We start from the raw sequence: 71,771 nt of genomic DNA, 5'->3' as shown, positions 1-71,771 counted from the left end.
AAACTTGTGTCAAATGTCGCCCATAAAGGGTACTGTTGACTGAATCGAAAGAATAATGCTCACATCGTAATCACTTCATCATAAATCTTTCAACATTGATGTCCGCCTATAAAGGCCTTTTGGCAGGGAACATTTTTTATTAAAGAAATCTACTGAAGGTAACATAATTATTTCAGTTCTCTAGATGCATTAGACAATGTATAACAATTTCGCAATATCTCGCACTGAACATTTCGTTAGTTGCGGAGATAATGTTCCTTTTGCAAGCAAAAACAATGTTTTTCAGAAAACGCGTCTAAGTGTTTAGTTGTAAACCATCAATCCAGCAATTCTTCAGAAACATAATTTTCCATATGATTTGCCAGTAATTCCTCTGCAATATTTTTCTGGGTAATTACTATGGCTTTTCTCTTTAGATTGCTTTTGAGTAATTGAGCGACGCGCCAGCGATCGACATGGGACTCACCTTCGTGAGCGTTGCTTCACCACGCTGTTGATCCAAGTTAGCAAACCAGAGAATCGGCGTTCTTTCTTCAGGTTTGATGAAAAGTGAGGCATTTCTCCCGTGTGAGTGTTGCACGTGATCACAACTCTGTCAGTATCCCAAATTTTAGAGAAATCGAGCTAGGGTGGAACAAAACTGCTGATCCACAAACAAGCACGCTGCCGCAAATGGTTAGAAATGCTCTTTTTGGTGAATTCTGAAAACCCTGAAAGCTTACATAGTTATAATTTTAAAAGCATAAGCACAACTTTTTGCATGTTTATAACTCTTTTCACGAAGGAATGTGTTATGTCGCTGTGAAGCCAAGCCAATTTTTATAGGGGGAAGTAACTTTGGCGCGACGTTCTAAGCGCTTCTAATGTTCCTTTCCTCATGAAATTTGCAGCATATATTCTTGATTAAGTCAAATATTCTTTGGTGGCAAAACTGGAAAAAGGATTTCTTTATGTGAATTGTCTATCATTCCCCATTACACGGCCTCCCCTTGGTCTTGCGGCAGGTAGCTGACAGCGGCCATAAAAAGAAACCTTGTCTACAAAAGCCTCCACGTGAACTGGTGTCGAAGTCGCTGAATCACCTTATCACGACCAGCGCGACATCAACTGCAGGATCTCATCAAGCTTATCGGGATAACCGAAGCAGTTACAACGCTGACTCGACGCGAATGTTTAGGAGATTAGCAGGGAACGCTAAAATTGTACTTTCTGAACGGTTATTGAGAACACATACTTCCACAAAAATTCATCACCACTCCCAGCCATCTCTCTCTCTCTCTTTCTCTCTCTCTCTCTCTCTGCCACACACACACGCACTTCATATCAACCACTAGCAGCACCCAATGTGGCTAAACTCAAGGTTGTCTTGTGCCGAACCAAAGCGCCGAAGAGTTCATGCATCACGGTGCCGGTAGAAAGTATGCATATGCTCCCCCGCCCCTCCCCCCCCCCCACACACACACACAGTAGTCGCCATTTTATTTCTCAGAAATAAACGGAGTTTGGGAATTCGACACGCTGTCAATACGAGAGGTCATTTAATTGCACAAAGAAGCTCTGATGACGTGGGCTGCAGCCTCGGCATCTTGAGTGCGGTTAAATCGCTCGTATCGCTATGGACCCGGCCTCACGCAGTATCGCGTGCTTACCAACTACGCAGCTTGGGCCTGACTTCCGAAAGCGCCGTCTTTGTTGGAGCATGGTGGGTCCCATTCCTGATGGTCGCAGTGTCGATGCTCACCATTTCTGGGCCAACCCTGTTCTTTCCCAAGCACATGCCAAGTGAGCATCAACCCCTATTTTGTGGACTACCTATTACGATGCATTATTGCGTTTCTCAAAAAATATAGCTCGAGCATGAGCCTATTTAAATTGAATGTGATCGAAGAATACATTCTATGGCTTTATTTAAATTTCTACCATGAGTTATCAGTCCGCACGTACTTCTCGCACAGTTAACTTAAAAGGAAGAAAAATTAAATTATTACGCGCCAACAATACGATCTGATTATGAGACATGCCGTAGTGGGGGACTCTGGAAATTTGGGCCCCCTGGGGTTCTCTAACGCGGACCTAAATCTAAGCGCCAAGAGTGTTTTCGCATTTCGCCCCTATCGTAATGCGGCCACCGTGGCCGGGAATCTTTTAAGGACACTAAACAAAAAAGTACGTTGAACTGTATTACGAAATCACGTTTTTACAATACCGAAAAATCCGCTCTTAACGTGGGAAGAGTCTTGGCAAGCCAGAAGAAATGGGAAAACGAAAAAAGAAAGCTGGTGACAACGCCACCTTGAAGTTCCTGCACCGGCTCGCCGCGAGGCCATGGAATTTAACTGCTTCCGCGTAGGCCTAGTTAATTTGCTCATAGTTAACTATCTACTACATTGTATGCAAAAACAAAACTTGGAAAATTTTGAGAACATTACCGTGTCACGAAAGCTTAAATTACGCGAATGTTTTTGAAATCTGTTATACTTCACACTTAGAAGGTTGAGAGGATGGGGACGGTTGGTGAAGTGGGACAATAAACATATCCTAAACGCCATCTGAGCTACGCAGCTGAGTGAACCCGTTCATACATAGCGCGCCGCCGTTCCAACAGTTTCCCTCGTAATCTCTGCTTGCTTCGTCGTGGAGAATTAAGTAACGGTTTTGTTGCTGCCATTCGGATTCAACACAGCGATGCCAGATGTGCGGACGAAACAACGAAAAAAATATTCGAAAGAGCGTAAGTTTGGGAATGTTGGTATTCCATAACTTTTACGTTTTTAGCACACGAAAGGGACGAGAGACAGAAGTACGACGCGGACACAGCGCTACCCTGTCGATGAAGTCCGCGTTGTACTTCTGTCTCTCGTATCTTTTCGTGCGCTAAAAATGTAAAAGATATTCAAGGCGCGAATTTCTGGAGGGATTTCTGGCTCTACGATCTGAAGCGTAATTAACGGCTGCACCACATGAAAAGTGATTTTGAGCCGTATTGTGCCCATGGGAGGAATGGGAGAGCACGTTGGAAGGCCGATTGAGACTCTGTATAAATATTATCTAACTGCCCCACATGGATGTGCAGTTATCGTATTTGCAGATTTACTCTCTTTCATTAGGTACTCATTATGTACATCAGAACATAATGACGGCATTTTCCACATATACTGCGGGATAAACAAACTACGCAGTATTCGTGGCAAGAAGAAAGTGCGTTATAAGGAAACGTATATATATATATATATGCTCACAGAGGCACCTATAATGCATCGAGTGAAGGGTTCTTTTCCTGACGTCGAAAGAAAGCCAGATGTGGAGTGACTTATAAGCGCCCCTGACGACGAACGAACTACAGATCCTACCAGCGATCGACTTTCAAAGAACATGTGATTTGTGTTTCTTTAATCTTTAATTTAAGGATGGTCAAAATGTCATTGCGCAATTCCTGTAGCAAAAATAAGAGGTCAACGTTATCAGCGCACTGCCTTAGCCAATATTAGCCACAACAAGCATTGGTAGGAACAAGCCGTTCGCTTCCTGAGGAGCCTTTCCCGTACGTAGATACAATAAAACGTGAATAACAGGCGTGTGCAAGCCCGAGAAGAAGTGTTCTGAAATATTCTCAATTTGCGGGCACCTCGTCCGCAATACTTCTAAATACGTGAAGCGTACCTGTCTTCGCCTTTGCTCGTCTATATAAGCATGACGACTTAAGGAAAGCCAAAATACTGGAGACTTGGACATTAGCAGCAGCGCTCATGGGGCATCTTGTGACATCGAGTTCTGTTATAGAGTACATGATGCTGTTAGTAAGGGCTGGATTTTGAGGCACCAAAAATTTAGGTTTGATGCGCCCTAGAACAGGCACTTAAAACCTACTTTTAGGCGCGATAAGCTCTTTGCAAATCCCAACCTGTTTTATGCATTCGATATGTGCAGACCATTTTTATCGTAAAAAAGTTACCGCACCGCTGACGATGGGGCCTCAAAGGCAGGAACCTTATTTTGCGAGCCAACTCTTCACAGTGCTTTGCTGGGCATTGGGCACACAATAGGGGGCTACATTTATCTTTTTAATCCTCATACTGCAGCTTACACGTTCTGATGTGATAAGCAAGTATTGTATTTAATAGCTAAACTTCCTTGCCGACATTGGCGCTTCAAGTGTTGCAAGCACAAAAAACATGAAGTTGCTTCCATAATGCTTCCAGTTGCTTCCAGGAATGCTTCCATACGGTTGAAGAAGCTAAAATCGTTTGATAGCAAATCTTCAAGCAGAAAACAAATGTTGTATAATGTGCGTTTTCAAATCTTTGCAAAAGGTATAAGAATAATAACATATGATTATACTCCCTAGGCATTTGGGTTCAAGATTGTGCCTCTTATTACCGAGTATAAGCTTCCTTGAAAGTAAGCCATCAACATCGACAGCAGTGAACGGGGCGTTATTTTACTGTTATTATTTATGTATGCGTAAACGGCTTTACGAATTCGGATTCTTGAGTGTTCCCGTGTAAGAACCTCCAAGAATACTTTGAAGAAAGACTCCAGTTTTGCGGAAACATTTTCGGCAACAGCTGCAACACACGTGGTTTCTATTAAACTTGTGTTGTAGTGCGGTAGCTCTGTTTTCACTCGCGAACTGTTCACAAGAACTTTTCTTTAAGCTGTCTTTGTGTATCGCAGTGGCTATTCTTCGCACAGTGTTTCGGTTCTTATCCCACGTTAGAGCAAAGAAACATGAATCTCCTTACACTTACTACACTTATTTAAATAAAATAACCAAGAGAGAGCAAAGCGAGTGGCCGAATTTATTGCTTTAAGTAAGCCCGCCTTCGGCTCGTTGTCTCTTTGCGAGCACGAAGGAGCGGAAGCGTTGAAAAAAGGAACCACGTCACCGCAGTCAACATTATTTCTTGCAGATTCTGCATGCTTCCTCCTAACACACTCGTAACGCACTCCACAGTCGGCAGTCATTCGACGCTGCAGTATATGAAGTACACCTTTCGCTAAATTCCGCGCACTTCCCTCTGAAATCCATCCTTCACTGAAACCTGGAGTTGCGTGTCCACTGCTGAAGAAGGAGACTTTTCGTACTCTTTATCTTTGGCATTGGCAACCAATGTCAGGCAGAATGATGGGAGGCTGTAAAAAAAGTCGCACTTTCTCCCGAATAACGAAGCCTCGACTGTGATAGCAAATTAACAGAGACAACACGAAGTAAGGATAGTAGTTTAGCCGGCCGTATAAACTTGTAAACATTCGCTTACTAACCAAAATTAACAAGCATGTTGTAACGCGCTTACAGGCAAACATGAACACATCACACTGGATGACCGCGGACACTCGCCGTCAAGAGAGAGAGAGAGATGTGCTGCCTATCGCTTTAATGCAAACTTAGCGGCGAGAACACATCGCACACGAAGCTATGAGTCGTCGGCGCCCTAGGCTCTGTCCCCATCGCAGATCGCTTTTAATATAGAGCCCGCGCGGCCGTGCGCGGCGGCGCCATACGCAGTTACCGTCGTAGTAGAACGCCACCTTCCACACAACCCCCGCCCCGATGCCTTGCGCGCGACTGTAGACGGCGCGCTTCCTTCCCGCTTTCTTCGCCTGCCCACGCGAGATTGAGCCACCATCGTCGGCTCACCCTAGCACGCTTGGACTCGCACACACTGCATACGGTGCACGGACACGATGTTATCGCCCTTGGAATTTATATGAAACACCACAGCGACGGCGAGAGCGACCATAGAAAGGCGCCTGGAGTGTTCATATAATTGCCATAACAATAAACCTAAACTAAAATCGACTACGCAAGCTCTTATTTGCTAGGTGACATTGCGAGATGCGTTGCCAATGGTAACAGCGTCTATCCATGCTGCCGGCTCTTGTGGAAATAATAATTGAATGTGGTTTTGAGGAGCAGAAAAAAACACCCTTATAAAGCATTTTCAGGAGATAAAACAAGATTACGCGTATATAGACGTGTAGGATAAAATATACATATACAGGTACAATAATATCACTGCTAAGCCACTTCCTAACTCGTTTTGTGCTGATACAACAAAACGGTGCAGCACTAACGTGTGGGAAAAAATAGGCATTTGCCTATAACCTGGTCTATAGTCATCCGTATGTATGGACGGGGAGTAGAGGACGTTTGTGTAAATATGAAAAACTTGCTCCCTTCGAGCTTGGTGATGGCGTAGGGTATTGAAAATTCTGTGAACTGTAAGACGAATGAATTTTTCAGTCTTAGGTAAGATTAAAGGGACACTAAAGTCAAATACTAAGTATACCTAAAGTGATAGATTAGTGCTCCAGAATCTCTAAGGCGTCAGTCTTATCGCGAACAGAGTCCTGATAATCGAGTTATCGATTTGAATGCAGGACATGACTACAGACTCCCCCGGGACATTCAAGCACTTGCCCGATGACGAAAGCACTCCTCAATTAAATTTTGTCACTAGTACTCAACTGCTCGTCGCCAAAAAAAAATCCTCGTGTTGTAATATAAGATCAAATAAAATGCTACTTGTCCAGTTCCATTTCATGTTTAAAAAACATAACTCAGTGAAATTACCGTTGACAACGACGGGGGCTGTCGAAAGGTGTCGTTTTCACTGGACTATGCGCCGCCCACGCTTTCGAGTTTCGGTACTTTACTGATCGCGTGGTGCTGCAGTGGTCTTGTTGGCTCGCGAAACTCGCACAAACTGCAAGTAGAAGAGAATTCAACTTCCATGTGATGTCGCGGGATGCCTTAACGGTCTACGCCACTTGACCAAAAAGCAGCTGCAGCGGCGACTCCGCCGCTCTGTCTTAGCTCGGTGCCGCCGTCTGTCGGGCGCCGTTCCGACGGCAGCAAAGGACGCTGACACGTATGCAACGTCACCCCTCCCCGGGTTGGGCGGCGGGAGATTTGAATTTCGGAAAAGTTATTCAGACCCTTCAGATACAATTTTCTCGTAAACTAAATATTTTCTTGGCGCGAAACAAGCGTTGCGACGTTTCTGGAAAGGTATTTGAACAGTCCACGTTGACTTAGTGTTTGCCTTTAGTGACCCTTTAGGCCCGATTGTTCCTACGAAGCAAAGGTCATGAAACTAAAGCACCATTACTTGTCAGTGTGTGCTTTGGACTGCCCCCAGTGCAAGGATTGCAATGCATGCAAAATCCATCGTTTTGGCAAGCGCACGTGTGTAAAAAAATTTCGATCAATTGTTGTTGTTGTTGTCGTCGTCGTCGTCGTCGTCGTCGTCGTCGTTGTCGTTGTCGTTGTTGTTGTTGTTGTTGTTGTTGTTGTTGTTGTTGTTGTTGTTGTTGTTGTTGTTGTTGTTGTTGTTGTTGTTGTTGTTGTAATCGTCCTGACCTTCGGTCACTTTTCAATCGCTTTCACGACATCCTCACCTGTCCTGAACTCCTCAGTTGGATCATGTTGCGTATTCTACACAAGACCACCAGAGAACATAGACCTTCCTATACTTCTGCCTGTCGTCAGCAACACTCAACCATCCACAAAACACGCAGACTTTATAACCCTTATTTTCGTGATCTTGGTATTTTTCACAAGTCGCTGCAATTGTTCTTTTCCGAGTTTTGCGTTATTGTCATAGTTTCGCCTATTGTTCAACTGTCCTCCTCCTTTTTCTTTTGTGTTCGCCTTGGGCACTCTTCTTTTCAAGATTGTTGTTTCGTTCATTTTTTATATTATATTCCCCTTCCGTTCTTTTTTCTAATGTATGCGTGCTCCAGAACTTAGACCCCATGGTTGTTCCTGGGCATGGTAAATAAATTATTGATTGAATGAGTGATCGATTGATTTTGGTCATGCCATGCAGGCGGCTAGTTCAATGAAATGTAAATGATTGCTCTCTAAAGTTCAAGGTCAGAGAAGATGGCAAGATGGGAGCTCGCGGCCAACTCTTCGGGTATTAATACGATACAGGGACGTGATAAGGCGTATTTATACCTACACTAATAGCAACGTCTACTTTTGCAATTGCATGCCATGAAATATCTTTCCATCGCCGGAGACGGTCGACGACGTAGTGCGGAGTATGGTTGCACTACTTTTTGTTCTTTTAATCGCTTCGTCATAACATGGGTGATCCTTCCATTTCGAACACATACAAGAATTTCTCGCCAACCTTCTTCAATTTTCTTGAACAGGTCAAGAGATTCTCTCCTGCCTCATGGCTGTTTTCTCGCGAGACAAGCTCATCCTTCAAAGCATTTTTCGGCACAACACGTTCGGCTCCATGACGGTTCTTTTAATTCTTTGCCCGACGACGTATCCAATTAGTGCTTCTTCAGGTTCGCCCTCCTCATTGAACACAGAGCACGGCTTCTGAGGAGGTACTTTCCCACCGCGCTCCGGGCCTGTAAAACACACAGCCCTTGAGTGATGCGCTCTCCTTCGCCGGTTCCTCCTCTCCGAGGGACGGACGTGCTCGGACGCGTCTGAACATGTGGGCTTTCCCCCGCTTCCTCCTAGTATACCGGCAGGGCTATAAAAGGCTGGTGCATCTAGCCTTCTTTGTTCTCTCACGTTATCGAATAAACTTTCAGTTGTTTTGTTCTCTCGCTTCGTCCCTGTCGGCATCCCTTTCAGCTCTAGACCTTAGGACCGCGAGTCATGATGCCCTTAAGACCCTAGTTTCCCTTTTCTAGATACGCCTCAATGACATGTTGTCCATGAACTTTAAGGAAATCTTGGTTTACTTGCCTTACCCTTTTTTCGTTCCCAGCATCATGCTGGGAACGAAAATGCTGGGAACGAAACATGTTTCAGAAAAGCCTACGCTGCGTTCTCGGGCTTATCTTTGCCTTCCTTTGAGTCTGCTTCTAGCTCTACACCACGCGCGTTCTATTCAAGACGTTCTGCAAAACTATACGACTTGATATCACTTCATGCATTTCAGGCTACTACCAGTTGATCGAACAGAAAAAGATGGAGAGTCGTCAAGGAACGCGCGTAATGAACGACACATCCATAAAAGAGCTGCCCGGAGCCATCTTAGGCATCCTCGGCAACCGCACATTCTTGTCTCTCGCCTTGGCCGGAACTGCGGACTGTGAGTATCAAGCCCTCACGAATGAGTGACCCGGAGTTTGTTAACCCATTTATTCACCGAGGGACCTTCACGGTCGTAACACTGCACGAGCTTCTATTTCTTTCAGCGTTCTTTTAGCGGCGTGGAAATATGACGATGAGCCTTGAAGTGCTGCGTTCGTTAAACACCCCATGCGACAAATGCGCTTTCGGAGTTGAATTTCACTGGTAAAGCACTATTTTATTTTTTATTCAATTAGTGCTTGTAGGCTATTTCAGTCACTCCGTGTCTATCTGTATAGCCTCTTTACAGCACTCTTCAAAGTAATAAAATTACTGACAAATGTCTTCGTTGCTGGGTGGGTTAGAACCAGCTCCACAAGGGTTCCTCAGGCCCAGCATTCAGGCACTCTGACACAGCGCCACAAAACTCATGGGCAGCAAGTGATTAATTCTCAGTGTTAGCACGCACAGACCCTCCACCGTTGCAATCTCTGAGGCCACGGACACTTGAGGGGGACGTTGCGCGGGGGCCGATAGATGGTGCAGCATACCCAGAGGGGAAGCCCTATAGGGAGGAGCCCGCCTGCAGGGCACGGCTCATACATGACGCGTTTCGGCGGGAGTAATACGTTGTGTCGTTCAGTGTTTCAATGCTATTCGCATTAACGTCGACAGTCATCGTGAGATAGGTTCCGCCGGAATTTTTTAGAGCAAATCTTTCTTGGCTAACCCTCCCCGTCTTTGACGACCGCGTCCTGCCGATTTGTTCAGCACGGGACAGCACAAATGTTTCGAATCACTCTATGTGTCCATCTGTACTACACCTACAGTCATGTCGCTGACCGGCTGTATTATTTACGGAATGGCACAATGAAACCACAAAAGACGCATGCTATTACATTGCACGCACCGCCAAATACCAGCTCCATGGGAAATTTGAGTGCCAACGAGCCAGTGGTCTCGCCGAGATATTCATGTGTAACTGGTCGTCCTATTAAGTGCTGTGAATAATAAACCGAAGCTTTATTTATACACTGTACCGAGTTCGCTTGGCTGTGGTTGCCAGGCGCCTCTCGAGCACAGCGAACGTAGCGCATACGAGAAAAACTCAAGCATTAATGCATCAATCAGGCCAAGCAACGCGCTTCTGTGTAAGTGTTTACGGACGATCTTGGGATATAAATCCCAGTGGTGGTGAGATGAAACCATCCAGGATAGGCAGACCTTCAAAGAAACAATAACTCAAGTAGAACGCCAGTGATCTGCAGCAAACAACGTCGTCATAGATAAGCGTTAGTAAAGTCAAGAACATCCGCGCAAACGCTTCGAAAGCTTCGTGTTCTCGCGGTTCCCAGAGAGGCATCGGATCTGTGCAATTTTTATATTGCTAACTTTCGCCCCGCCGCATTCGCTCTGTAGGAAAGGCAACGTAAAGCCACCGCAGAAGACGCAGCCAAAGTGATGTGACTAGACACTACCGCTTGCCTACTACGTGACAAGGGCCTACATTTTCCTTTATATCTGTTATGACTAGGCTTTAAGACTCTCACGCGACGCTCCCTCGTTTTTTTTTTTTTCATTCCTCCATTATTAGATTTAACATCACATGGCAGGTCCTCTCGTTAAGCTCTTATACTCAATTGTCGCATCATCTGTTGGCATTTGAAGTGCACTATATATTCATTTTTCGTTGTCAGTGACGATGCAGCAGTAAATCGCTCACAAAATATCAATCTTCTCGAAAAAATGGTGGCACAAAATGATTACATGACTGACATTGTTCTGTACCACGAGAATATATTAACCTAAAATTTATGATCCGTTGTCCACGGGGGTCGACATAGCATCTGACGACGATAAGTATCCCCATTGTCCTTGTTTGAGTGTTCAGACATATCTCGCATCAAGGCCATCAATTTTATTTCGTCTAGAAGAGAGAAAACCGCATTGATCGGCCTGACTGCAGATTTTCTTCACTGCCGTTTTTTTTTCTTTCAGACATGCTTACGAATGCTGTGACGCAGACTTCAACGAAGTTCTTTGAGTCTCAGTTCGCTATCAGTTCGTCGAAAGCTTCGGCTGTCTTGGGTGAGTGCTTTTCGGTTTCCTTGAGTAAAATATATTAGCTCGCCATATTTTACGAAGGCAGAAAACAAAAGATGCCGCGTGAATTTCTGTCACATTCTCACGTACTCGTAAATGCATCTTTCTTTCTAGTTCGTATATTATTTTCTTTATAGATCGCAGCTTTTAGGCCCCGTTCCCGCGTTGAGCATCGGCATCTTCCAACCTCGGCGTAACCGAGCGAACGAGCACCGCAAATGGTGAAAGAGCGAACCCGGAGCGCAGCGGTGGATGAAAAAGGCGATAGCGAAGAGAGCGCGAGGAGGAAAGCGGAGGAGGACGGTGCAACGGAAGCATGAGTAGGAAAGTGGAGGAGGCGAGTATAGCGAAAGGGTGAGGAGGAGAGCGAGGTGCCGCGCGAGACGTGCTAGACGGCGGCGACGAGGCACGTGGTGAGTGCACCCACCGATACTATATAGGGAAACAAAGCGCTGGCGTGGACTTCGAAACCACTGCGCGCGCTACTTCGCCTGCGCCATCACCAGCTAGGGAATGCGCTCCGCGCGAGCCAAGCGTTCCCATGTTCACGCTGTCTTTTTGAACAATGAGCGATGCAACCGGTTGAATTGCTTCGTCTGCCACTGCTGCTAAAGGAGCTGCCCGAGCAGAGGCTCAGTGCCGCCGGAGAGAGGACCCTGTCGTTCAGAATTCAAATATTTCGCCCAATATATCGCAAATTCAAATCACCTAATATATCTGCGCTCTAAATTCGCATTACGGAGTACCGTAATCGTAGGTGATTTTTAAAATTTTTTTATCTATGTATTTGTAGCCGAATCACTTCAGATCAAACCACTCCCGATCTGTGCATCTCTGCTTTCCATGGTGCTTCTCGCTGTTTTTTTCCTAAAGTGAGAAACCTACGACTGGCCTGTTAGCTATAGGCACTTAGGTATCTATTTGGGCCTGTTGGTATGCCATAAGTATGCACAGAGCTGCGCATAAAGGACCCGGACGCAAGAACGAACGATGGGACACACAAGGCGCAAACTTGCAACAATTTTATTTCAGAAACGTGACCCTTTTATGCACTTCCTACGACGCAGCGCATGTCCCGAGAAATGTCTTTACACATGTGTCCATCCATTCAAAAAAGCGGTCTCGCTTTCTGACAGTGCCATTGACGTCTCACTGGTGCACCTATCTCCAAATTTATGAATATTATGTGCGTCTATTATTATGCGAGTTATTTCACTTTTGCTTCTTGCTATTATTGTGCACTGATCGAACCTTGGTTTGCATCTGCAATCTCTGCAGTGAATGGCTAACCAGCCACCTGTCTTATTTTTAACATTATTCACATGATCACGCAGCATGTCATTAATGAGCCGACCTGATTTTCCTACGTAATAGCGTTTGCATTACAGTAGTTTAGTAGACTATGCCTTCATTGCACGCTGCATAGATGGTGCGATGTTGCGTGTTGCATATTTTTTCCCTGTTTTGTGTGTCCGTCATTCTGCATAACTTTGCCAGTTTATCGGGAGCAGAGAACACGTTTATGTCAACACTTTGGACTACCTTCTTTGAGTTATGAGATACCCTGCGAATATACTGCATTACCGTAATCGTTCCTTTTTCTTTGTTAGCCGGACGTACAACATTACTAGTAGCCGAGAAGCTTTTCGGCTACAGAAATTAACGTCTGTCTCGGGTAACCTGCCTAAGAGAGACGAGTGCGAGAGGCGAATTGTTGTAAGTTTGCGCCTTGTGCGTCCCATCGCTCTTTCTTGTGTCCATTTGCTTTATTCGAAACTCTGTACATACTTAAAGCTACAAGCAGCTCAAACGATATCTTAATATTATTGCCTCCCAATGAGCCTTAAGAGCTGCACGTCCCGCGTTCTTTACTTCGCTTCATGTATTGTTCACTATGCATTCGGTAGTATTACTAGCACTGTTGGCATGTGATCAAGTTGTCAGTACTAAGAAAGCCTCGCCATTCCTGTCAAAGGTGCTATTGCCATCGCGGGCGGATGTGGTGGTACTTTCCTGGGCGGATACTTGGTGACGCGCTTAAACATGTCCTGCGAAGCCATCATAAGGATGTGCCTCATCGTCAGCATAGTGCCTTGGATCTGCATCTTCATGTTTCGAAGCTACTGCCCGGACCCAACCTTTGCCGTGAACATCCCCGCAATGCTGAAGTAAGCATTCACACGGTAGCGTGGGTTTCTTCAGCGATTTGTTATTGTATTCTTGTGGCAAGCAGCCCCAAAGAAAACCTAATACGAAACAAAAGGAAGATGGACACAGCGCACAGTGAAGTTGCGCTGAACAGTAAGTGCAATGTAAGAATTACACTACCTGGGCGATCTAGCAAACATAAGCTTATAATCTGGCTCGTGTTGAACAAAGCACTACGGGAAATTGGCTTCTCCGCCTTAAGTGGTAACCGACCATTTTAGTCTAGCGCATACCCTGATTGTATAAGATATGGGTGTTTCTGTGTAATAAATTCAACTGCAACATGTCCGCACTCTTTCTGTCCCTTCTTCTTTCCGCTTATTTTTGATGCGCCAGAGCCACAGTTCAAGCATGAACCAGCTAGCCCAACGTCGCATTCTGTTGATATATCAAAGGCAGCTTCACAGCTTTGAGACGCAAGAGCACTTTTGCGAAAAAATCAACCAGTCTATCACTGACACGAACATCTCATGAACGAACCCTTCCAAAGTGATGCTAGAGCGATTTATTAGGTCGGTCTATAAATTGATTGCTTACATTCCTGCGACGGGGGGCGATTAGGTCAATCTTACCGTTCATTATGATAAATATTTCTTTCCTTTTCCTTTTTTATACTGAACAGGACGCCTTTTTTTTTTTAATCGTCAGTGGTGTTCTTGTCTAGTCGTAATCTCACTCGCTTTATGCTCGCCCAACGGTGAGCCGTAAGTCAAACCCGTCAATCAGGGCTGCCTAGTAAGGACCTCGCAGTTGTGATTTTTTGATAGTTAGGTTTCAGTATTCTGGATGAAAGTGGTTGAAACTTATTACGCTCCCCATATTAGTAGCGTCATCACTTCTAAATCTTTTACAACCACTTGTGTGCTACACGGATGACGGGCTTCAAGTCTTTTGTTGCGATTAATCGTCTTTCTCCGTTCTAAGGGTAACTTGTCGAATTTTTATAGTTGTCCAATGACTACCACGAGTCATCTTATAATGTATGCCTGTGTGGTAAAAGCGATGTCAAGAAAACTACCTAAAGTATAGTATATTCTCTAGATATCAGGAAGCTTTGAACGCACTTTCGAAAAAATGGTGTACGCCTGCGCTTAAAAGGGCCCTGAAGCTCTTTTCTAGCTAATCCTAGAATAGGCTGTCTATTAACGTACGTGGTCCCACGAATCTCATGCCACCAAAATGTTACGAATCCGTATGCTGTAAGTGGAGCTATCGCACCCGAACCCAGCTTTCTCTCTCTTTCCGTCTCCGCTAGCGCGCGGGAAGCTACATAGCGGAGAAGCCGAGAAGGCAAAGCCTACGCCAAGAAGTTGAGTGTCGCGGCGGCGAATAGGGCTCTTCGCGGCACCACGTGACGGCCGCGGTTGGCTACCCTACGCAGCACGCCGCTGCCACCTGCGAGGCCACGCGCAGGAGCCGAAGTGAAAAGGTCTTTTTGAGGCCGCATACATAAATATTTCTCATTTATTTAGCTCAAAATTGGCAATTAGATATTACTGAGAATGTTCTCGCGATCACAAAATCATCCAGTAGCGCTGGCCGGCCAACGGCTTTCGATGACGACAATGTGGATGCGAGAGCAAGCGACAGTTCACTGCATTGAACCCGGGATCGTGAATTCCCAGCTGCATGTGGTGTAATAATATTTGGCTCGCATCTTCATAAGATCCTCGTTAGCATATCGGCAATTTTTTTACTACGTTCAAGAAGTGTTTCAGAAGCCATTTAAGAGTCCTGCTGCACTCGCTAGAAGCCAGCGTGGTGCTACATGTAACGCAAATGAAAAGCAAGGCGGTGAGACCTTGTGTATGAAACCATCGAAGCCGCTTTAGGGAAGTATTTAATAAATTAGGGCATCGATAGGAAGCTATAACCTGGTAGAAGACACGCGAAGTGAAGAGGCTATTCCCAGCCCTTAGATGTACATCTTGCTACAGATTTCCGTAGATCTGAGAGAATTTTGACTGACTGACCTTTCGTTTGCGCAGCGACTCCTATCCTTTCGGGTTTCCATGCAACAAGCATTGCAAATGCCTGTCCAGCGTGTACAACCCAGTCTGTTCTGTGGATGGAATCGTGTTTTTCTCTCCCTGCTTGGCGGGATGCGAAACACGCCTGGCAACGGGAAAAGCAAGGGTAAGGATCAATCAATCAATCAATCAATCAATCAATCAATCAATCAATCAATCAATCAATCAATCAATCAATCAACTAAACATGCAATGAATTAAACAATTAATCAATAAATTAATTAATTAATCAGTCAGTCCGCCAATCGACCAATCAATCAGTCGCCAATCGATCAATCAATTTCCAAAAAAAAAGCGCTCAATGCAATAGCCAGTCCGTATAAGCACAAGTCCTTGTGTGCGTGGATGTGCAGTACATAGCCAACAATGTACTATCGGCGTCAAATGAAATTTGAACAGCGGAGCGCGTGGACCAAGCATCAGTGAAGATATAGTGCGCGCCGTCCAGTCATCACCATTGACAGGCGCGCACACCCGGTTTGGCCGCACTGCGCGATCCCCCTCTAGTGAGATAATGTCGCTTCTGTTCTGGTTCTCACATTTGAAAGGGAGAAAATGAAAAATAAAAAAGAAGCTAGAATATTGCTGTTTACGGCGAGTCTTATCGCACAGATCGCCGAAACAAGCGCTGTCGGCGCGAGCAGCGGTGCGCGTTGTGCAGTTTGCACCGTCATCGCAAGGTAGATTCGCCCGCGCGGTTTGCAGCTTGCGCACCACATTCGTTCTTTCGATCGGCAAACTTGCGCTGCGCGGTATCGCTGGCAGCCGCGACGGCGGCCGGCATGCCGAGCGCGTTTGGCCGTTTGACATGGTTTCCCTCCCAAACCTCGCGCAGTGCGGCCAAACCGGATGTGCGCGCATGTCAATGGTGATGACTGGACGGCGCGCACTATATCTTCACTTATGCTTGGTCCACGCGCTCCGCTGTTCAACTTTCATTTGACGCCGATAGTACGTATGTGCTCATTATGTTAGCACTAAATAATCTACAAAATAAAATAAAATGAAATACTCAATATTTATTAATACAAAAAGCAATACATTAATACAACATTACATATATTCATTAAGCATCCACGCAATAACCACTTGCGAATGCTTGGACTTGGAGAATTACAAGGTCAAAGAAAAGGGGGCGTTCGTGTTTATGCATTAGCAGTTATTTGACAAACGAAGTAAATGCTTCTTAATCCTATCAAAAGATAACATAGGGACTATTTTCATTTTATACACGACTTCTTTTGCCATAATTGGAATGAATGTTAGGTATAAGAATATTTTTCCATCAACCGTACAATTCTCTCATTGGCATTCGGGACGTTCATTAACTTAAAAACATAGTTTTTTTTTTTACGATATGTTAACTATAAATTGCTTATAAACAGGAAGCATAGCGTTCTGTAAAGCAGCACCAGAAGCTGTGCTCGCATTCACGAGACTCAAGGCTTTCAGCTAGAATTCGAAAAAGAAAAACCGAAAAATACGCGCCGCATTCGTCGGGAAAAAGCTCGTTTTTTAACAAAGGAAATGGATGTTGGCGTTGCCATACAAGAAAAGCGAGGAGACAACATATCACAGTTTCGCCATAAGGGCGAAGCAATGAATGCGATAGCAGCGTGCTAGAATAATATGCGAAATAATACTCGCAGCAGCTGTAGTGGCAGTATGCATTGAAGTAAACGTAAGCTGACTAACTAAAAACGAGCTGTTCTGCTAGATATCCTGTGTTTGGATCCTGCGATCGGAAAATTTCATGTATGTTTATTGAAGCCAACCTCTTTCTTAGCGGCTTTACCATCACTTCTCGGCATCGTGTAGGCTCCAACCATTTTCATGGGCCGATACCGGAGGTAGTGCATAGCCTCGCCAATAAAATTACATAATTTTCATGTTTCAGGTGTGTTATTGTTTCGCACTTTAAGACGGAGAAGGTTTAAGATAAAAAGCATGCGCTGTAGGTGTTTTGTTTCATGACATTTGTTTGTCAACTGCCGTTCTCAAAGTCTAGAGGAATAATTTTGCGAAGAATGGTAAGACGCGGTATGAGCAACTTTGGTGATAGTAGGATGCGGCAATGTAACTTGCATATACAGCACGTCATAGAGCATGAAGTGACACCATAGTATACATATACCTAAATATACCTATATACCTAATAAACCTCACGGCGGCGACAGCGGCAAGAATTGGCTTCCAGTGTGCGTATAGTTGCTGTCGCAATAAAAAGAAAACGGAAAGCATAACCCCTGTGAAACGCGTGATATCGATGTTTTGTCACTTGGGACTGCATGCTGCTGCGAACGAAGCTGAAGTACATTTTAGTGGCGACAAACTTTCTAACGGACCGTTCAGGGGCACATGGGGGAAGGTATTTGTGATTCTGAGGACAACATATAAACATGTCAATTCAGTGCACATTTTGGAATCATTCTGAATCGAAGCTTTCGTGAGGCGATATAGTAAAAATGGTCACCTTATGCAACTTGATCTGCTGCACAGAGACTACATTCCTGCTCGGCAAATAAACAAGACGCGGTATACCTTCCTACTGCCAAATGAAAAGCTTGTGTGTCTACCTGTGTCGAGCGCGTAGTTACCAACTAAAGTACAGCATACCCGCACGTCCTAGCATGTTTCGGCACGCGTGTGCGTGAATATGGACAGTGCTGTGCCCGGCGATGAAGTACACCCGGCCACAAAACTTTACGGACCACAGGATCTCAGAAAACGTTTAATTCCGGAGCAGCCTGTAGCAGTAGCCAGTAAAACTGTATATATATACGACACTGTTGTTACCATATTCTAGTCGAGGCTCGAAATGCAAATGCCAGGCCGCGTTGCGAGGCTGCAGATATATTCAGCTTTTTGTCAGATTTCATGGTCCGTAATATTTTGTGACGCAGTGTACATAGGGAAAAGAAATGGGCATAGGCAGGACATGTAATAAGGAGGGAAGATAACCGATGGTCATTAAGGGTTACGGACTGCATTCCAAGGGAAGGGAAGCGCAGCAGGGGGCGGCAGAAAGTTAGGTGGGTGGATGAGATTAAGAAGTTTGCAGGGACAACATGGCCACAATTAGTACATAACCGGGGTAGTTGGAGAAGTATTGGAGAGGCCTTTGCCCCGCAGTGGGCGTAGCCCGGCTGATGATGATGATGATGTACATAGGGTGTCCCAGCCAACGTTCGCGAAGCTGTTCAACGAAAAGAGAGAGAGAGAACTTCATGTAGTCGCCTGCAGAACGACACCATGACTAAATGGCGCCGTGACGCGGGCCCTGACGTCTTCTCAGCGGGTGGTCTCTACTCAACTCCAGCGCGTGTTACTCCCGCGGTCAGTCGCCCTGAGAAAATATTTGAAAAAGACTGTGCAAGATGCAATTTTAGGACCCGTGGTATTGGTCGTCAGTTCAAACACAATAGCTCTGCACCGTGTACCTTGCACCATATTTCTTTTCTTTAATCTTTTTTTTTTCGCTGGACACCCTGGCTAACACTAGCTGGGACACACGGTAGGCCTCTGTACATTGGGACTATTTCTAAAGTTACGCATATTTGCGTCCCATCGTCCATTTTTTTTTCATTGCACTTATTGCGATCTCAACGCGGGATGATGTAGACATCCTTCTGCGCTGCTTTCCTTACCGTACAACGCTTCTTGCAGACGCAGGAGCGCTGGAGCGTGTGCCGACGCGAATCTGAGGCGTACTTGAGCGGTTAGATTTTACGATACTTATTTCGCAATCCCACCAAAAAATCTATAGACATCTTTAGCTACATGAACTCCAGCAAGTACCACAATGTCTACCATCTTCCAGTACGCACCGTCGGGTTACTCCATGTAGTAATAGCCAGCGGGAAAGCACTTCCGAGATAAACAGCTTGACGAAGCCACATGTCCCCATAAGTAGCAGCCTCACAGCTTGATGCCATATAAACATAACCAGTACCAAGCGTGCAGAACATATTAACAACGCTGTGGCATAACAAATCACCTTCACTTTACAAAGAAAACATCCTGGATTAACAGCAGCGAAAAAGGCCACTAACGAATTTGTTTTGTAGCAACCACAGTCACATGCAGTGCTGAAAAGAAAAAGAAAGAAAACAAAGAACAAAAATCACCGCCCAAGCACTCCGCACAGATGGCTAACCAGCGAAGCTGAAACGTGCGGTCCCGGTGTTTATCATTCCATTTATCCTGACGGTTCATCCAATGACGGCTTGGTCGGCTTGGTAGGCTGCCAAATCCTTGGTATGCAGTGGCTGCTTGCGCTCGGCTGCAGGAGCCTGTCCTCGTACACGGGCTGCAACGTCGCCACGGCGTAGACGAGCTCGTTCCCGGTTCTGCTCGCGGCGTTGCTTATCGAAAGCTGCGTGCTTTGCAAGAGTACGTACGACACATTGCCCACGGATTCCGGAGCCGGAGAAAACTTCTACACATGCATTCAGCTGCGAAGGAGAGCAACGACATCACTACTGCCGCAACTAATCCAACACCACCTAGATAGTGCAAGGACTTTTCACTCCGACGTCATGTTACCCAGCCCGACTGCCATAGAATCTAGTGGGAATGCTCCCGAGTAAGCAACAGGGATTTTGACGTCACCGCTTTCATCACGCCAGCCTTGACAGTGGAAATGGCGGGACAGGTAGCGGGACGTCATGGATCGGAATAAACAGGCATTGTGCTATGTAGGTGGTGTTGGCTAATCGCGGCTCTCTTTCTCTCTCTCTCTCTCTTTTTTTTTGCACATGCGCATGGGGTTGTGCCAGAGCAGTTTTCGACGCATACATTCGACCGACAGACGAAATTTTGAATCCGTTCGCCACTTACAGCTTGGCTGTGAAAACGATAACACAGAATAAGATGGTTTCAAATGAGTGCGTAATCCTGGTCACGACATAATGGACATTGCCACTCGGACGACAACAGTCCGCATTTTGCTCCGGTCTTGCGTGGCTGCCCGGAGTGCCCTACGTTTGCCTTCCTTGGCCCCGGAGTGACCCGCATCGTGTGCTCGCTTTTTTTCCCGCCAGGTGTACACCAACTGCAGCTGCATCACGCAGAGCGTTCCGGAGATGCTGCCCAACAGCACCGTCATCAACGTGCAAGCGCGCCGCAAGAAGTGCAACACGGGCTGCACTCTCCTTCCCTACTTCACGGTCGGACTGCTGCTCGCGCTCTTTTCCAACTTCCTCAACTTGGCGCCGCTCGCCTCCGCTTTGCTCAGGTAGTGGCCGGTTGATTCTTGTATTACCATCCGCTAGAGACTGAAAACAATTGCTCCATTCGCCCGCACACGAAGCGCTTGAAGGCTGTAACAAGGTTTAGCGCTGCAGTCGCGTTCCTTGCACCACCTTCTAACAATGCGCGGAGGCCAACATGGCGCAACGCACCACGCGAGACAATTGCTGCAGTGCTTCAGTCTACATATGGCAGCAGGGACAGTGCCCTGGCAGCTGCCAGGCGGAAAACGGTTGTTGGCATTCGTCGGCGTACGATGAAAGGATTGAATAGATTAGCTTGACGTTCACTTGGGGACAATGTGCTTGGGGACAACTTTCTGTGGCAGTGAAAAAGGAAAAACTATGGGTGCGGACGTCCTACAAGCGTGTTAGTGCGCCAAGAATTCCGGCAGCGTTTCACAGCGGTTCTTTGGAACGCATACTGACTAGGCGTAGATTTCACTTGCGACGGTTTTTTCTTTTGCCCATACGGTAGTAGAGAAATAGATTTTGCTGTTGTAAATGAAATGTTTGTTTTCTCCTCCCCAGATTAAACTAACGCGAATGCTAATGTTGGACTTTTTATACAGGAACGCTCTTGCGCAAGCTTTGCCACTATAGTTTCTCCTTCATTACCAGAGAATATTCTTCGTGGCTGTATCCGCTCCGCTCATACCGGTGTGGTGTGACCACGGCTGCTCAGCGAGAACACCTAACGCGTGTGCGCGCAACGCTCATGCCAGCAACGGAAGCCGTAACGTTGCCCGACAACTCCGGCAGAGCCGATTGAGCGGGCCGTGGCCATGCGTCCAGTTGGCTTCGTCGTTTTTGCATCCAAACGCAATGCAACGTCTGTCTCTAGGGGTGGTTATACTCCGGCTGCAACTGCGCACGTGGCGGCTGCGCACGGTCGCGCGGCCGTATCTTGAGAGCAATCTGCGTTTGGGGCAGAGTCTTGGTAGGTCGGCGGCTCGTATCTCAGTGCGGGATGTCTGTTCTCGGTTCTCACTTTGCGTTGAATCGATAGACAGCGCCAGCATCACTTCGCTCATTGCTGCTGCCACGTTTCCTCACGACAGCGTTTTGACAACGAATGCCCGCGGTCATCCAGTGTGATTTGTTCACGTTTGAAGTGCGTGCTGACACCATGCTTGTTAATTTATTTAGCAAGCGAATGTGTACAAGTTGATTCGGCCTATAAAAGTACTATTCTTACTTCGTTTGTATGCCTGCTAATTTGCTATACCAATCGATGCTTCGCCTTTCTGACTAAACAGCGACTTCTTTCTTGAATATTTTGTTCTTACTTTACGTCATCGTGCGTTGAGGATCGACAATGGGGACATTTTTTTTAGCACGAAGAAGGGACGGATATATCGCGCGACGAATGTATCTATAGTCGCTTCCACGTAATACAGAAAAGAAGCCTACAACCACACCCCCCCCCCCCAACCCCGCCCCGCTAGAAAAATGGGTAAAAAGAATATTTTTTTTACTGGGCCTTTTTTCCCTGGGCAATGAAATGTGAAAGAAACCGGTGCTTTTTGAAATAAGAACATTTTCTTTTTCCGATATTGTAAACAAATCTGTTTGTGCTGGTAAATACCTCGGGGATCACCAACAAACCTTCTCCGTCCAGTGACGTGGTCTTTTACGAACGAAAGAATACCTTCTCGCAATCTTGAGCTTCTTACTGTATATTAACGTGGTGGCCTGTTCAGTGTAATTTGCTTCTAAGGTTATTTTATTCCCACTAAGAACGACAGCCAATTTGGTGAGTGCGATGTCCAAACATTGCCTTATTTTCCAGTGACCGCTCAGACTACTGAACAAAAAAATTGACTCGTCATCCCGACCCTGCGAAAGTGAATGGACAGCGAAGCTGTTGGAAAACCATTCAAATTCCGTCGATGGAGATATGAAATGTTTTATCGTTCTGCCTAGTCCTAGCTTGAAACCGTTGTATAGCCTTACGATTTTGCACTCTTCGATGCTTATCGTATTCGCGCTGCTCTCTAGGAGTCTTAACTTTTCGTGGTCTTCCCACAGCGATCTTGCAATCAACTGAATGAGCTGCTAGGCAGGTCTCCCTTTTATATATGAAGTTTGGTGACGTCACTCACTGATTTGTATGCTGCTGTTGCCCTTTCTCTCCGGAGCAGCTTACACAACCGTAATCTTTAGTGGGAGACACGCGGGAACAAGGAACGCGCCGCACATTGTCCACAGGCACCTTATCATCCATAATGCGGCTTTGACGCTTGTTTTGTGCTTTTGTTAATTCGAATGAACACTGGGCGGTGTGTTGTATGCCCGATTCCGAAGGAGGTGTGCACTTTTTTTTTTTTTTCTGACGGACACGAAAAATTTTGACCAACTAGAGGCTAACAGCGTCGCTGTAAAATTTTGTCACAGATGAGCACGATACGCTGCACGCCAGGGTAATAGCGAAGGTCGGCGCTGAATGTGAATAAGTAAGCGTCAAATGCCGTACGCCTGAGGCACACAGCTCTGAGATCGCGATGCAAGGAAACTATGATGGAATAACGTAACCTCCTTCAAAAAGAAACTTGCCTTCATGTCACGAAGCTTTTGAAGCACAATTACGAAAACAGGAGGATTGGAGCATGAAATTAAAACAAGACAAGCACTTCTCTCAAACAAGTTGCCAGGCTAGTTGGTGTATGCCTCACTACCAGAATCGTGGCGCAGCGAAACAAGACTGACGATTGAAGCAGGATGGCCATACGAACAATTCGGTCTGCACCTGCCTACGTTGTTTCTGTCGTGCCTCTTCTATTCCTGGGACAAAATTCTGGCCATTAAGCACTTCCCTCCCAATCCACGATGAGCTGTTGCCTATAGGCCTCCAATTCGGTGGCTGTGGCAGCGTTTAGATGAATGCGACAGAAGCGTATCTCATTTATTAGCACATAGGGCTAATTTAACACTTGTGCGACGGTGTTTACATGTGGTGCAACCTCCTCCGTCCGAAACAAGCCAGAACCTTTTTCCGGCAACTAGCGTTCCGCCTGTGACTGGAAAGCACACGGCTGCACCCGTCTCACCATACCTCGCTCCTTCAATGCGATATACCAGCGTTTACATCCGCCCGCAGCTGTGTAGCTTAGTGGCTATACGGAGTGATCACATCTAAGTTTTATAGAATTTTTTAAAAATCACCTGTTGCAGATAGCACAATTCTAGTCCTTGAGCTGGATTGTTCAGAGAGACGGGCATTAGTTGCACGAAAAGTCAGAACGCCTATTCAACGAATTAACAAAAATTTACTAGTTAGCTGCTTAATTTACGGCACACATCTGAATTTACTAATTGTAGCCAGTGAGTTTGTCAGGCGTATCCACTCAGAATCGATTTACAGAGTAACACCAGTTTGGAGATATGCGCCATCAAACTCGCCGTAAAAATACACTGTTGTTCCACTTATAATTTTACCAAACGCTGTTTTATGCATAGAACCCCAATAGTAACTGGAAGGCCCATGTGTTTTGTTCCACATTTTGGGAAATAATACGCCCAAACTGATGTCATCCTGGAAATTCATTTCAAGTTGTACTTCTTGCAAGTTCACCGGCTACAATTGTAAATTGCAGCATGTGCCCTGAAGTAGCTACTTAAGGTAATTGACGAATCTTTACTAATTATATGAATACGCGTTTGGATTTATCGTGCTAGTAACGTCCGCATCATCGAATAATCGAGGTCGAAGACACAAATTATTCAATTTGCCACAGGCGATTATTAAAAATTCCATAAAACTTAAGAGTTCTGTATAGCATTGTGCTCCCAAGCGCGAGGTTGATGGTTCGGTCGCGGCGGCCGCATTTTTGAAGGTTGCGAAATGTAAAGACCCTCGTAGACATCGATGTAGGTGCTCGTTAACGAACCTCAGGTTGTCAAACTTAATCCAGAGTCCTCCCCGCTACCCTATAATGCGTGCTTCGTAATCATATTGTGGTTTTGGCACGTAAAACCCAAGAATTTGTTATTATTTTCTGTAGAGTTTCCACAACTTTAAAATTATCTGTAAATACTGGCCAATGTCACTGCTGAGTGCACGTCGTTTAACAAAGGCTTCAATATTATTTGCGTATAGCTCTACTGCCACATCACTTCAACACGTGTTGTTCTCAATGCGCCCAAATTCCCCGAAAAGAACGATAACGTGTCCTTTCTTTTTCTTTCTTTTTTACGTCAATATCTCCGGTAGTTTCGCATTCCTACATGTTGCGGCAGGCGTCGTGACTCTCACAGTTCGCTCTCACTCCGCAGGGTGGTCACTCCTAAGGAGCGCTCGTTGGCGTTGGCCGTGAAGTGGATCATCGTCCGCCTCTTTGGTGAGCACACGATGTCGAAGCAGTGTATCACGACGGTCCCTGTTCCTATTGGCCTCGAGCTCCACCACTGGAAAAGCTGGCGCCACCGTCGGCGTGACGTGCTAGGAGGGATCACGTGGACATAGCGGCCGCGTCGGCTGCTTCGGGCGCGCCTAAGCGAGCTGAAAACGAGAGTTTAAATTCCCTCGTACGCTGGGGTCCTCATTTAGTGGCGAGATTTTCCCGCTTCGAGTGTCTCCTTTACAACGCTTGAAAGCACTACAATAGGTAGTGGCTGCCTTTGAAGGCGCACAACATGGTAGGCTACTGCTCGGTGCCGCAATGCCGGACGCACGCGACGGAGCACGGTGTCAGCCTTATTCACACGTAGCCGCAGGACAAGAGGCTGTGTGAAGCTTGGCTCGCGAAACATAAAACCGGCAAACAGTCATCGGCTACAACTCAGGTATGCAGCAAGCACAGACGCGAGGAAGATTTCTGCTACGGCGCCGGGTCTGCGATGTTCGGAAAACGCGCGCTGAGACGCTCGCCCGAGTCCGCTGCCCGACTAATGTGATGACGGTTTGGTCTATGAACTTGTCGATGCTATAGATACTGGCAAGTTCAGTGGAGTGGAAAGGCAGCGGTAAGAAGCACATTTAAAAAAAGCATGGCATATGGTCATGTTTGTGTTATGAATTAATGCACTGGATTACAAAAAAGGAGCAGCGGGGAATTGCACGCTGAGAACACCGATAACCATACAGTGCGACGCAACTCGAGAAAGAGTATTGAAAGGTCAAAGAATTTAGTAGAAAAAAAAGATTGAATCGTCGCGACGGCACATCACAGTCCCCGTAGGCGTCGAAGTCTCTACAATCAAATTATTTTTGAACAGCTCTGATAGCGCCCACGCAACAATGGTTGCTTGTATACTGTCAAATGCTCATATTCTGCGGCCTAAAGCTCATGGCACCGTGCGAAAACGCGCGCGCGGAGAAAGCGAAACAGTGCGCGGACATGCATGCAGACGCGCAGACGGTCGCTGCGAATCTGCGCGATCGCTGCATTGAGGCTTCATTCTATTACGCTCCATTTAGTTATACAAACACTATAAGAACATATTTCACATAGTTTGCTCTCAGCGTTTACCTACCTTTCACGCAAGAAGCCGGTTCGGGAGACTCCATCGCGGCGACTGCGCGCAGTGGCGTTCACTGTACGTATTCGGTAAAGAGATAGCGTCTGTAAACGATTGTGTGCTTTCACTTTGCCCAAGATTATTATTTAGACAGTAAGAAACTTCTCTCGTTTCGAAAGTACTTACAGAAATGTCCGGGAGAGCTCGCGCGTGGTGTTTTCAGTGAGCGCTGACAGCGAAACCTATGAGGAGCGCGCCGCGTGATCCCTCATACTACGCCAGCGAGGCGCTTCCGATAGATGGCGACTCCGTAACTCCTCGCCGCCAATAGGCCAGCTTTTTCATAGCCTCGTAGCGCCAGTGTCAGCCGCGCCACTACTCTCGAAACCAAGTGCTGCCTTCTGGTGAGGACTGCGGCAGACGGGACAAAGTGGCTACACTTGCGATGCGTGTTCACAGATTGTGGCGTTTTTAGGCGTGTTCTTGCCGCATCTGTTGAGCTCTTCGCTTTAGGAGTGTTCTTAACGCATCTTCCGTTCGGGACGTACGAAGGTTATTCGTCCGAGCGGCCCTGGGTCGTCGTTGGCTGCACCAACAACCAGCGAACGAGGAAGCTGCTCATGCAAGAGCCCTGCTGTCGTCGTTCGCGCAGACGAGGAGTTCGTGTTTTTGAGGAGTGCGGACAGGTTCCTGCGGCACCTGTGAAACGATACTATATAGGATAATGGCTTTAAAGAGCAAAATACTTCGTTGCCAGCAAGCTTGCTCCGCTGGTTATTCGTTTTGCTGTGAACTACGCGATAGTGTGTGTCTTGCCATCCCGCGCCGCGGGCCTGCGATAAAGGCGTAACAGCCGTTTAAGACCTTTCGGCGGTCTGCGTATTGTGTCTGCTCCGTACACTTTCCAAACGGGAAGCCCACAGATGCCAACTTGTACCCAAAACTGCGTTTTGGATACAAAATAAAGGCAAGCAGAAAGCTTTCAGGTGCGCGTGTCGACTTAGTAACTTGCGCTGGGATTGCTCCGTTACGGTAAATAAACAATACTACACGGAATTTCACGGTTTTGTCTCCTGTTTTTTTCGTGCACATGAATGAGCCGCATTCAAGTACTCGTGACCGCGAAAAGAGAAAGCAGCATATGACTAGCGTGCACAGACACACGGTTGCGCACGCGTCAATTCCTCGTTTGACCATTTTCTTTTCTTTTTTTTTTCGTGCAATCTGTGGGTTATCGAACTGCTATAATTATTGCTCATACTCAGCCCCACGAGAAGCATGTTGAGCATTCTTAACAGAGCTGGTGCTCGATTCAGCGATGTCGCACATGGATACGCAAATTATTGCGTGTTCTCCATTGACTTCCAGGGAGAAAATAATGAAGCGCCCGTAGCTGGCAGCGCACGCGATACAACATGTAATGCTTCGATCTCGCGCACACTGCACTTTCCCACTAATTGGTTATGTTGCCGAGTGTGTCCGCTGTCACTGAAATGCTGCTCATACTTGCTTCACGTCGAATTCTTACGTAAGCACGCAGGGGCAAGCGCTTTCCTTGCGACTGCGCGCAGCTTGCCAAACAGAAATAACTTTATTGTGCTCATATCGATCGTGGTTTGCTAAAATCACGTGGCGATCAGGATGACAAAGCAGGGTACAATTGCAGGCCAATGTGTGACGGTAGAGCGCGGCACAAATGTCATACTCGTCTTTAAAAAAACAATGTGTAACGTAACGTACTAAATGTGGTCTAGTATTTTAGAACGATACCTCTGCTACTCCCGGTACAAACCCATAACACGCCTCGTTCCGCCAGGCTGATTTTCACTCTCAGCCATGGTGAAACTGGGACTTAGCCTGCCACTACCGGCAGCTGCTGCGGACGCCGCGTGGGCGCCCATATCGTGAGTGCGATCTGCGATGCGGGCAAAGTGCGCGGTCGCGCGAACTTCATCTTCAAAGCGATCGGCGGTGTGTACAAAGTGCGCCGAGTGCTGGTATGCAGAGTGCTTTCGGCGCTTAATTCGCGTACGTTGAAGCGCGGCGCAGGATGAATTCGCTCGCTACTGCTGCCGTACCGAGCAGCGTCTTTCTATTGTCTTGTGGTGCAATTGTAGATGCGGTAGTTGCTGACTGCGCCGAACAGTGTCTGTGTACTTTCCCAAAGCAAGCGAAACCGTGCTATAGCCCGACAAATTTGGTTTAACCGCATTCGACCACGGCAATTTTTTTCATACAGTGTCTCAAGCCCTAAAGAACGTCTCTAGTTAGGCGGATCTGGCACAAAAAAGTTTGGCCAACTGCACGACGTTGCTACTGCAGGGAAGCAGACGAGGCTGCAGTTGCGTTGAAGCAGAAGATGCCAGGGGGTAACCTAGGCCGCCAAAAATAATTCGCCACCCTTTCGCGACGTCGTTTCTCCTATCCCGAGCGTTACTTTCAAAGTCGTAGCAACTAATAAACGGTACGGAAACGGGACCTGGCGGCCGAGCAAACGAAGGCACATGAATTTGTATATAAGTGGTCCTAGTTAATCTCCGAGGTTTTAAAATATTCGGAGCCCTGTAGAAGCACGCGATCAAATGCATGATGTTGGCTATTGCATGGAGCATGTCACACACTTTCTTTTTGCATTCGCTTTAATTGCACATTTAGTCAAAATTATTAACCAACTTCGCAAGTATTAAATTTGGGACATAACTTCGAATGGAAACAGTTGGGGAGCGTTCTAGGACAAGTTCGATTCAGCAGCTTCTAGCTTTCTGCTTGTAACGTAATCATTTTTGACATCCTAAAGGAAGCCCGCGAAATATGAAAAAGAAAGCATGTGACATCCTCACTTGAGCACCGTGACTGAAGTGCTCTCAAACGAGCCGCGTATGATCGAAGAGTGCATTTAGGCTGGCACCAGTATAAATGCACCGTTGGTTCATATGCGGTAAAAAATATGTAAACGAAACATAGAAGTACCCATTTAATTTGTTTAGCACATGCCACCCACTACCCTACACAGCACTTGGCGTTAATTATGTTACAATACAGGCGAGTCTTTCGCATTGTGCAGGATATTCATCTGGAAATAGTCACTCGTAATATTAAATATTAGCGCGAATGTCGATGATTCTAGAGCGATATGCAGGAAGGCCTTAGTAGGGCGAAACTTGGGATAGTCGGACGTCTGATGTCGTTCTCGGATGAATGAGCTGATAATATCAAGACATCAAGTCCGATTCCTGCAGTACCTGAATCCACAGTGCCTGAATTCACAGTAGTAGACAGGATAGGACCTATGTACGTGACACAAGAAAGTATAGTTTGGCAGAGGCACAATAATGATTAGTGGATGACACCAACAGCACTGAACTCTTCCAGTGCATCTTCCAATTTTCCTTGTAACGCAGGCGCAACGACACACAGAAGGTGCATGACGCACACTATGTCCATGTAGATATGCCTGCTCTACAACAAATTACAAGATGACCTACCGATAAGTACTTGCCGCCACTGTCATCGTCTTCCAGGGGATTTTCAATACAGCTTACCCCGTGTTCGCTTATGCATACAGGATGCTTCACAGTTTCACAGTGTTCTAGCATGTTGAGGGCGGATGCATGTCAGCTCGTCAACTCTGAGTAGTGCGGCGGAAGCTATGCATCGTGTCAGCAACCAAGAAAGATAACCCGTAGGGTACCCTTATTATTCTCCTCTGATCGCCATCCGCACGACGACGACTTCATGGAACGTTAACGGAACTATTAGCAGATAACAATGCGTGAGCCCTCTTCTTTCCTCTGAAACGCTCAGCCGGCTCTCGTTTACTGATGGGCCTACGCGTTCCGTACCCTTTTTTTTTTTTTTGCACTTCACGGCGTTGCTGACGTGAACTGCAGTTACGTGAACTAGCACCAAACTTGGTAATTTGCCTAACTCGGTCCTGACAGCATAGCATCTCTGGGTCTTTATTCACAGATATTTTCATTTGATTGCCAGTTTGTCATTGGTGCTTCAGTGTTGGCTAAGCGTTCCCACAGGCCGCTTTCTACAACTCTCACTTAACTTGGAATGGAAAGATCCCGAACGGTTCAGCGGCGTACAATAAGGAAGATCTTTCTGCCTCTCGGACACAAGCATCCCGTTTTGGTGGTAGGTTAGCTGGTCAGAGTCGTCTGGTCAGTCTTGAATGCGTCTTTGTGGTGGCAAGATTGGGTACAGAGTTTAGGGGACCAACCCAAACCCGCCTATCATTAACCATACGTCAATCAACTTGCCACGCAGCGTCCATTCCGGGGCCCTTGCTGTTCGGCCACGTAATCGACCGTAGCTGCCTGGTCTGGCAGAAGACGTGCGGCAGAAGCGGCTCTTGTCTCTACTACAACAACAAGCTGCTGGCACACAACCTCTTCAACGTGTTCATCCTGCTGAAGACGCTCTCGATCCTCCTGTACGCGCTCTCGTTGATCAAGTACCGCGAAAACTTTGGCTCAGGCCGACGCGGCTGGCGAGCGGCTTGACGGAGAGCCTGTTGACGCTGCATTCCCATTGTTAAATTCCGCCAAAACCGAATAAACACCTGGGTGAGTAAGCGTGCCTGCGTTGCGTTTCATGTGCCGGGGAAAGGGCTCACAATAGCTCTTGCTCGGTATCCGAACAAGACCAAGGGTTCACAGGAAGACATAGATTTGAAGTGATTAGTGGTGTTCGAACAAGATATGTCACTGAAGCCAATGCTTTGACAAAGGGACTTGTCTTTCCCTTAGAAGCGTGGCAGATTGCGGTGTTTGACGAATTTTCATGGGGCTTGGGCAACACCACAAATGCAGGACGCAGGGCCAAGTAACACGTGACGAGGACAAGCGGGAGCAATGTTTGTCCGCGTCCCGGTGTTACTTTGTCCTGTGGCCTGCAATTGTGGTGTTAGCAAAACTTCACAGTCCGTCCCTTTGTCCAAACGTTGACTCCAGGCTGAGGCTACTCACCTTCGGGCACTGCTGATTATTTTCATCCGGATGCTTCATGTCATTGTCCAATAGCCTTTCATGAATGTTCATACTATTACTTTTGGCTGGCGCATGCCTGTTCTTAAGAACCCGTTCTTGCGTGCAAACTGCTTTGTAAATATAATTGCAAAGGCAATTTATCATCCACAAACAGTCCTTAGGAAAGAAAAAGTCGGCGAATTTGTAGTTGGGGATTCCACTCGAGATATTTTAGGAATGCTCGCCCCGGTCCCTGTACGGTGCGCGGGACGGGCTCGCCGATAATTGGGCGTTCACACGTGAGTCGAACCATAGGTCTAGGTGCATGTTCTCAACTTTTGTGTATGTGACTTTCTCTATGTGTGCCCATGGCTACTACGCAATTACGCAAACACCACATTAGAAGGTCGACTCAGAAGCTTTACTGAGAAAAGGTCCGACCTGACAGCGTTTGCAAAAACTCGATCCTGACGGCACGAGATCAGCGTCAAGAGAATTCAGCAGTGCCCAGGGACAGAGCGCCCTCTTCTTATTTGCTGCCTGCAAAGCACAGGCCCGACCCAATCGCAGCTCAGCAAAAAGAAAAGAGAAATAAACCTGTGTAAAAGGGTTGCAATGATTCAGTCAGTACTCGGTGCAGACGGGATGGGTAGCGTTTCATAGTTGGTGGCGGTAACGGCCAAGACTCCAATTCAGCATGCCTTTGTCGCGTAACGTAACTTCTGTTGGTACAAGGCCGCTATTGTATTAAATTATTTCTAGAATATGGCAGAAGTGAGCGTGCAACATTGTCTAAATGTGCGTACGCATTTGTCAAGTTGAGAGCTTGGGTGACGTGAAAGCTTGAGCGTTCATGGTCGGATAAGAATACCGCACACGCACAAAAAAAGAAAGAAAAGGTGCGGGCACACAGAGCGCTCATTCTTGCTTGTATCTTTCAGATCGCACATACTCATGTCACAAGCTTGCTTATGCTAAAATAAAAAGCACCATGCAGAAAATATTTTTTTCTATGTTGTTTTTTGCAGGTCGAACGTGCCGCCTCCCCAGTTCGCTCCTTTCCAGTCACGCACCATAATAAAGAACGCACATACCTCCCGTTTTGTGTTTGACTAATGGTATCTTCGACTGGTCGCCTGTATGCCCCGAAGCAGAGTCGGGTAGATCGGTTGTTTCCCGAGCGCAAAGGTAGGGGACAAGCGCGCAAGCCGAACGTGCGACTCGCTCTCGGAGGAGGAAATTGCTGATGCGAAGCCACGTGACTACTGCCAACGTCCGATGCTTCGCCTATCCAAAGCTCCCGGCGCTGCCGGAAAAACCGGCGCACGTGCCGACGGGACGAACGTTCGTCGAGACGCCAGCATGCAGTGGCCTAGGTTGCCAAGGTTACGGTGGGCCGTCGCCAACAGCAGCGACGCGGCGCTGCGATGACGTTTCAGTCTCGATGACTGCTCCGACGACAGGGCTCGGAGCGCCTCAGAGCGCTCCAAGACAGAGGAGATCAATCGAGAAGAACCAGCCGAACGCAGGGCGCGCACCCTCTTTCAACTAGCCGAAGACAACGCCGCTCGCGAGAGCGCTCCAGAGTGCTCAGAAACGACCAGCCGAAGATAGCATAAGAGATGCTGTTTCTTTTTCATACTCCTGATTTTATCGAATTGTAGCACAACTACTCACACCCTATGTCAACAACAACATCGAACACTGAAGTAACTGCTCATCGTGAGAATAATTAGTTTATCATGATAATGGGGCTCAGCAATTTCCATGGCCGCCCTTTGCCCTCTGTTCAGTCTTGTGTAATATATTTGCTGGTATTTAACATCATATTAGATTGCACACAGTTGCTCCGACAATGTCGACAGCTACCGTTGCTATAAGCTTCTTCGGGCACATGTTCACCACGTTTATTTGTTCCGGTAAAAATACAGTGCAACAAATAAGAACGCGAACAGTCCTGAGATCGTTCGCAGCGTATTTCTAGGCTTTAGCGGCCCAAACCTATCTTCTCAACTTGGTTTTATTGTGCTTGGTTGTATTCTATACAGCGTGACGTTGATGGTTGAGCGAAGCCACACGTAGTACATGCATCGTTTGGTGTTCCTCATGCACATTGATCTGTAGGTCTGAAAATAATCTCGGTGATCATGACTCCATAGAATCTGTCCTCTGTACAACGTGCAATTTCATAAAGTAGACTCACGATGCCTTGTGACATGAGTAAATGTTTATTTTGTTCTACATAAATGCTCATTCCGGGCTTTCGGTGCGTTCATCCAATGTTATGGCACCATGTAAGCAGCAGTAGTTCCCGTACGAAGCTTTCCCGGACGGATTCAGCTGAAAAAAAGTTAACTACCATGTCATCTTGTTATTTGCACCTTACAGGCGAACTGCGTGTAGAGGCGAAACGTGCGAAAGTGCTCAATGGGCGAGATTAGGAACAAAAGCAACTCTCTTTTACAAGCATGGCGTAGAAAATACCCAGCTCATTCTCAAACAATACCATACATAAAATATGACGAAAAAAAATTTGTTTCCAAGCATTCCTCCATTCCCGGGCCCGATTTCGTGCACTTTAAAAGCACAGATACATGGGCGACAGCAGGTTTTAGACACAACTTGGCCTCAGCCGAAGCGATGGTACACCACGTACACAGAGGTGGCCACAACACAAGATCCTAGCCAGACCATGCTAGACGCTCCAAAAAATGCGTTCTACTCGCACTCAATACAAGTGCGTGGTTGCAAAGCCTGTTTTCAGTCGTTCAGAAGACTGAGTTTTAAAGTTTTTTTTGTTGTTGTTTTTGAGCTCCTCGGCGTTATCTTTGGCGCGTTCTGGCGGTGCAAGCAGCACACCTCCGTGTTATCACTCTTGGAAATCGCTATTCACGCTTTCGGCAAGCGGGAGTAACGAAAGAAGGTATGTGTTGTTCGGGGGAGGCATAAAAAGCCACACCAACTTGGCCACGTAATACCCCCTCTCAAGCGGGCAAATTAGGTGCACTTACGGAGAGTGCCATTCGGTTTAAATGCACTCTGCCAAATCTAAACGTCGCAAGTTTCACTTGCAGAAGAGTGCACTCCGACCCGAGTGCGTTCACGGAACGCACTTTGCTGGCCGAATGCATATAGCCTCGCCGCCAACAGTTTCATTGGTACAAAATGTTGTGAATAAAAAAAGGACACAGAAGTTCATTTTAGTTGTTGAACAGCTTTTAACAAATGATCAGAACAGAACTCACTGATATTCTGTTCTAGCAGGATCGAATGCCGCCTCGTCACGCGCCGCCATGTTGTTCTGGATTGGCTAGTCATCCGTCTTGACCGGCATTGATTGTCAACACTCTTAAAAAAGAAAGCTTTTTTCATTTTTGTTGAGAAAAATAGAATAAGTTTGTTTTTGTTTACAAAAAAGGTAAAACGATTACTTCTAACGTTTTTTTTTTCCTTTTGATCGAAGTCTTTATAAAACGCGCTATCGCTATTTTTATAAATAGCGCTATCGTTTCATAAAAAACGCTATCGTCATTTTTCCTTCCTTTTTCCTTTTTTTTTGCTGCTAGTGCGCTGTGTTTTCCAGTTTAGCACCGCCTAGCCTAAAGTGTAACAGAAAGTCCCGAAGTGCGCTCCCCGTAAGTGCACTTGCCCGCTTGACAGGGGTATAAGATTCAGTCAACGCGAAATTAGCCAATGTTAAACTGCGTCACAGCGGCTGATCCGTCTTTCGCCACGACATGTCTGTCGCTAACTGCGTCGCAACGCCCTAGGCCGTCAGCATGCCCCAAACACTACCAAAATAAGTTACAATACATTTGGGCCCCATAGAAGCCGTCACAAACATGTCCCAGTAAGATTCAGTACACACGAAACTGCGTTGCAATGGCCGCGCTGCTTTTCGTCAACTGCATGCGTCACAATGCCCCTGGTGCAGCCAACGTGCCCCTAAACTGCCCCAAAAAGTTCCGAAACGAGTTGCAATAATGGGGGGATGGCGAGAAAGTGTCACGAACATGTCCCAAAAAGATTGTACTGTACACGCGAAACTAACTGCGCCACATCGACCGAGCTGTGACCGAGCTGCAAAAGTAAGTCGCAAAGTATAAGTTCTTTGTGCACATTTTTTTTTAGCAGGAAAGAATAGAAAAACTCGGTGCCCTTCCAGTCTGTGAAGAAGGATGACCAGCGAATCTGTGTATGTGGGCCCCTTGATGGCGAACTGCACCTCCGCCACGGGTCGGGCCGGCATTGCGCTATCTCCGGGATCGGCCCACGTATGGGGAGTGCTTAACGCCTGCTTCAGCTCCGCCAAGGGTCGGCCCGGCATTGTACTATCTCCGGGATCGACACACGTACGGGGAGTTTTTTTGCTTAAGACACGAAAATTTTCTTGGACGGCAGAGGTATACAACTTCACTGTAAAAATTAAACATTGTCTGTTAACTTCCTCTCACATTCGCTTTCTTTTTTTTTTTTTTTTTTTGCTGCTCGCGTCAGCTGACGGCGGATGTGAATATTTTAGCGTGACGTATTTCCTGTTCCCAGTTTTCGCCGAGTATCCGCTCTTGTTCAATTTATTTCTCTATGATGTACCTCCGCATAAATTTTCCTTACACACCGAGCCGCAGCCACTAGCGTCGAGAGGATAGCGCACGGTTAGATACAGCGAGATCACGACTCATTACAGATTGGGAAGGGCCCGGTACCTCCCCGCGCACCCAACACTTGGCAAACAAGCGGTGGACTAGCGTTTCCTTCAAACAAATAGGTATCCGAAACCGGTGGCTTATAGCCACTACTGCCCAGGCCGCAATTTCGACAAGTGTAAATTATGTAAGGAACGGGTGCGCCTGTCGCACGTTCTATGGGCTTGCTCTCAGGCGACCCAACAAGGCTGCGTAATAACTAATGATGAGCAGCGGGAGACCACGCTGCTTAGCTCGGCCGCGAAAGATGAACTCTGGGGCGTCTGGCTGGCCGAGGACGGTGCCAGCGCCCAAGAAATACTGGCCGCCGTTTAGGCTTTGGCTTGTGCCCCTAAAGTGCGGGACAGTAAATATTCTCTCTCTCTCTCTCTCTCTCTCTCTCTCTTGCAAGTCTAATGAAAGCGTCTCTTGTCGGGCTCTTCAGCGTGGCAATAGATCGCTCCCTATTGATAGTTCAGTGCTAAACTTTCATGAATTAACGAATTGGTCAAAATATCAATACAGCTTAGTTGAGCATTTAATCAAAGATTACTGCTTCTTGCGTTGAAAATTTCGGGCAGGGATCGCATTCGAAATGCCTAAATCTTTCCGACGTGTGCGGGATAAGGTGAGTGGGCGTGATGAAAACGTTTCCGAAGAACGTTTCCATCAGGGTCTAGCAAACGTCACTTTCATATACTACGCTTCTAAATACGATAAACAATTGACGTGTGCAACTGCTGCCAAGGTCTTCCTAATTAATGGATAAAACAGTTCGTTGCCTGCGTCAGTGCCTGCGCAGCATGTAAGCCCGAGTCAAAAACCTAATCAATAATACCGAAAGCGATGATCGCAAGAGCGCCTGTACTAATTTTTGCGCAAATCGATGTTTTCTGCCTCTTCTGTGAAGAAATTAGTTTAATGAACGCGCACGTGGCGTGAAAGGCCCGCAGATAAAAGCTGCACAGCGATGGTATGGAATGTTCCTGGTCTCCTTGTTTACTCCGCGAACTGCGCGCAAAACAACCAGCAACATAGCCATGCTTAAACACGAACGAAGTGAACTTTGATTTTATATAATTTGTTTACCTTAACGACCCCAGGAGGGATTAATAAGGGGCGGGTGCGACTAGGAACACCAGCAGCGTCACTGCAGGCGTCACACCTTGACGGTGCACAAGATGAGGCCGACGGAAAACAGTCGGCGTTTGCCAGTGCCCAGGGAACGGATTAAATTTAGCTTGATGTTTACTGGTCCGCTCCGCTCACACCAGTGTATAAGCCCAACGGTGTGATATGCACGCAGCCTGCGCAGCAGGAAAGACAGTGTGATTCTGTGCACAAAGCTAACACAAGCAGAGGGAAGCCAGAACGCTCCCCTGGCTCCGCTGCGAAGCCGATTGAGCAGCGAGCGTGACGGCGCGATCCACTTGGGTTCGTCGCTTTTGCAGGCAAACGCACTCCGCATCTGTGGAGGCCTTCTAACCCTCGATGCGCGAGCTGAGCATGCGCCGTCGATACCACGACAGCAAGGTAGTGGTCGTGCGAACGCGCCTCGAGTGTCCTCACAACTGATATGGCAATAAAAACCCAATTAAAGGTGCCTCGTATATAAACTGCCGTGACAAAAAAGGCCTGGAGAAGAAGTCCAGATTTCTCTCGCCGAATGTATGGCATTTCATACGTTATCTTGTTTTGCCACTTCAAGTGCACATGGACGAACTTGCGTTTATGATAAGCCGTAGATAATCCGCGCCTAGGTGAAGGCTGTCTTCTTGCTGCGCGCCACAGTGTTGTGGGGTCGTGGAGTCATTTCGCATTCACTTAGTGAGTGACGGCTCCTCCATCCGAAATATCGGTGGACATCTTTGTTTCCCTTTGCACATTGTATTTTAGTGATTAGACGTATAAAGCATAATATGCTTCAGATAAGATGATCGAAACGAAACCAATTCAGACAATAACTTGCTATCGTAAGGAATCATCTTGGTGATCACACGTGCGGGAGGGCACATGCTGTTACACATAGAGGCTTCATGCATAAAAAGATTCACAGAAGATAACAGAAGCGAAGCCAGTGCGAACACTATCACACGAAAATATTTGCGTGATCGCACATATCAGAGGCACATATTACACTCTGAGGCTTAATACAAGAGACTTAACAAGATATTTAAATTGTGTTGCGCTGCTGAGCACGAGGTCGCGGGATCAAATCCCGGCCACGGCGGCCGCATTTCGATGGGGGCGAAATGCGAAAACACCCGTGTTCTTAGATTTAGGTGCACGTTAAAGAACCCCAGGTGGTCAAAATTTCCGGAGTCCTCCACTACGGCGTGCCTCATAATCAGAAAGTGGTTTTGGCACGTAAAACCCCAAATATTATTATTATTATATTTAAATTGGTAGAAGCACTATGTTGAGCTTTCTATTGCGAGTGAAAAAAAATGCGCTATCGTCGATAAACGCTTCATACGCGACACTTAATGTCATGTCCTTTATTATCAGTCAAACAAAAGAAAAGCGCCAGATGTAAGTGTTAGCCCTTATGAAAATGGTTATGTCCTTTATGTTTACTGTATGTTTCCCGCAGTTCACATGAGGAAATGTCCTTTATGTTTCCTCCATGTTGAAATTTGGCCACTGCTTTTATGTTTCCTTTGTGTGTCCTCCCTTTATGTATCCCTTATGTTAACGTACTTTATGTTTCCTCCATGTTGAAATTTGGCCACTGCTTTTATGTTTCCTTCGTGTGTCCTCCCTTTATGTATCCCTTATGTTAACGTACTTTATGTTTCCTCCATGTTGAAATTTGGCCACTGCTTTTATGTTTCCTTCGTGTGTCCTACCTTTATGCATCCTTTATGTGGCCGCAGTGACTAAATCCTGTATTTTACGTAGACATGCATAGATGAAGAGTTCCGTGTGCACATTTTACATTTATAAATTTTTCCTGAGTTAAAAAGTTTTGCATTGGTTTTCATTGTAAGGTTACTGTTCCCTACATGATGCAGCGCACAGATTGAAACTCTGCTATGGCACAGAAATTCATGCCAATTTGTTCTAAAATTACAAACTAATTAGACTTCATAGATTATTTCAGTATAACACTTGGAGTACCACTGTACGTTCCTCACTGCAGTGCTGCTGTTCTAGTTATGTCTTTGTGACTAATATAAAATGTAATGTTTGGATGGAAAGATCAGGTTGGATCAGTGCTTGCACTTTTAAAAGAAAGTTTTGACTATACTTTGCAAAGGTTTGTCTGAAACTACGAACAGTTTATTGGACTATCTGGATGTTACTTCAATTTGCCAGGGCTGCTCACAGCAGACCTCAGGAATGTAGTGCTTGGGTGAGAGCTCACAAGGCACCTGAAAAACAAAACAAAAGCCAATCTTTTTCACTTATTCAAAAATATTCATATAAGCAAGAACAGCCTGGCTTTATGCACACAGCTAAGAAACGTGGAGCAGTCAAAAACAGATCATAAAAACATCAGGGCAACACAGAAGCTTTTAACTAATTGTTGTTTGAAAGAGACTGAGCTGCCAGTCCACTCAGGTATTAAATTGCTCACAAATTCTTTTAAACATTTCTGCAGCAGCTGCTAAGTAGTACATGACCTATAGGAGTAGGCAACTGGCCAACAAATCTTTGTGTGCCTGCTTGTACAGATGTCTCGTAGTTATATCTCAAGTGGTTACACTGTTATATGGTAAAATTCAGGCGGGAATAAAACCAGCCGCAAACATCAGACTACCTGGGAAATTATCACCAAAACTTAAATATCTAGTAAATCAAATGAACAATCGATTACGAAGGGTCTGAAACCTAGACCGCGATTTTGTAGTGATCCCTTTTCCGATGCTACTCCTTTTGCTCATTGATCTGACCGACATTCCGCTATCGTTATTAACTAGAACAGCCAGCCGTGGAAGGTGGGTCATAAGAGTGGCAAACATCGAGCGCAAAGCATCGCAAGAAAATCGCATCCCTTATTAGGCAGTGTTACAAGCCACTGTCTTTAACAATCGCAGGAACTCACATCCTGTTCTTCGGATGAAAATATTAATGAAAACGAGCGTCTGATTGACATGCCTCGATTAAAAAGAAATTTCGCTGTTGTAATGTCGGTCTATATTTGCCCTACAATAAAAAAAAAAATACACGAGCACGTCGAAGAACACAAACAATGCAGACAAGTTCTCGCGAAGCTGGACTTCAATCTGAACACTATCAATAAAGTAATCTTCAGACAAGCTAATATCTGTTCAAATGTCAAACATCGCAGTCGCGTGCCAACTCGCGATGCCCGTGACACATCGACATGCATTACACACGTAACTTGCGGAAATTCATATCTACGAAAGAATTTCTTGCCGGGAAACTACCGAGAAAACCGTAACTTTCAGCGTTTACATAAATATTTGCCCATTAAGTCCCAACAACCAGCGGTGGTAGCACATCACTCCATAAAGCAAGTAAGCGGTAAGAAATAATACATTTCACGGAAACTCCCCTCGTGAAACGCTTTGCTAAATGCGCACAGCAACATGGTCAACGTACGCTCAGAAAGTGTTCTGTTGTCGTTCCACAAAGCTTACTACATGAACCAAAAGCTGCGGGAATGCGCGCAAGCGTCAGACCTGGTATGGTATGGTATGGTAGTCCTTCTGCGATGGCGCACACCTACTGTGGGGGATTGGCCAAGATTTGGATGAAATTAGGCTATCTTTATTAAAAACTGAAAATGGTAAAGCTAACTGGAGGAAATGAACAAAAATAAAATGTTTAGGAATTCAAGACAATCTCTTTGTAGCAATTATAAAATCCTCCACGGTTGAGCAAATATCCCTGTGGCACTGTCCAAGAGAGGAGGCTCCTAGAGAAAGGATATATATAATTGAAAAGCTCAAACCAAGCTGTGTAAATCTTGATTCTAGATTTTTTCTTAAAGAAGTGAAACGGCGGCAGAATACTGCTTACCTTCAATGTGATCAGCAAACGGCTTCTTCGTCTCGCAGGCACCACGCGACGACGCTCTTTCCGGCGCGAACACTGTCGAATTGCCGATGAACACCAGCGCAGGAAAGCACAACTTTCAACAAATTCTTCCACGCACCATAATTCGAAGCCACAGTATCAGGTATTCCATGAGCGAACGCGGACAGGCGAGAACAAAGGCAGCTAGGACGGGCTCTGTAGTACACAAGACATTGGCGTATCACAGGAAACATAAGTCGAACTAATGGCGTTACACGAGTCCAGAGGTTTCCTGATGGTTAATGCACACGGTACGGATCACAGTTTGTTTAGGCACTTCGAAAATATGATTAAATTACCGTGTAACTGCAACGAGCACTCTCGCCGCTTACAGCAACACAACGTGGCCCAGCTCACCGTCAACCGTCACACTGCAGCAGCGCCCCACTGCGGTTAAAAAGTGAATTTAGCCTCCGAGATTGACATTTCCTTTTAGGGCGTGCATTTTAGAAAAGCACGGCCTTTGAGATTAAAAAAAAGTCGTTGCTAGAAGGAAGGCTGGTATTTAAACACAAATTATTGAGTTTGAAGTGTCTTGGTGCGCTGCCTTGTTTTTTTAAAGTATATGCAGAGATTTTAGACGAACTATGCGCGAACTTTTGCCGGCGGACACGAGCCAATGAGCGCGCATCATGTGCAGCTCTGTCGCTTGAGATGGCGCACGGTGTGCGGGCAGCCGCGATAGCTGTGATACCCACCGATCAGAAATTGGGAATCGCCACGCATATACACGCTTCTTATGGAGCCCAGTGGCGTGTTTTTGAGAATGTCAGGCCTTATCTGGAATAGGTGGAACCATATTTGCTCGTAGCGTAAGGAATAAAGACGACAAAATGTGGCGATGGCTGGCTTGCAGCGGCAGCGGAACTTCGGCCAAAGTGAAACAGGCGTACTGCTTGCATGCTCGCGTAATCAAATACGACCATACTCCGCACACAACTTTCATACTCAGCCAACTCACAATTATAAATTGTTCAGTTGTACGCCAAAGCAAGCATCTACGGGATCCGCGCTGCCCTACTTCTACGCGTGCTAATATCGACACAGCTGTTACTCGTACTTATGGTCAGCGCGAAAGCGACAGGGACAAAAGGAAGAAACACAACAACACGGCGCTTGTTCCTTGTTTCCGCGTTGCTTTTGCGCTGTTGCTAAAGGTACGATGAATCGTAACCAACTCGCCCACTTTGCTATCTCGCTACAGCAATCACACGCCGTTTTGAAAAGAAAGGCACTTTTAGCATCAACCGCCGGTTCTGCATTGGTTAGTGACCAAACTTTTGTGTATAATCTGCATGAGTAGTAGAGAAAAGGTATCATGACAAGGCCGAGGCCTGAAAAAAAAGATAGCGTAGAAAAAGCAACATGTCAAAAAGTGCTTCGAAGACCACGGTTTTGAGGTGGAGCAGTGGCAGCATCTCCCTATGTTCGAGCTTTTTTTTTTCAGCTTAGAGCATCAGAAACGTTATAGATATTCAATTTCACTACATTCTTTCGAACTAGGCGTTCTGAAAGTTAGCGGCAGCTCCAGTTGAGCTTTGGAGGTGGCAGCGCTTGCATTTCCCGCTGATGGCTGCAAAGAAATCTTACGAGCGTAATATAGAGACAATCGTAATGTACGTATTAGATATTTATGTGTAATGAGGCTATCATGAAACCAATATAACACCGCGAACAGCTACTTAAATGGTTGTATAATCATATACGCTCACAGCATAGTGGCGGATTGGCCGCGGAGGCATCCGCCTCTATTGCGGTTCCTGTAGCGCAAGCCATCGAACACTGCGCGTCGTGCCACCGCGTCTCTAGCCGCCGCGTAATTGTTATTTCTCGTGAGGGATTATTCGCTGCATGAGGCTTTGATGTACGTATGTACTGTTGATGGCACGTGGTGATCAATACGGTCAAGATATACAGGGAGGGGGAGGCAGGCGCACCCCCCATGTTTTTTTTTTTACTTTGATACGCCAGTAGGTAAGGTTAATACATCTTTCAGGTAGACGACCTATCTGTAGCATGTGTAAAAAGATAATCACTGGGCGCACTCTATGTTACCTGGATGTGCACTCGAGGTAGTACACAGCCAGGTAACATAGAGTGCCCACACAGGTAACATAGTGCTCATATATATATATATATATATATATATAGAAGCCAGATATGTAAATTAAGCAGATTATTTCCCTAACTGGAGGCGAAGCGGAGCATCTGCAAGACGCCTGCTATGAGAACCGTCTTAAACATTCAATCAACTATATTTGATAGCCTAGCTGGCACAAAACTTTCATGAAAGTCTTGCATATTAGGTTAAATACTGCAGATTTCTGCATCTGACTTGCTACTGGAGACTAGCAGGTTGAAAAAGTAAAAAATACTTTATATATTAAGAGAATGCATAGCATAAATCATTTGTATACACCATCCTATTTCACGGCAGGCTCAATTTTCCGCACAATTAATGTAGCCACAATTAGTGCCGGTCGGTATGTCTAGTGTGAGGGGTGCAAGCAGTGCCTTTTCCCTGAATCTGCCAGTGACTAACATACAGTACAGATAGCTCTAACTGTACTATTTGCAAAAGATGCTCACTGCGCACATTCTGTTACCTACATGTGCACTCAAGTGCACATGTAGGTAACATATAAAGAGTGCATGCACCATATATAGATTATTGCTCTATGTTACCTACATGCGCACTGGAGCGCACACCTAGGTAACATCCCGCCGTAAACACAAAGGGCACATCCTACAATAATTATAATAAGGGTTGTTTTCTTGGGGCAAAGGAAAGGATAAGTCAAGATTTAGTACTTACAATGACTCTGCAGAGTGTATCAATGGCTGTCACACAGTACAGATATATCTGCCTCTATTATATGTACAGACAGTTGTTATGTGCACTCTATTTCACCTACATGTGCACTCAAGTGTACACTCAGGTAACACATAGTACACACCCAGTTAACATCCTGCCGTAAGCATAAAGGACACATCCTAGAGGCATAATAAAGGTCACATCCTCGAGGTATACGTTAGGATGAGTAAACATGTGGTACACACAAAGTTGGCGTCCCGGAGGTCACACAAAGGACAAGGAATCATAAAGGTCACATAGGGCACAAGAAGGAAACATAAAGGAAACATAAAGGCAATGACCATTTTCATAGGGGAGACTTCTGAAAAAAATAATGCGCAGTGTTCGGAAAGAAACACAGCTGCAAACATCGCTTCCACAGTCATAGCCGTAGTGAGCCATCTGGGTTCACGTATCCCAGTCGCCCCACATCACGAGGTTGAATCCTGCAGTAGACCGCCGTAGTACAGAGAAGGATGGACTGAAATAGACATTGAAATGCGTCTCGGAAGTGTGTTACACGCTCGCGCAAACTAAAGGAAAGGTGTTGCACGAATGCGCCTTACGATGACAAGTTGCGTCTGTAGCATTGAATAAATCCCCTGTACATACGGAAGACCGTCCATAATATACGTGTGAAACAATATTCCGGCAAAGTTGCTGAAAGAAAGAGAGCAAAGCTTTACGCCAAATTTTCGAGCTTTAATGTTACCTTCTCACTCCAATAAATGAAACCCTATAACCATGTTTATGTTGCAATTGGTCTATATAGAAACCGCACTTTTTCTCGCCAGAAAAAAAGCTATATAGCAGCTAGGTATCTGGTGATTATAACAACTTGTTCCAAAGAGGCGTGCTATCAATGTGCCTCTTCAGAAATGTTTTCTTGAATACTCAAACATTAATACGCGCACGCTTTATTACGACGTCGTCAAATTCATGCTTTCTGTGCACACAACCTACAGTAAGCGCGGAGGTTAGCTTACCCGAAGGATATGGCAGTGCATGTTACACCCGAGAGTACAATGTGGGAATACCTTGCCCCAATTTCCCTCCTGAAACGAAAACATAGAAACAAGCAAAGGCTTATAAGAGCAAAGCGCAGCGATGACCCACTTGGTGCATGCTGTATAGTTCTGTGATAGAGACAGAGTGCATAATAATGACGATAGCTCTGTCGCCACTTACGTGTTTTGCAGATAACAGTGGACAAAGGCTGATACAAAAGACACTCCGCAACCTCCGATTATGAAAACCTGGCTTGCGACGATTGCGCACGTGCGCTGTCTCCTGCGCAGAAAAATTCGGCTTGGAACTAAGCGCTAAAACAAGTCTTCATTTGTACTGAGCCATTTATACCACCAGTGGTGTTTGAAATCATAACGTCACTAAAGACCAGCTAGAATAAATGTTGCACTAAACGTGTTTTGAATCATTCCTCCAGTCGACACTCCACTTTAATGATGGGGGGCGTGGCCAGTTCAAGAATGCCGCTACACGGCATACTTCTGAACTACAGAGTGCGCAATCACAAGAAACGCTTACGCTAATATTGTTTGCAAGAGCAAATACCAGCTATTAATGGTAAGGACTTAACCCCGTATTCTAGAACGTTCCTCGATTCAGTACTCACGAGAGTAGATAGCAGCGTCACCCTTGACAATATATACTAAGACAAATCGATGCATACCATGGAACGAGGGTGACTCATGTAGCTGCAGGCGAGAGAGAGAGGACCGCTAGCGCAACCTTGAAGTGAGCCAACCAGGGCTGCACCACACCTATGGCTCCCCGATTTCCTGTACATTGTACCAGACCAGCAGACTGCCCGACTGAAACACGATATTCCATTGCCCTTACGGAGTCCATTCCCAGCATCCTCCCTACCATTCCCACTGGCGTATACCCGGGGCAGCTCAGGTTCTTGTCCTGAGCTCAGGATGATTTCAGCAGCTGGAGAGGAACATAAGTGAGATGCCTCCACTGCCATGCGATCGCCAACGACGGTCTCAAGCATCTGATCAGTTTCTGTCCTGCCACATCCAGCCTCAGGAAAATGCACACCAGACCCCTCAAGGTGGCGTCAAAAGGCGACTCGGTCGCACCACAAGGAGACCTTGTCAGAAAAATTTGCGCTTTGATTGCCTTCGTTAAGGAGGCAGACATCCTTCTTTCCATCTGATCCTCTTCCCCCATATTAGGCAACAGGCCACTATTTCGAATAAATGTTTCAGTCAATCAATCAGTAATGGTTATTCTTAAGAAGCGCAGCGTTTCCTTCAGTCGGGAGGTGACGATGTGCCTAGCTAGATGGAGTGAAGGACGACGCTCGTTTGAAGGGAGGTTCATCTGAAAATATGGGAACTGAAGCAATAACCACCTCATTTACAAGACGGACAGAAGAAAGGCGACAAGGTAAACGCTAGACTGACGTCTACTGCAGCGTCTTGCCACCCTACTTTTGTGGGCTTTGTAACTGCTATGCTTATTGCTTTGGGTACGAACCAACTAGCCCGATAACAAGTTCTGCTGATAGATATATTAGCGAATGCGGTGAAGCAGTGGCAAAAAGCACGCACAAACGAAAAGCTTCGTGAAATTTGCCCTAGTTTCGCAGCAGTGATCTCGGGTATTTATAGTCGAATGCATCGTTGGGGACACAAGCTTCCCAACCGACTCCTCAATTAGACCAATTATCGAGGTTTGTCGCCAACATGCTGTCAAGATCGAACGAAGAGATGCGCTGTCCTATATGCTTCAGACCTCCTGATGAAGGTTTTGCTCATTGTACAATCATTCCTGGCCAAAAGCGTGACGTACGCAGCTCTCAATTCTAAGATGCGATGAGTGCAGTGCATAAAGCCTAAGGTTAGACGAGCTGAGGGTGACCGATGTTCGAGAAGATGTAAATGACAGCCACAGTGAAAAACTACGAAAAATTCATGGGCCCTTCCACACTGTGAAGAAGGACGAGCAGCGAAGCTGTGCTGCGTTTTACCTCAATCGACGCATCTATGTACATATAGGTATTACGCTCAACACGCATCCGGCCCACACCAGAGCTCAGTGGAAACAGCTGATAAGGTCGCCTAGACGACTATAAGACGTAACCACAACACACAACGCCCACTGGTGGTAACAGTGTGTATGGGACGCAGGTGGCCGTTAATTAGAGCCTCGACGCGAGCGATGACATGCGTTGACCGGGGCGCAATCAAAGGAGTGCACGAAACAAAATGCATTTGTTTGTCATTTGCGATTGAGCATACCCTTTAGTTAATTAGCTGAATGAAACGTGGAAGGACTAGAGTTTTATTCTAGCGGACAAACATGGGGCTGTCCGTTTCCCTCCCGTAGAAGCCCATGTATTGACAGCAGACGGGAATTCCACAATATTTACCATTCACTGTGAACTACGTAATTATGAGAAGTATATGAAACTCGTCGTAATGTTATAGTCGTCTTAGCGGCTAATTTTCATATAACCTTTTTTGGGATAGTTTTGATAAAACAAGAGTTACAGCCGTTTTATGTAACCATACTCCCTCCGTAGACAGCCGTGTACTGACAGGAGACGGGAATTCTGTAACGTTTACAACTTCACTGTGAACTAACTAATTACAAGTGAACTAAACTCGGCCTACCAATAGATTCGTCTTAGCAACCGATTTCAGTGTAATTTTTTCCGACATACCTAGATTATATTGAGAGCTGCAGAGCATTCGCGAGAAACTGTAGACCAAAAATTTTTCTTGTCGACGCGACGCATAGACAGACGCACATCGACCACCGCCGGAGGTTGGCAATATACAGCGTCGCTGTAAAAGGAAATAAATGTACGGGCAAACCAGAAAGTATTTGCGCCTATCTTTATTAGCCAAATTAAGGCAAATGCAGCTAATTACAAATATACGTACTATTCTACGTATATTACACTATTTTTCCCCATATTCCCTACACTGGTTCAGACGTTTGTCCCATCGCAGCACTAATTTTGAGATGTCCCTGCGGTAAAATTCGTCCGGCTGACTGTGGAATCCCCGTCGAGTAGCTCTCTTGGTTACATTGACGCAAGTGGATCGGTGTCCCACCAGGAACTTCTTCAGCGAGGACCTAAAACGTGGAATTCCCTAGGGGCCAGATCCAGACTGTATAGTGGGTGGTCCAGAATCTCCCAGTGAAATGACCGGAGCTTGTCGGCGGTTCTGGTGGCCACGTGTGGGCTCGCATTGTCGTGGAGGATAACCGCATTGTCCACATCGAGAATTTCTCGGCGTTTTCGCCTGATGGCAGCGAGCAGACGTGATAGTGTAGAACAATAACAGTCGACACTGATGGTTGCATTTTGTGACATGAAATCCAATAGGAGCTTTCTTCGGCGATCCCATAAGACCGTTGATATCACTTTTCCAACAGATGGCATTGAACATAATTTTTTTTTTGTCACAGGGGAACCCTGCTGCTTCGATTCGTGCGTGAAATTCAGTATCGTAGTTTCATCATCTGCAACAATGCGGTCCAGGAAACTTCCACCCTCCTCGGTATACCGTTGCAGATGATTCAGTGAAGCAATCGTTCGCTTGCTTTTCGTCATGTCATCCAACTGCTTGGGCACCCCCCGACATGAAACCTTCCGGTACCATAGAGACCCGTGGACGATGTCGTAAACACTCCCATACGAAATTCCAAGCTCCCGGCAAATCTCATTGAGGTGAACACGCCAATCCGCTTTCACCATTGCATCCACGCGGGAAATGTCAGTCAGTGACCCACGCGGCCTCCCCGAACGCTCATTGTCATGCAAGTCTTCACGGCCTTTTGCGAACTCACAACACCACCTCCTCAGACTTCTCAAAGCGAGACATCTTTCCCTGTGCGTGAGCTGCGTTTCCCTGTGGATTTCGATGGGCGCTCGTCCCTTGATCCATAGAAAATGAATCACACTTCGTTGCTCGCACGCCGTGGAAGTGCGAAGCACAGCCACCATCTTCAACTACTGACGGTAGCGCCGTGCCGCGGAACTACCGGCAGACAAGGCCGAGCCTGTCCAAGAAAGGTTCACCGCTGGGAATGGATATGTTGACTTCCCATTTACAGCCGTAATTCGACTAAAAAATAGGGGCAAAGACTTTCTGATTCGCCCTCGTAGATGATGGAGGAGGTGCTCTACAAAAACTAAAAGGGCATAGTGCACTACGACTTCAGGCTATGACAGGTTGTTTTAAAACACGAAGTCACAAAATGGCTTTCGCCAAAGATAATTAGCTATGTTCAGCATACAAAAACACCGCAAAGACAGTTGGATATACCTTGTTCGAACGTTATAGTATTCATCTACTGGTGCATATATTGAAGTCAGTCTTCACTGAACTTTTAAGAGTTTTGAAAGTTAAGAACTGAATGGTAAAAACCGGCGGCGGTCAACATAAGCGACAAACGATTCCAAGATGTGTTGCTCACAAGCAAAACGGAAACAGAAAGCGAAGTCATCTAAAACTAAGGTACGGCAGTAAGGCGTACGTCGTACAACGTTATTTGACCGTACAGTGAACGCAGAATAGCAATAAAGCAACATTCTAAGCTTTAGGTGCATGCTTGAGAGCGGAGGCAGTGCAGTTCTGTCACATGCAGAGCAGTTCTGAAGTTGTCCTTATTTTGTTTGCTTGTTTATCAATTCCGCTCTTATTGTATACATTTCCAGCGTTCATTTGCTATTGTTATCGGAGTTTATGTAACTGTATCCACACTTTCTGCTCCGCTATAGCGACGTGTGACCTTCTTAATCAAGTGATGCTATACTCATGGAGCTTTCAAGCTAAATTGGTTATCCAGCGTGTACACTGGGTAGTAAATTTTATTTGATTTGATTTGACAGTGCTCGTCTTTAAGGGATAGCCACTCATATTCGTCATCATAATACAGACATATTTGTTAGTGGCGGGTGTCAGTAACAGTAGTTATATCCCACTGCGATACAATAGCAGAGTATGTCGAGGAATATACTTTATTACTCAATTTTAAATGTGTAAGAGTTTCTATTCCTACCCAACGAGGAATCCTGTCCGTCCGTCGCGTAAAGCGAATTGCTATAAAGGAATAACGTATTAACAAAATCTCCGAAAGGAAGAACTTTGGCGCCGGTGTGCTCCGAATCTACGACCCCGCGCTCAAAATTCGAGTGATTTACTCACTGAGCTAAATAGTCACGCTCGCAGAAGGTGAATATATCTGAACCATATGAATGTGTTGTACTGGCACTGGCAGTAAAAAAAAAAAAAAAAATGTCAAAAGAGAACATTTTATATGAAGGCTTTCTTGAAAGATGTAGTGATGCTAGAATAAAAGCTATCTCTAGGACCACGTGTAAGGCAGAATTGGAGAATTGTAGATATTGGGAAAATTCTGATTCTGCGAAAATTTAATGCCAAACACAGCACATCCCCGATGCCTTTCGGTGGTCGCGTGATGCCTCTTCCGTTGTGGCCTTCCTTCACCGACCGAAATGGCACCCACTCATGAGGGCTGACGCGCTTCGCGTCGCGCAACACAGACAGATAAGCCGTCAGTGAGCTGATATGGGTGATAAGGAGTGATGAGGGATTATATGGGTGTCATCAAGGTTGATAATGGTTCGACACGGATGGATAAGGTACGAAAAAGCGATAATGGCTTATAATGGTCGTATCAGTTGTGATAAGGACCGATATAGGTCGATAACGGTCGGATCAAGTCTGATGAGGTTGGTAAGGACCGATAAGGGTTGGATCATGTCCAATAATGTTGATAAGGACAGGTCAGGATTAATAAAGTTCGGATCAATTGATAATGCTGATAACGACATAGAGTTCGTAAGGGTCGGCTCAAATCCGATAAGGTTGATAACAACCAATAAGGGTTGAAAAGGTTTGGATGTAGGACGATAGGGTTGATAACGACCGATAAGGGTTGAGAAGTGTTTATACTGCTTGGATCCAGTTTGATAAGATTAATAATGACACGGGGCAATGCGGAAATGACCAAGTAGCACAATGCTTACGTATAATTAGAGAACTCCAGTTGAGTTTCGGCGTCAAATATTTAGCTTCTCTTAAACAATCACCTATGCATAATTCTACTCTCTTCATCTGCTATACTCACTGGTCGTCTGAGAGTTTCTCCAAGGACGCTGCAACACTGAGACCAGCTAGGGACACGCCGGCTCCCAGTAGCGACATCAGATGAATTCTAAACTGCATGTTCATCAAGAGACGATGTTGCGTACATCAGTTTCCACATTACCATCACTGAAGAAAGCAGATTGAGCACGTAGTAGCCACTGCAGATTACAAGTAGTAGAAAACAACGAGTGCCGCAGTGAACCACACTTTTCGAGCGGTCACTCTAAATCATTATCCTTGCGCAGAAGCAAGTATCTGCTTACTTAATGATTGCAAGCTATACGCAAATTGAAAACTGGCTTTGTTCGTTTATTTATTTATTTATTTATTTATTTATTTATTTATTTATTTATTTATTTATTTATTTATTTATTTATTTATTATATTCTCGGGGAAAAGGGCGTTACAGTGGGGAATGGTTACAGTCAGTACGAAAAACAACATACAAACAAAAAGGAGAAAAAAAGAATAGCACAGAGGAAGACGACTTTGTTATACTGTGTTAGCCAACCAATTCTCTAAGTTTTAAATTTGATCAAACATTCGGTGCCAACAGTCACTAGATTTTATTTTTTTTAAACGAAGAAAACTTCATCTGGTTTCGTGCAGTGGTTGCCGATAAAAACGATTTCTCCTTTCCAGTGTATTCAGATAGGTGCCCCGCTTTAAAGCTTCCTCTTAAAATCCACACGTACTGCACTCGAGCCCCTGTTTCCCATCCATCCCCGCCCCTTCACAAACGTGTTCCTTCCTCAAGGCACTTCTCAAAATGATACCGGCGTTAAGATTGAGCCGGCATTAATCAGTTCATTTAATGATAGGTCTAACGTCCCAAAGAAACGCGGGGATTACAAGAATGACCCAGTTTAGTTTTCACCACTTAGTATTCGTTAACGTGCACCCAAGAAGGAAGGTAGACGAAAGTTGTCGCATTCCATTGCCATAGAAACGCGGCCGCAGCGGTCGGGAATCAAGCCTGCGACCGAGTTATCAGCATTAAAACGTCGCACAGCCACCGCAGTGGCTCCTGTGCCGATAAAGTTGCGCAGAGGCAACGCCAGACGCAGTCACCTTGGTCATCCTCATTCGCGCCCACATGCTGGCGGCCAGAATGTATAGCGGGCTGGAAAACGCCATCAGCGTGTGGCTGTGGGCGTTGATGGGCCCGAACTGCAACGGAAAAGGTGTCGTGGTGAAGTAAAGCATTTATCGTACATCCTCAGAACTGGTCGCATAAGTGTTGACCCACGATAATAATAATAATAATAATAATAATAATAATAATAATAATAATAATAATAATAATAATAATAATAATAATAATAATAATAAAGCATTTTAAGAGCGCTTGTATAATGTTTGAGGCAAACTGAAACGCAATAACCACCGTTATGAGCAGTCTCCCAACGTTATTTCTTCTGGCTTAATGACGAGTTACATAAGTGCCTCACTACGGTGCACGGCGCGATTAGTTTGGCTGTTCTTGTCAGTCATGAGTTGTAGCTAAGTCGAAAACCCCATCCTTTTGGCCGTCTCGTCGATAGTTACCATTTATACTCCAAAGAGATATCCGCTTTCTTGAAAGTTATGAGCACACCGTTCTGCCTGTCCACCACCGGAGGTGAGCATAGTGTCCTGCTTTCCCATCGGCAACAGGTCATCGAAAGAGCAACAGGTCACCATTCCAAAGAGCACTCGCATCCCAGTGTTTCAATTGACACATGAGAATATGGCTGTAATCTGAAAGGTAATTTTATCGTCGTGAAACGGTCGGGTAGTACCGCTAGGATCTATGTTGCTTGCACGGAGTCCCGGAAAATCATTTTCGGCAGAGCTTAGCTTCCCTCCCATCCCAAACCTAAAGCGTAAAATGAGAGTTGCAATAAGGAACACAAGCTTTCACGCGAACAATATCAAGCGATATCATCCATGGCGCCTAATTCATGAAGCTTGAAGTTTGTATTTCATGGCTAGGAATACGTGCACTGTCGCCACAACAAAACTAAATAAAATAATGACTGAATGCCCCTCATGGTTGCGTATATGTCGTGACGACACAAATGAATGAATGTCCAGTTAAGAGTAGTTTCTGCTATTCAAAACAGCGGATTCGATATCAAATGACAATTTTTACTGCTTAACATTCATAGCAGTAGCTTATAAAAGAGTTCGTGCGCCCATTCAGCCAATTTGGCTAGCATTCACAAAAAGCTTGTATGCTAGAATTACTCGTAAGCAGAAATTCCGGCCAATCATGGCACTGCACATATTATTATCGAATGCGACTGATCAATGGCAAGGAGCATTTACGGAAGAAAAGCATCGGGAACTCGGCTCCTTCTTACTAAAGTCTTTAGCACACATATTGCAATTATTGAATTTCAGCAAGTGAATTCTTCAGGTACATACGTTAAATATCACCTATTTCGACATATTTCTTCCGACGCTTAGGACAACATACGCAGGTCTATTTATTATTATTCTAAAGGAGCCTTCCTAACCCACTGCAAATCTTTGAAGACCACCAATTTGCAGAGTTCTCTGTATGTTCTGAGTGCGTTTGTCTCGAAACTAATGCTCAGAATCCCCGTTAAGTTGACAAGCCTTCATCGCTGAACATTGTCGATTTCGTAATTGCAAGATGTGGACGAAAATTATTGTTTCAAGGATTCGGGAAAATCTCATTGAATGATCATAATCCCTAACACGTTAGAAACCCGGATTTCCGCCACTTACTGAACCATGTCGAGCAAGTATGATCACCTTGCCTCGAATATTCTGTATTTACCATTTACAGACAGTAGTCGCTGGAACATTTAGCATCACTTATACTAAGGTGCACAGAACTAGCATGTATAGCCAACCTCCGGCTGTCTGTGCGGGCAGCGTCTTTAAGGGGTCCGTCACTGCAGCTTGCTGCCTGCGCGAGTACTGTGTATGACGCAGTGAAAATAATAACGGCCACTGAGTTAACTTCCTTACGTATAAGTGGAACTACATGGTCTCCGATAGGAAAGAAAGATCGCTGTAGTAACTATAGCTATGTGAATCTTCTAATCCGAACTTTAATGGTCAGAAACCTTTTACTAAGCACACAGGCGGGAGTTGTATAGTACCTTCAGCAAGACGTCAGCAAGCGACAGGCGGTTGCTGACGAACAGCAGGAATGCATCCGCCATTATCGCCAAGTCCATGAGAACACTTTCGTCAGCGAGGAAGCCCCCGATTCCGATTTTGAAACCACCGTGTTTCTGTCCTGAAAAATAAGAAAAGGGAAAAGAGGATTATTCTTACGCGGCATTTACTGTCAAATCAATTACTGGCAGCAGCATTCTCAGCACCAAGCACTTTCAAGATTTGGCTATAACAATTAGCAGAAAGCTTGGTGGAAATTAAAACCAAATTATCTGAAAAATAAATGTATTCCTGCGTAACCACATTCTAGTTACGTCGCACAAATAGTAGTAGAATGTACTAAATTTCGCTATTTGCGTTAAGGCAGACTTGCTTTTTATTCTAGCTTTTTTGTTTGTATATGGTTCTCCTTACCATTTCTTTGTTTATCGAATCTACCTATTTATTTTCCCCCGAACAGAACTTTACTGTTCTTTGGCTCCAACTATACATGTGCACTTCTTGAATTTAAAGATCTATTACTTCTATATCGTAGATTCCCGTTAAGGCTTACCCGGTTAATTGGAATTTTTGGAATGGGCAACTATGTGTGAACATTTACTTGGTTAAAAAAAATTATGGGGTTTAACGTGCCAAAACCACTTTCTGATTATGAGGCACGCCGTAGTGGAGGACTTCGGAAATTTCGACTACCTGGAGTTCTTTAACGTGTACCTAAATCTAAGTACACGGGTGTTCTTCCATTGCGCCCCCATCGAAATGCGGCCGCCGTGGCCGGGATTCGATCCCGCGACCTCGTTCTCAGCAGCCCAACACCATAGCCACTGAGCAACCACGGCGCGTAACATTTACTTGGTTGTCCATAAGCCTAATAGAAAAAAATCTTCTTAACACGAAACCTTGATGTGGTTAAGCCGAACTTCCGTAGTCACTGACGCCTGCCACCACTGAGCGAAGGTCCCAGATCAGCAGATCTGGAGAAGACGACTCCGCATAGCTATGCGAAATGCAAATAGCGTTTCTGTGAATATAAACAGCTACACCAGAGTCGACGATATCGCGCAAATCTAAAAGGCCGACACCATAGAAAGAATTATTTAGGATGTTATTGAGGTGCTTTCTGCAGACTATGGTAAGCACGCTGCCCAAGGAGGTACCTGAACGAACGGTGCACATGACGCAACCGATAATGCAATGAATTTTTTTGGCGCATTTCATTTCAATAGCATGACACTACTGAAGACATTTTCTGCAAGCTGGCTGAAATGTCGGCTTTTGGAGCAGCTCACAGTTTTGCAGAGCTGGCAAGCAGCAATTGCTGAATTACTTAAGCAAGAGCGCGCAAAGTGACATTTGGTATAATGAAAGCGCAATTAAATGTCATTTTTACGTCTGCGTCTAGGTTTTTATGCTCTTATCGTATTATCTTATGTCATGGATAATTTGATGCAGCAGTATTAGGAGCAGCAGTAGGAAATTAGGAGTTGCGTGGATCTCTTCTCCTTAGAGGAACAGATTTTCACGATGTTCTGGAGTAAGCTTATAGAAAATTCTCCCTTAGTTTTCACTTATGGGTAGCCTACTGGACATAACTGTTTTATTAGGCTCCAACTAGGGTAAGATGAACCCTATATGAAGCTATATAAATCGACTCGCGCAAATATCAGTTCAGTTGAGTTCAGTTCAGTTCGCTCTCTTCAGTGCAGTAGATTGTCAGCCAGCTGCCAGGCGATTTTTATCGCTTGGCTCAGAAACATTGTAGTAAACGCTCGATATCGTTCCCAGAGATTTGTTCAACGTTCCCTAGGTTGCTTGAATATGCCACGCGTCACAGGTGCCCGTATGTGATGTATTAATGGGCTACTCTCCATAACACTGGCTGCAATGCGCCTTTAGCATAACAGCGCGGTGATAACGTCGAAAACCATTTTTACCCGATGAATGACGCACAGGCTCCTGTGCTAGGCCACCACCGATTACGGCATTGAATTCATAGAAGTCCATTACTGTGTGAGCGCAGTATGCTTAAGCGGCCATAATATTGGTATATATGTACGATTTTTCTGCTCGTGGCAGATATACTATATGATTGTAGGAGCATCTCATCACAGGCCATACCGTTAAGCCTACGGCATATCTGAGTAAGGATATACCATTAAGTATTCTTCTCCCGTAGGGACGAGAATACAACAGTCAATAAACAGGGTGCTTTCTTGCTAAAATCATATGCAATTCTGTCGTCGGTAATGCAAACGCCGCCAGAACAACAATGAACATGACAATCAATCTGACTTTAATGACGTTCTCTTGTATATGGTCTGCCTACATGTAGGAGCCTACTCTGTCCCCAGTCACTGGAACAGCGATGTCAGATTAGATTGAGTCAGCCTGTAATTAGTCAATAATTCACGCAAGTCATCATATATTATGTGTGCATGGTATACATGTGCATATACGTACACGTGCGTTATCTGCGTCTTTTTTACATTTTATGTTCCTCCGTCAGTGTCCAGCTTGAAAGTCACTTCGCATAATATGTACCTGGGCTGCATCACCGCCACTGCTGTTTCACAGGGCGTCACGGCCCTTGCCAAACTCGTAACACTGTTGTACAAACTGCTGCTGACAAAAAAATAGTTTAATAGAATTGTGTTGGATTGAAACTTTGATTTAAAGACGCACCAAACGGCACGAACGCGTATAAAAACAGCTAACCGCATCCCGGTTGATTTCAACGCTCCTCATGGAGCCGCCGGGGCGAGGCGGGTTCATCATACATGCATGATTCTATGTACGGTGCACACGAACTATCCGCTTTGAGCCGTCCTAGCCAGACTACAGACGTGATGACGTCCACCTCTACGTTGGAGTTCTTCGTGGCTGCCTGCGGGACAGCGGCTCGCGTGCGGCCTCTTGGCTCAGAGAAGATTTGTTTGCGGCGCACGCGCTAAAAGCGGTCGCTGCCAAGCCAACACTTCTCGCCGTACAGTCGCCAAGAGTTTTCCCATCGGGTACGGACGCTGTCCGCGGGCGAGACTGGTCGGCTATTTGCAGCGCTAATTACTCGCGACGCCGCTGCTGCCGTCACCGCCTAGGCGCGGTCGCGTGGTGCAGTAACGTGTTCCGGGGGCAGCCTGCGCTATCCGCGTGTTTATCATAGGCAGCCGCTTTGTTTCCAAATCCGAAACACCACCGGCTGTCGCATAGTTGTAAGCAGGGAAAAGGCGCCTTGGAACGAGCTGCATCCTGGAGCACGCCTCTGCGTGAAGACGGTGGAATAAAGCTAAACATTATGCGCCATCCCACTGGCTTCCAAGGCACTCGGCTGGAATCTCCGGTTTCAATAAATCACGATTACAATGTGCTTGGAAGATCTAGACAAGTGTTCCACGCGACAATAGAGCCCAAGCAGATAAACGCTGATCCATAAAAATGCGTGAGCCAGCCATAAAGCCCGATTTTCTTGCACTGTCGAGACAACTCTGTAAAATTAAATGTTTGATCAAGGTCACCTGACTAAGTGGGTCTTTGAAAATATTTTAAACACAATTACCTGGAGAAAAAAAACACACTCAACAAAGAAGTGGGATCGCAAACTTCAACGTTTTATGGTTTCTTTTTTTCCTTTTTTCTTGTGGTAGGGGAAGGGGTGAGGGGGGGGGGGGAGTGGGAGGCGAACTTGCTTTGATTTGACACACACCTCCAGAAAAATATAGGGATATGTGAGCGCTGAGTCTGTACAATCGTTTGGTAGTGCGTTGCTGGAGCATTACGTTTTCAAACGCGCCTGAAAGATTAAGAGTCCTTGCAGAAGCGTTCCAGTTTGCGACCGGCACAATTTATCGAGACAAGGTGAATTTCCTCGCAGCCAAAGCGCGCAGCTAGGAACTGAGTTGTTCGCTCCGAATGTTACGTACACTTACTGCGTGAAGAATACGTTCGCAACCTGCCGAATGCCTTGAAAGTTTCTTTAAGCATGTCCACTATTTCATAAAAAGCTTAAGCCCGGAACCTATACTAGACTGCATCCATACGATTACATTTCCAGAGTTCCCTCCTCAGACGTCTAGACGCCCTTAAGCGCACTGCGAGCGATCAACAGCTACGTGCTCAGAGTGCGCAGGTTCCATAGCCCTGCACGGCACTGGGATGTCGACCGTGGTCGCTATCTGCAGCATACGTCCTATGTTTCCCTCCTCGCTGCAGATGAATGGCGTGGCTTTGCGACTCCGCCAGCATCCGTGGTATAGTGTGAAGCCACTCAAATGCTCGTCCAAGGGATTCGCATTACTGCGCTTGTTTTTTTTTTCGGCAGAGAAACTAGTGAACACGTGTCTGATTAATACCATCGCGGTTATTGCCAAACTCCTCCAAGGGAAGCCGTGTACGCGACGGACGAGCAGAGGGGTGCTCTGGGTAATTACCGAGGCACTCTCGATACGTCTCCCGGTTATTTTGAAACGACGTTCTCGGATAATGCTCAATTTTTTCAAGGTGAAAGTGCGTGAAAACCTTGGCTTCTGCGATGCAAGGAGATGTAGCTACTATATTTCACTTAAGTGCTTCAGTGCTCAGAATAGAGCAAACATTCCTGAAGCACAGAGAAGAGCCTTCTTACTAAAGATCATTGTATCCCGTGTCACTTGAAACGAAGGCGTCTCTCGCAATTCATGGCGATGCATTAAACAAGCTCGAATTATGACATCCAACGTTCTCTGCTAAGTCGCAGAGTGGGCTCGTGAACGCACCTGGCAACGAGGCGGGTCTTCGAGTGTAAACAAATGTACGCGTGATCCGCAAGCATCCTTTAAATGTGAAGGCTCTGAGAGGACTCTACCACGCAAAGTAATTTCGATGCAGAGATGTCAGCGTTTACAACACGCGTATACTACGAACTCGGGCGCCTCGAACCACCGGCGCATGAACAATGCCACGAGACTCCAACGTGAAATAAAGCAACTCAGCACGTGAGTTCACCGGAATAACATCTGACTATAATGATCTTGCTGGCGCTAGCTGCTTGATATTATTTTTCACTTTCCACCAAAAGAATGTCTCGCTACCAGTATCTTTAAGTTTAACGTATGCCACAGGGTTTCCACACTGATTCGGAAAGCGAACAAACACATATTTAAGATATGACGATGAGAAAAAAAAACGGAGAATGGAGTGTTTCCTGGTATTGATATTAACTGTGTACTCAGAAAGTTTGACAATGCCCAATGCAATGCTCGTTTCTCCCTTACGGTATTGAGGAAGCATGAATGGCGCCCAGAACGAGCAGACAATGAGCAGGCATCCAGCGCACAGGAACGGGAACATCAGGACGTGGGCCTGCAGAAACAGAGAAACGTGAGAGCTATCAGTAAAAGATGATCATTTTCGTGCACTTATTGTACGGAATGTTTACATGAATGGCCGTCGGAAACACTGAGAAAAGCCTCCGTCAAATACTCTCCAGTGCATGCCGCTCTAATAAGCATCTACTAGAAGTTTATCCAACACTCTGCTAGGTATTCAGTTGTAACTGCGCTCAGTCCGCTTACTGATGCAAAGTTTGACGCCAATATTTTACTCTGTACTGCCTGCTAGTGTCCTTTGTAAACGCGTTTAGGAATATGATCTGATGCGACGCTCCCATTGGGATGTCGCCGAAGGTCATGTCCACCAAATTCCCCCCACCCGTGTTTCATCGGTTTCTTACAAGCTTTTTCATTACGGAATTTATAATTTTAGCGTGCACACTTGGTGGACTTCCTCTGTGCCTACATATGCACGACTAGCAATAAACAAACTTTCAGCCCGTCTGGGCGGATTCTTTTAAAAACTGTACCTGCAAACACCGTGACCCGGATGGAAAGGGAAAGAAAACAGACATGGCAGAGCATGGGTAAGTTTTTAACAGCTGACGCTGGGTTACTCGCCAAGGGCAGTACGCTAGCCTGAAATGGCCTAGGTCAGTTAATATACTACCACGGTGACGTGCTGGCAAGGATTAATGGTACATTTTTTGTCCGCAGACAGCCAATAATGTCGCTACATTAGCTCGATGTTAACCAGGTCAGCATAACGTCAGCAAAATCACGCGTACTCCCGCGTAAAATGACAATGTGCTTTCTGAAAATACAAGTGCCAATATCTCGAGCTTCTAATCAGACTTATTTCCTTACAAACAAAAATAATTGTTAAGCTCTTTGTGATTAAGCAGCCTTTTCAGTTATAAAAAGCATTACAGGATTGACTTGCTATCAAAACAACACATACGAGATGCGTTGTGGTACATGGCTCTGGACTGAAACCTTGGGTAGTTTAAAGAATTAAAATTAAATTAGGGGGTTTTACGTGCCAAACCACGTTCTAGTTACGAAGCACGCCGTAGTGTTAAACTCGGGAAATTCGAACAACCTGGGGTTCTTTAACGTGCACCTAAATCGAAGTACACGGGTGTTTTCGCATTTCTCCCACATCGAAATTCGGCTGCCGTGGGCGGGATTCGATGCCGCGACCTCGTGCTTAGCAGCCCAACATCATAACCACTAACCAACCACGGCGGGTTTGAGTATTTTAACGTGCCCCCAAAGAGCGGTATACGTGAACCTCTCTCTCTCTCTCTCTCTCTCTCTCTCTCTCTCTCTCTCTCTCTCTCTGTCTTGTTTTTTAGTTTCAATGCCACACAACTCAGCCACACCGGCGAATAGCAGGATTGTCAGGCATTACTGAATAGTACTTACGCCAAAGAGAAATCCACTGTAGTACGACCACAACACCATTCCCAGGCTAAAAACTGCGCCAAACTTTGGCTGCAAAAAAAGAAGAAAAATGTCAGACACACCTTCCAGCGAAAGAGATTCTTGCCTGTTTTATGACTTCAGCTACTTGAACATTTATACTAGGAATGTAATTAAAGAAGACATCATCTTGGTGTGTCATGTTTTCATAAAAACAAGCGTTCATGATTTCCTTGACTAAAACCGATATTTAATAAGACGTTTTGTTTACGAGGCGTAATACGTGGTGGAATATAATACGAGCTACCAAAATTCATCACAGTTTAGCGTATTGCTTTTCATTTTCCTTTTGCCTTTGCTTTTGATTTTGTTCATTTTTTCTCTTACATGAAAAACCGAGTGTTTTTAACCGCAATCTTCGAGAATCTTTGATGTCCTTTGTCTCTCTTTCTCAGTAGCAATATTTCCCATCGTAGTATATTTTTGTTCTTCGCAAAGCTACCATTCTCACTCTTCATTGAATACATAGTGAATACGGTGCTGGGTTAATTATCACGATATATGCCTAGAAAACTTTTCAAGGCGAAAGTGAGAGCTCAAGCTGACACTAACAGAGCATTCAAGGACCCAGCTCTACACATGCGCACAATACTATTGACAGAAGTTCCCCAGGTGTACAAGTAAGTGGATCCAATTTCACAAATCTTTTCCTTCGTAAGTGCTATTTGCAGTTGACCCGCCATCTCCGCTAATGAATGATACGTGCAGCATTACGATTGGCTGGAATTTGCTCTTAAAAGCATTTTGGCGTAAGCGTTTTTTGTATATACGGACCCTGATTCTTCGCCCTCAGGCTTTCGGTAGTCTGAAAGCACAAAAAATCTATGGCCCTATCCCTTTCGCAACAAACTCAATGCATGGGTAGAGCAGCGGTCCGCTTTGATTTTTTGCGGAAATGGTGCGTTTTCATATTGTTACTCTGACATTTTCGCTGCCCCTTTACTTATGTTACGTGGAATGTCTATGCTACTCAGTAACTTAAAACGAAAGTAGAGGATTTGTTCAGTCTAATTCTTCAGAAAAAATAAATCCACGAAGTCTTAAGCTCGAAGGAGTTCCGTGCAGTGTTCGTGACTCGCGCAGCGGTGTCTCTTATGGTTTGCAGTAAATTGGTGACGGCTGCCTCTTGCAGGCTCTATTTACAAGGATGCCAGCAAACGCCGCCATGATTATAAAATGCGAAGCGTTCGAGCTCTTTCAAAGGATATCGAATAAAGAGGCCCATTGGTAATATCATCTGGCAACCCCTTCAATATGCGTATGCCGAAATAGAGAAAAAACACTTTGACATTTTGTCCAGCATGCAGTATGTGATTTTGCCCCTCATTGCGGTCATATACGTTAACCATTACATTAACGCTGTCATGTACCACATTCAGTCGAAACTGCAGGCTCTACTCACTATTAATATAGGAATATCTCCTGGAAACTGGACACATATAACGAAAAAGTATCCAGGAATGACCAAGGATGCTCCGACTCCCTGAATGACTCGAATAAATCCCGTCACAAACGAATGCTTGAAGGGCTTCAGGACCCTGCGAACACGAGAAACAGTGGTAGCACTGTCCCTAACCAATCAAGGCAAAATTACTACTTGCCTGTTTATTTAGTAATTTGTTTTTAATTTTGCGTTTACTTTTGTGATTTTTGAAGACAGAGTGTTCTCTGGAGACTTCAGACCAATTTGGTGTTCATTGGGTTTCGGTATCTGACCGCTTTGCTCTCGTGAAATTTGGCAATTTGAGATCTTCAAGTGCCAGTAGTACAAAGAAAGCGACGCCGAAATGAAGTTGGAAGAAAAAGAGACGCACCAAGTTAGCGAAAAGCTGCGTACCGAGCAGTAATAATGCATAATTAGCGCAATAAGGCCGAAATGAAATCCAGATGCACTCGTTCAAACTGCGTGCGCCTAAAGCCTGAACCGGAAGTGTGGCTTTGCGAAACAAAAGAATGTGCTCTGAGGCCGGAGATGCGCAGTCTAAAAATGGGGGCGCCTAGCAAAGGTATATAGTGCAGTCTAAACAACAAACCAAATCGTACACTACTGCGCCCAAGAAAACCTTGTCTTCCTTCGATGTCCACCGCTGTTGACTCGCCTTTTTAGTTATTGGCTCCCTAGACTAAAGACGAATGTTTACATCACTAATAAGCGCTGGAAACTTACTCGTAAGAGAAGCAGCAGGCTCCTTCTATGAAAAGCCCCCAGCTGAATAGCTTCCTCATTTTGATGTCCTTCAGCATCTGAAAATGAAGTCAGATCACTGTTGAACGCGCAACAAATCGGCACTGCAGGCAAACGACACTGACTCAAACGTGTGGGCAATTATTCTGTGCGAGGACCTAATGCAGAATAAAAAGAACCACTTATACATACTTCGGTACAGTCCATGGGTGCAGAAATGTTTTAAAACAAAACTGCAGGTGTGGTCAAATTGGCACATGTAATGTCGCTACTCAACCACTTTAAAAGAAAGTTTTCGCAAGCCAAAAATAGCGCTATGGTATGCCCTCACCATTTAGCCTGGAATTTAGGTGTACTTTAGGTACATCAACTTGTAGTTCACGCAGAAATGTCAACTGCTCCTTCATGTTCGAGACCTGCAGCAGTGACTCCGTTGCTATGGCCTTCCGTTTCTGGGCACGATGTCGCGGGTTCGGCCGCCGGCAGCGGCGTCCACATTCCCATGAAGGCGAAAATTACACATACTAGTGCACCGAGGGTTTGGTTCAGCAGCGCGCGACATTTGTCTATATTTGGTCTACAGTTGGTATAATATATACAAGACGACGCAGTACAACGAAGACAGACAGAAAAAAGAAGACGCTTCGTTAAGGAAGCAGGCTGTGTGACCCCAGGGGATCAAAACTATTCTGAAGAGCCCAGCTACAGCGTCCCTCTCAATGAGATTGTGTGTTTTGGGTGTTAAATACCGTTTTTCTTTCCTTTTTTCTTTTCGTTCTTTCTTTTTCTATTAAAGTGGATATGCACGAGCTGCGGCAAGTTTCGCTTCTCTCTCCTCTCTTCGGGTTTTGGGGAAAAGGGGAAGATAATTTAGTGACACGAAAACTTTTGCCGTCGGGTTTCTTTTTTTCTTTGCGGGTCGACTTATAAATACGAAGAGATCGCCATTTAGTAGAGATTTCCTCGAGTGTGCAATAAGAACTACGGCGTAACTGATTGTGGCTTCCATTCATTGCATATGTTAGCGATATTTGTATTATATATATGATATATTATATGTTTGTATTAAAAGCATACGTAGAATGATGACGTTGTGGCAAGCTTAGTCGAGAGTCACCGCATGCGTTTTCTCGTGATGAGCTAGCAGATTCGTCGATTGGAAAATTGCCGACTTTCTGTCTGTATGATTGCATCCTTCTGAAAGGCAGGCAAGGCATCTCGGCCCACTAACCTGTAACTTCCCTACAAGCTCGTCATTCAAAGCCGCTCTGGCATCGAATCACCCTCACTTAGTAGTGCTTAAATTAGTTGTGTTCACTACGAACTAAGCACAGATAATCTTAAGCCTGTATTATATGGAAAGCAAGCAATTCAGATGGCCATACCAATTTTGCGGTCCATGGCGTTACCAGCAGAGTTCCTAGGATGTAGCATCCGTGCAAACCATTGGAGGCCAGTGCCCCGAATACTTTTCGAGGAGCCAGCTGCACAGAAAACTTGAAACTTTTGTCTTTCGCACACGGTAGCCATCAGTGTGTACTGTTGGAGAAATCTCAAAACTATATGTGTTCGTATCGACTCTGACATATTTGCGGCAATGACAAAATTGTGCATAGGCTTAAGCACTACTACGTCGGCATTGAACTGTTCCGGTCCCAACACCAAAGGACCACGTTTCTTTAAAATTTCTTGTCATCACTTTGGAGGGACGCCCATTACTGTGAAATATATCTCAACCTGCCCGTACTGGGTATTTCTGAACATTGTGTGAGACGGCCCACAATGCCAGTTCGATCTTCAGCTACTTCCTAACGAGTACTGTTGCGTTTTCATCACTAGAGACGTTTTGTATGGTTGTAAAAGTTTATTCACACAATGGGAACCAATAAAATGCCAACATGAATTAATAAGAAAACAACGGACGCCTTCAGCGCATGTCGTCCAGTCGATTAGGACAGCGTGTGTCCCAACTAAGGTTAGCCAAGCTGTCCAAAGAAAAAAGAAAGATTAAAAATACTGTGCAAGATACGATCTTTAAAACACACGGTGTTCGGTCGTCAAGCCTCTGACGAATGGACACGGAAGGTCGTAAAATGGTATGTTGCATCATGTTTTCTTTTTACTTATTTTTCTTTCAACAACTTGGCTAAAGTAAGCTGGTACATACTGTTTAGCTACACGCGGCATAAGTATATCCAGATCATTCAGATATATTCTTGTGCACATTTGTCATCACTCCAGCGAGCCGCCATACTTTTCGCTTTACTGTACAGATTTACAAAGAGGAAATACAGCAAGCATGTTATACCAATAAAATCCGACACCAGTTTTTTTACATTGCTGCGACTGTGGTTTCTATCAAACTAAAGCAATAAATCATGAGTCATTGTACTCTGTAAAGGTGCATGACAGCGAAGCTGTTTAGCACACCGTACAGAGGCGACACAGAACTTTGAACAAAGGTACGAACATATTTACTTATGTGCATTTCCGTGGACGACTATATATATATATATATAGTCGTCCACGGAAATGCACATAAGTAAATGTGTTCAAAAATGCCCGGAAGCCTAACCATAAACAAGCTTGCGAGAATCATTTTTTTGTATGTTTTGACCTGCTTGTGAAATCAATCGTGGCGTATGAATAGAAAGAACAGCTTACAAAATAGTGTTCGCGCCTGTCATCACGCTGCTCCCGAACGACTTGTGTTGGCGAAGACGGCGGGCGTTATGCAACCGTACGACGCCCATCCCCATCCATTGAATTGTGGAACCAACTTCCCCCTAACATACGAAAATTGACATTTGATTATTTAGTTAAGGCAATCACTGGTTGATGCCCGTGATTCCTTAGATCATGTATTATTCAATATGTTTATATGCATATATGTATGTACTGAGACCATTTTTTTAACATATTCTTTATACTAGTGCTTTGCTTTGTACCTTTGATTTGTGTACCCCCTTTTTGCTCTGGGTGTGGCACCCTTGATTTTGTACCCCACTCCTGCGATAACCCTCTTAAGGTTGCACCATGAATTAATTAATTAATATAATAAATGTAACGATGTACAACGTGCAATGCTACTACATACAACTCTTTTACCAGTATGTACTGCGCCATCAGTTCACTATCATACCAAGAATGACGCAACAATACAGTTTATGATGGGAGGGAAGTGTTGAAGGGAAGGAGGGAGCCCGCTGCTTTCATTCTCTTCCGCTGCTTCGCCGATGCACACGCGATAGGGGAGACTGGCGCCTACACCTAACGCCCTCTGAACACAACGACGCGAAACCACGACCCACTAAATGTATATGTCATGGACAAGAGGAAACGGTGGGTGGGCCGATCTCAAAGCCAATGCAATACTGGGACATGATCCTATTCTGCGCTGTAACGGGCCGAAGTAATTTTCGTTGTGCAAGTAAGATGTATATTAACTTTTTATGGCACTGTTGATGGGCCTAAATTGTTTTGTGATGTCCTAATATGCATTAGAGCTATTCGCTGCTTCCTTGTATGTGTGTGTGCATAGTGCAAAAACAGAATATGGGGCTCTATTCTGCACATTCCGCCATTTTCTTCAAGGCGTGACGTAGACGCGACGCGTACAAAATAGCACTGATGGCCCCGTTTTGCTTTTGTAACATGACGCAAACTTGACGTTTGCTTAAGAAACTGAAATTAAGGCACCGAACATAACGTTCTTGGTAAAGCAAAACAGTTTTTCCTCCTCAGTAAAAAATAAAGCAGCTAGCTCAAAGCCTATGATTACTCTGTCGCAAACGCTTCTCGCTTGCGTCGTCTGCTGCGCACAAGCCGTCGTCTGCCTCATTAACTAGGATGCGTGTACAGGCGCCCAAATCTTTAACTGGCGTGCGCGAGCGGCGACTTTTCCGTGCGTCAGCGCCGTATGACGGGGCGCGGCTGGAAAGAGTCTGAGGCTAAGCGCATGCGGACAAAGCGCGCTCAGCTGGGCCCATCGTCTGCTAAGCTGTTTCCAGCCTCGCCCCGTCATACGGCGCTGACGCACGGAAAAGTCGCCGCTCGCGCACGCCAGTTAAAGATTTGGGCGCCTGTACCTGGGAAACGGAATGAGTCATCGTACGTTAGCGCCAACGCGCTTCTTTTCTACCTTCACACAGCATACGCGACCTACCAGTACTGATGAGCGCACGTTCTAGGCCACGTTATCACTATCTCGCGAAGCGCAAGTGACTCAGCCCGACTCGGCTGGCTGAGAAACGGCCGAATATCACCGATAAAGCGTTGCGCGCACCAGAGGTGTCGGCTTGCGCGACGCAAGCGCCGGCGCTGCCATCTCTTGTTCACTTCGCTGGTTACTCGCACCGCGTGAGGAAACTTCAAGGCGCTCCCTTGCGTACATTCCGTTTTATAAATTAAAAAGCCGCTCATAATTTCTTATTGTGCGAGAAGGCATGAATCTTGATTACAGTACACAGGCAGCAGTGAAAAGTGGACAACGTTGCAGAAAGTTTGCTATGTTCAACCAATATTATTTCCTATAAACGCGTTCTTTTGAAAAATGATGACCCAAAACATAAATGCCAACACCACCTGAGAGCGATGCAAATACTATGAGCGTGCGTTATGAAGAAAATATTTTCATGGCGCCAAACTATGGGGAAAGTGTGACGATACGCATTCCTCTCGGCGGCCATTGCATATGACTCCTCATTAGCATGATTCGCGCGGCTCTTCGCACCACAAATTATGGCGGAAAATCTCTGCAATGGTGGCCCAATGCAACGTCAAGCAACGTCGAATTGACGTTTACGAAACGGCCTTTCCTGTGACACTTCCCACGGCATATTCCTTCAGCCAATCAGCAAGCTGACATGGCGCTTGTCTTGGATCGCCACCACATATTCGCGAAATGGCAGGCGAATTGCACTGGCTTCTGTACGCTACCGCTCACTTGCTATTTGAAGCGCTAACGTCGCAATATAGCTGCTAAGGACCAAAAAAGTGTATTAGTCGATAAAATTCGCAGCCCACGTCAGGTTTCGTCATCTTGATGAAAACGGAAAATTGCATATCTGTTCCCCGGCACAAATTTCAAGGCACCTGAGTTCTCGACAGCCAATCAGAGAATAAACATGGCGCATAATGGCGGCCGTGCAGCTACCATTAGTGTCGAGAATAGAGCTTCTGTTCTAAGCTGCATGGGCCCACTGCAGAGTCAGGAAAAATCCCGGTACATGCCGCCTCACTCCATTACCCTCCCATAAACCTCGCCAACACTGGCGCCGTCAATAAAAGTAGCCGCAGCGTGTTCTACGAGTATAGTATTCCACGTTTGGTTAGCAACACCAATTCCTCGACCTTAGTTGAACAAATAAAAAGAAACGATTGTACATCGGTGGTAGCTCTTTAAACAGTGGATTAATCAGTTCGAACCTCGTTCTGGCAGAAGGGCTCGAGGATGCCGCAGGACACGCCCTGCAGGAATGACGTCAAGTACAGGAAGCGCAGCAGCGTCTTGCTCGCGGTCTCGATGCCCTGCTCCAAGTCCAGGCTGTCCCGACCAGGGCTGCCTGGCGGCGCTGGACTCGGGCACGCCGCGTCGTACCCGGTGCTAGCCATTGCCGTCACGCTCAGGCTGGCCGCATCTGGTGAGTGAGGCGGCGCCAGGGCACGCCGGCATTTATAGGTTAAGTTTACCGCACTACTCGGGCCGATGCTCTATAAAACAAACGGACCTGTCAGTTAGGAGCATTTGCTTACTGTTGCGCTCAGTGATGAGGTATTGACGTGCTGGCGCAACGCCAGAAACGCCTGAACCGCTTGCCGATTACTACACATTTTCTCGGCACGTTGAGAATGCTACCGTATTAACAGCCTAACGAGACCCCGGTCAAGGGCTGTGACTAATCTAGAGAACAGCAACTACTCGTGGCCGCGACCGGATTCAAAGGCCTCGTCGATGTATAGTGGCATCCTGAAGCTTACAGCAACCAGCGTTCTCTGTTTTGAGAGATCATTTGAATAGGTATTCGAGACGATTTGTGAGCGACGGCACCTTGCAGCACATAGAAGCTGTAGGCACTCTCTTACAAGTGGAACTTACCGAATTTTCGTTCACCATGATCGTTAGGGCTGGTACTTGTGCTCGCGTGCATCTGGCTAGAGCTGGAAAACAGTGTGCGGCGAGTCGTGCAAATGTGTAATGGAATACATTGCTGGAAACATTCGTTGGTTTAAGTTATTGCTCTTCCTAAATTTATCAGAATTTGAAAGAGTATGGCATGGATTTGAGAAATAGAATATACCATAGGATATAGCCAGAATGGAGGGAAAAATTTAGAGATAATCACTAGTAACTACCATGGTGTAATTATATTGCGCCTCTCTTATTGCACAGTTGATTCAAATGCACTGTGCACTGCCTTCTGCTTCTGCCACCATGAGCAGGTTCGTCAACTCGGCGCAATGAAACCGCTACAGAGCGGTAACGATTCTGCCTAAAAAACGATGGTAAACAGCTACCACATATACTCACATGCAATTAGATAGTTTCCTTACAGAAGATTACGAAGTGATCAGTGGTACTGCATGCAGGAAAGCATTACTCCAACCATGAGTAGAGAAGCAGCACAGTGGCTGTTAAGAAGTGCGATGCATTGACCGGTTGCCGCGCAAAGCAGCGAGTCGACGGTCATTATTTCCTGATGCTCACTTGGTGAAAACGCAAGCCTACTATTCTTTCCTCAAGGTTGTTGTTATTGGTTTGTTTTTTCGCAGCAACCACACACCGCTTGCTCGTCTTACGCTCGCTGTGTAAATGACGCAGCCTGCTTAGGAGATCAATTTCACTGCCACCTGGAACAACTGCATCGTCCGAACCATGTCGAGGGCACTATGCAGACCTTATTATTCTTCTTACGACTGCTGAGCGGCGTCTTAAAATTGAGCAAGAAGAAATCACGTATTCGTGTAACAACACAATGCAGCAGAAGCCAATCGACAATGCAAAATTTACCAAGATGGAGAGAACTTGCTTGGGTGATTGCTCCTTATACCATGGCGCGTACCCACTACGGGGCACTGGCCAAGAAGCCGGCTGTTTAGCGCAGTAGAGGAGATAAAACATTAAACAGAAAGTGAAAGTCATGGTACGAAGTTGTACGAAAAATAAACATTAGACTTTAGGGTGACTTCCTTTTTTCCTTGGAGAACATGCGCTTTATAAAAGTATGGTAAACTTGAAGGAGGTTTGTGGTTCAATTAGTAGTTTTGTTAAATATCAATAATTTACTCAGTAAATTAACCAGGTATTCTCCTTGTGTCACAAAGTAATTTGCAGATGGTCATGCATACGTTTCTTCGGATAAAACCCAAGGAAGAGAATATTTTGATGATTTATAGAAATGCATACTTTCGGAAAGGAATTTAAATGCTTTTTTAAATAATTAAATTTAAATACTATTTAAAATTTTTAGATAGACGGCAGATTAATAAGAAATTATAACAATGAATAAGAATACGGCAGTGTTGTTTTATGAGAAAGATTTTCTGTTGATGTACGGGACACAGTTGATTGACCCAAGAAAAGATCCATTTGGTTAAATCGCGCTATTGCAATTGTCACTTTTGAATAAACTCGAAACAAAGAACATTTCCTGAGCCTAGCAGCATTGATATAAGCCAAATTTAGAATAAAGACATCACTGTTCTATCAACGAATGCACGCGCAAGTGTGTCGGCCATTTGATAAGGTCCATAAGGTGAAGGAGGAAGAAGAAAAAGAAGAAACAAACCACGGAGACTTGGTACCCATATCAAGCACACCAGACGTTAATTCAAAGTGACTAACGGCTATAACACATTGAAGACGGCATTGTCTGAGTATGAGGCGAATGCTATGCACACTGACAGGGCCACCCACCGCGGCCACCCATTGCTGTGGCTTAGCGGCTATGGCGTTGCGCTGCTTAGGCACGAAATTGCGGGATCGGATCTCGGCCGTGGTAGATGCATTTCAATGGAGAAGAAATGCAAAAATGCCCGTGGTCCCGCGCATTGGGGGCACATTAAGGAACCCCTGGCGGTCAAAATTATTCCGGAGTCCCCCACTACGGCACGCCTCTTAATCAAATTGTGGTTCTGGCACGTAATTAATACCCCGGAATTCATTCATTCATTCATTCAATCATTCATTCATTCATTCATTCATTCAAGGAATCAGCCTCTAATGCTGCCGTCGAAGAAATTATTGAAAGTATTCGAAGAGCTAAAACAATCGCTAATAATTCTACCCGAAATATGGGTTTAAAACCAGACAGTATACTCAGTACATCAATGATGAATGAAACCACGATTAAGACTCGAAGAAAAATGGCCACACCCTCTTTTTCTTCGCGCACTGATGCCCTTCTGGTGCAATTGCTGTAGATATCATTGAGTTTCTCACTATATTACCTAGAGGGAAATCTGGCGCTGCTGTGCTGTGGTATGCGTGGGAATGCCGGTATATTGTGACTTCGGATTGGCATCGTTCTCTCAGAGCCAGGCAGGCACCGTTCCTTCTGTCACAATGATTCATTTTCTACTAAAACTGCACGTAGGAAGCCGTTCTACCTTTATTATTACACAAAAACGTGTTTTGTTTAACTATGAGAACTTGCTATTGCATGTGATATGATACGTATAAAGAATCAGCGGGCCACTAAAGTTGGAGGACAGACGACAAGATTCGCGTTCGTTTTGAAACAGTTTGTCGTCTGTTCTTGTTTTTCTTCCCTTCGTCATGCATTGTACGTGAGTAAAGGTGCAATTCGCGTGAATGGAAACATTTTATGAAGATTTTACTTTAAGGA

The 71,771-nt window shown here is 45.6% G+C and overlaps 3 protein-coding genes across 3 annotated transcripts; 1 reads left to right on the top strand and 2 right to left on the bottom strand.

The window, feature by feature from the left end:
- Window positions 1-13,146: 13,146 nt before the first annotated feature.
- LOC142577729 (solute carrier organic anion transporter family member 4A1-like) lies at window positions 13,147-30,637 on the top strand. Its single transcript, XM_075687183.1, has 5 exons — window positions 13,147-13,320; window positions 15,349-15,496; window positions 20,433-20,626; window positions 24,915-24,979; window positions 30,375-30,637. Exons 1-5 carry the CDS (start codon window positions 13,196-13,198, stop codon window positions 30,608-30,610), a joined length of 768 nt encoding a protein of 255 aa, XP_075543298.1. The 5' UTR covers window positions 13,147-13,195; the 3' UTR covers window positions 30,611-30,637.
- Window positions 30,638-43,982: 13,345 nt separating this feature from the next.
- Window positions 43,983-62,272, bottom strand: LOC142577728 (uncharacterized). Its single transcript, XM_075687181.1, has 9 exons — window positions 62,143-62,272; window positions 60,684-60,752; window positions 59,199-59,286; window positions 53,934-54,073; window positions 51,889-51,987; window positions 44,849-44,950; window positions 44,647-44,715; window positions 44,227-44,320; window positions 43,983-44,141 (listed from the first exon to the last, which is right to left on the bottom strand). The coding sequence occupies exons 2-9, from the start codon at window positions 60,720-60,722 to the stop codon at window positions 44,092-44,094; spliced, it is 681 nt and encodes a 226-aa protein (XP_075543296.1). The 5' UTR covers window positions 60,723-60,752; window positions 62,143-62,272; the 3' UTR covers window positions 43,983-44,091.
- A 320-nt stretch (window positions 62,273-62,592) lies between these two features.
- LOC142577727 (uncharacterized) lies at window positions 62,593-69,088 on the bottom strand. The gene is made up of 3 exons (XM_075687180.1): window positions 68,353-69,088; window positions 64,311-64,409; window positions 62,593-62,984 (listed from the first exon to the last, which is right to left on the bottom strand). Exons 1-3 carry the CDS (start codon window positions 68,536-68,538, stop codon window positions 62,904-62,906), a joined length of 366 nt encoding a protein of 121 aa, XP_075543295.1. The 5' UTR covers window positions 68,539-69,088; the 3' UTR covers window positions 62,593-62,903.
- Between the last annotated feature and the right edge of the window lie 2,683 nt (window positions 69,089-71,771).

The sequence above is a fragment of the Dermacentor variabilis genome, chromosome 4, assembly GCF_050947875.1.
Source record: "Dermacentor variabilis isolate Ectoservices chromosome 4, ASM5094787v1, whole genome shotgun sequence".
NCBI lineage: Eukaryota > Metazoa > Arthropoda > Arachnida > Ixodida > Ixodidae > Dermacentor > Dermacentor variabilis.
This window is presented reverse-complemented; position numbering and strand designations above follow the sequence as displayed.

Excerpts from the sequence above, each read along its gene's own strand:
- LOC142577729 (XM_075687183.1), top strand. The coding sequence starts at position 13,196 with ATGTCCTGCGAAGCCATCATAAGGATGTGCCTCATCGTCAGCATAGTG. Across the intron at positions 20,627-24,914 it reads CTCGCCTCCGCTTTGCTCAG|GGTGGTCACTCCTAAGGAGC; the intron begins GTAGTGGCCGGT and ends CTCACTCCGCAG. Across the intron at positions 24,980-30,374 it reads GATCATCGTCCGCCTCTTTG|CGTCCATTCCGGGGCCCTTG; the intron begins GTGAGCACACGA and ends CTTGCCACGCAG.
- LOC142577728 (XM_075687181.1), bottom strand. The coding sequence starts at position 60,722 with ATGGTGTTGTGGTCGTACTACAGTGGATTTCTCTTTGGC. Across the intron at positions 54,074-59,198 it reads ATTCATGCTTCCTCAATACC|GACAGAAACACGGTGGTTTC; the intron begins GTAAGGGAGAAA and ends CTTATTTTTCAG. Across the intron at positions 44,951-51,888 it reads CGCGAATGAGGATGACCAAG|GAGACAGCGCACGTGCGCAA; the intron begins GTGACTGCGTCT and ends TTTTCTGCGCAG.
- LOC142577727 (XM_075687180.1), bottom strand. The coding sequence starts at position 68,538 with ATGGCTAGCACCGGGTACGACGCGGCGTGCCCGAGTCCAGCGCCGCCA. Across the intron at positions 64,410-68,352 it reads AGCCCTTCTGCCAGAACGAG|CTGGCTCCTCGAAAAGTATT; the intron begins GTTCGAACTGAT and ends TTTTCTGTGCAG. Across the intron at positions 62,985-64,310 it reads CGCCATGGACCGCAAAATTG|ATGCTGAAGGACATCAAAAT; the intron begins GTATGGCCATCT and ends CTTCATTTTCAG.